General features: G+C 42.7%; 5 protein-coding genes and 1 non-coding gene across 15 annotated transcripts; 2 read left to right on the top strand and 4 right to left on the bottom strand.

The window, feature by feature from the left end:
• Positions 1-3772: 3772 nt before the first annotated feature.
• Positions 3773-5616, bottom strand: fbxo36b (F-box protein 36b). Of its 2 annotated transcripts, none has more exons than XM_058067047.2 (4): positions 5494-5616; positions 4983-5091; positions 4415-4587; positions 3773-4308 (listed from the first exon to the last, which is right to left on the bottom strand). In XM_058067047.2, the coding sequence occupies exons 1-4, from the start codon at positions 5587-5589 to the stop codon at positions 4042-4044; spliced, it is 645 nt and encodes a 214-aa protein (XP_057923030.1). In that variant the 5' UTR covers positions 5590-5616; the 3' UTR covers positions 3773-4041. The 2 variants fall into 2 exon arrangements, with proteins under 2 accessions (XP_057923030.1, XP_078647140.1); XM_078791014.1 differs by having other exon boundaries at positions 4415-4464.
• Positions 5617-5902: 286 nt separating this feature from the next.
• On the bottom strand, positions 5903-24131 carry LOC131126262 (putative flap endonuclease 1 homolog). Of its 5 annotated transcripts, XM_078791658.1 has the most exons (13): positions 18221-18703; positions 16856-18086; positions 11653-11746; positions 11276-11391; positions 10502-10640; positions 10237-10393; positions 9617-9724; positions 9154-9292; positions 8175-8254; positions 8015-8107; positions 7669-7827; positions 7149-7243; positions 5903-7013 (listed from the first exon to the last, which is right to left on the bottom strand). In XM_078791658.1, exons 2-13 carry the CDS (start codon positions 17020-17022, stop codon positions 6954-6956), a joined length of 1407 nt encoding a protein of 468 aa, XP_078647784.1. In that variant the 5' UTR covers positions 17023-18086; positions 18221-18703; the 3' UTR covers positions 5903-6953. The 5 variants fall into 5 exon arrangements, with proteins under 5 accessions (XP_078647784.1, XP_078647786.1, XP_078647785.1 ...); XM_078791660.1 differs by lacking the exon at positions 7669-7827 and having other exon boundaries at positions 18221-18706; XM_078791659.1 differs by lacking the exon at positions 9617-9724.
• A 1098-nt stretch (positions 24132-25229) lies between these two features.
• Positions 25230-31661, bottom strand: LOC131125472 (mitochondrial fission factor homolog A-like). Its single transcript, XM_058067061.2, has 7 exons — positions 31517-31661; positions 30514-30735; positions 30273-30448; positions 30115-30200; positions 29879-30049; positions 28712-28787; positions 25230-25498 (listed from the first exon to the last, which is right to left on the bottom strand). The coding sequence occupies exons 2-7, from the start codon at positions 30728-30730 to the stop codon at positions 25367-25369; spliced, it is 858 nt and encodes a 285-aa protein (XP_057923044.2). The 5' UTR covers positions 30731-30735; positions 31517-31661; the 3' UTR covers positions 25230-25366.
• Positions 31662-32087: 426 nt separating this feature from the next.
• stk25b (serine/threonine kinase 25b) lies at positions 32088-39992 on the top strand. Its single transcript, XM_058067353.2, has 11 exons — positions 32088-32486; positions 33401-33631; positions 33812-33868; positions 33948-34056; positions 34151-34308; positions 34997-35182; positions 35266-35411; positions 36583-36688; positions 36775-36846; positions 38623-38759; positions 38854-39992. Exons 1-11 carry the CDS (start codon positions 32457-32459, stop codon positions 38891-38893), a joined length of 1272 nt encoding a protein of 423 aa, XP_057923336.2. The 5' UTR covers positions 32088-32456; the 3' UTR covers positions 38894-39992.
• Positions 39373-53019, bottom strand: septin2 (septin 2). Of its 5 annotated transcripts, none has more exons than XM_058066349.2 (13): positions 52853-53019; positions 52141-52186; positions 49281-49395; positions 47559-47645; positions 47326-47449; positions 46407-46541; positions 46221-46338; positions 46015-46116; positions 42346-42491; positions 42152-42274; positions 41189-41252; positions 40362-40449; positions 39373-40275 (listed from the first exon to the last, which is right to left on the bottom strand). In XM_058066349.2, exons 2-12 carry the CDS (start codon positions 52162-52164, stop codon positions 40372-40374), a joined length of 1116 nt encoding a protein of 371 aa, XP_057922332.2. In that variant the 5' UTR covers positions 52165-52186; positions 52853-53019; the 3' UTR covers positions 39373-40275; positions 40362-40371. The 5 variants fall into 5 exon arrangements, with proteins under 5 accessions (XP_057922332.2, XP_057922333.2, XP_078647783.1 ...); XM_058066350.2 differs by having other exon boundaries at positions 41189-41249; XM_078791657.1 differs by having other exon boundaries at positions 42191-42274.
• Positions 53020-53615: 596 nt separating this feature from the next.
• On the top strand, positions 53616-53687 carry trnap-ugg (transfer RNA proline (anticodon UGG)). The gene has a single exon. It is a non-coding gene; the product is annotated as a tRNA-Pro (tRNA).
• The last annotated feature ends 395 nt before the right edge of the window (positions 53688-54082 follow it).

Below are 54082 nucleotides of genomic sequence, written 5' to 3'. Positions count from 1 at the left end.
ACAATGTGTACAGTATGCCTGTCACAATAATCATTAAAGCCATAGTTTTTTATTGATTCATTTTCTACTGCTTATCCTCACGAGGGGTGCTGGAGCCTATCCCAGCTGTCTTCAGGCGAGAGGGGGGTACCACCCTGGACTGGTGGCCAGCCAATCACAGGGCACATATAGACAAACAACCATTCACACTCACATTCATACCGATGGACAATTTGGAGTGGCCAATTAACCTAGCATGTTTTTGGAATGTGGGAGGAAACCGGAGTACCCGGAGAAAACCCACTTGGATTAAAGCGATTACCACACAGGCTGGATGACAAGAGGGCTCACTCTGCATCTGTCTGCGCACATTGGAGCTACACTGGAATGAACGCAGACAGTGAATCCTCCTGTCAGCCGTTCAGACTTTTTGTCCGAGTACGTGGAGGTTTGGCTACCAAGAAATTAGCCTTGTGAGCAAGCATACGCAAACATGAAAGAAGGCGTAAAAGCAACGGTTTCTACGGCAATGCCATCGCCACAGTGTGGGACTACGGTATTTCGGTTTTAAACAAGGTGAGCCCATGAACACAGACAAACTGATATGTTGCATTTGTTTGAAAGTAGCGAAGAGGAAAGTGCTTACCTACCACAGAGACACAACACACTGACAAGACCTTTCACTTGGAACAAAATACACCCTGTTCATTTATGCTAATGCTGGTGAAATTCGTTTGGAAGTGTCATTCAAACAAATAGAAAGAATGCATTTTGTTCCAAGTGAAAGGCTTTGTGAGTGTGTGGCTCATTGGTCAAGGACTATGATTCTCGCTTCAGATGCAAGAGGTCCAGGTTGAAATTCTGGATGAGCCCAAGTTTACGATAATGGTGCACAGTTGAATAGATATGACACACTCACAATAACTTTCACCTGGAGCAAAGCACCCCAGAGTCTTTTATACTAATGGCAGTAAAATGACTTTGGGAGTCTCAAGGACAGTTTACAATTGAACAAACATAATTACATACAGCTCCAAACATGGCTTGTTGGTCTAGGGCAGGGGTGGGCAAACTACGGCCCGGGGGCCACATCCGGCCCGCCAAGTGTTTGAATACGGCCCGCCCAATCTTTCCAAAGTATTTCATTTAAACTCAACATACAACCTGGCATCATGGCCTGAGCCAACCTTTTGATGGTTTTATCAATTTAGTTTTTTGACATAGTCTGTTGTTTACAAAGTGCTCCTGAAAAAAGGAACACAAGCACATAATAATAATAATAATTATTATTATTATTATTAGATTATTAGATTATTGTCGCACTTCCTCCCAGTAAGCCAGTTCGTTGTTGTCCTGAATGAGGCCCACAACTGTTGTGTCGTCCGCGTACTTCAGGATATGGTTGCTGCTGTACTTGGGGCGACAGTCATGGGTCATTAGGGTAAACAACAGGGGGCTCAGAACACATCCCTGGGGTGAGCCGGTGTTCATGGAGATGACACTGGATGTATTGTTGCCCACTCTGACATACTGGGTTCTATCTGTGAGGAAGTCAAGCAGCCAGTTGCACAGGGAGGTCTTGAGGCCCAGTGGCTCCAACTTGCGTACCAGGTCCTGGGGGATGATCGCGTTGAATGCTGAGCTGAAGTCTAGGAACAGCATCCGTACATGGGTGTTGTTCTTCTCCAGGTGCTCCAGGCTCAGGTGGAGAGCAGTGAAGATGGCGTCTTCAGTGGAGCGAATTGGTACGCGAATTGGAAAGGGTCGAGTGATGGGGGGAGTATGGAGGTGATATGGTCCTTAACCACCCTCTGGAAACATTTCATAATGGTTGATGTGAGTGCAACGGGCCAAAAGTCGTTCAGACATGTAATAGATGGTTTCTTGGGCACTGGAATTATTGTGGCGGTCTTGAAACACGGGGGGACTACAGCTTGGGCCAGTGAGGTGTTGAAGATGTCTGTGAGCACGTGGGCCAGCTGGTCTGCACATTCTTTGATCACCCAACCTGGAATGGCATCTGGGCCTGCAGCTTTCCGCACGTTGACCTTCCTCAGGACTCTCCACACAGCAGCAGTATCAAACTTGACTGCCTGTTCATCGGGGTGGGGGGTAGCCTTCCTCGCAGGGTTATTGGGGCTATTTGCTGGCGAGAACTTGTGTTTGCTGGCTATTCCGGAGACCAACAGTTCTTCTGATAGTAGATATAACCAACCCTAGTATTCTAAACACGTGTAGTCCCGCAAAAACGTGTAATGACCACATTTCCGCAACATTTTTTATCAACATCGATACCAAACTTAAAAAGTGGGGTTCAGCAGCTGTCTGGAAGTCCTCAAGAGCTCAAGAGACACTCAAAGCATACATTTTTTTAAGTACCGTCAGCTACTGGCTGTAGTTTAGCCCATTTACAAAATCTGAGGAAAGGAGATTAGAAATGAGGTTAGTGCTGTACGTGGATGCTGGATCCCAGCTGGACCTTGCAGAAAGCCCACCCAAGCACATACATATTATGCAAGTCAAATGCGGGTCATGCAAGTCAAACCCACGGTGTCATTGTTGTGAGAGGCGCAGCCTGCATTACTTCACAGGCACAGTCACTTGAAAGTGAATTTTCTCCACCTGGCATGCAGGTGTCCAAAACTATTGAACATCAAATTTTATCTGACAATGATTTCTCTCAGTGAGAGTGTGATGATGATGATGATGCAGTTCTCCACAGTGTAGAACACTGCGCCCTCTAGAGGATCATTTCATCCTATTTAATCATAATCCTATTAGCACTAACAGACTGCGGTGCCTTCTAGGAATTGGTGATGTCCTGATGTAACTCAATGTGGTCATCACAATATATAAGCAGTAGCGTTGGATATAATTTCTTGTTTCATCTCACCAATATTAATAAATTGATTTTTTTTCTCAACCTGTGAACCTGTTGTGACTTTCGAAATATATTTTCACAATCAGTAGAGCCTTGTAGACATTAAATCACACCCCTAGAGTCACCTTTACACTCCTGTTATTCTTTGTTTGCACCAGATTGCTACTGCACAGGCTACAAGATCACTGCAGGGACACAAGAGAAGGCCACAACTTTAAGCATAGCATGCTAGTGAGCTATCTAGTTAGTATCCAATTCTTTTTTTCGAAACTTAAAGGGTTTCAGTGGGAGTGGGGAAGAAGGACAAATTAAAAAGCCAAAGACCTACCACTTCTACACAGAATGGGAGAACTTTTTTTCATGCCATGTCAGTGTTAAGGTAATATAATTCCATGCTATGGTCTCATAAATGTTTTGTGTCATGACTGCTGCTGGGTGACCAGAATACAACATTTGTCTTTCAATGTTGATGGGCCACGCTCAACCACAAAACAGCCATTATTTCTTAATACATTTTTGAAAAAACAGTTAAAGAGGCAAGCAAGTCGATGACCCGGCAACTTGCATATAGCAAGAAAGCCTCATAATACCGAAAGATGCTTCAGAATAAGATGGAGGCAGCCCTACAAGACATGAACGCAGTTGTTGCACAAGTCCGTAACTCCCAATTCTTCAGTTCAGTTGAACGTCATTATCATTCATTAATGATGAGTAACTGTACATTTTATACTTGGAAATACATTTAATGAGTTTGTGAGGTGTATTTAGGACTTAAACCTGGATTGTGCTTTTAACTGGTTTGCCTCCGTCGCTAGTGAAACAATGGCAATTGAAGAGAGAGGGTTATGGAGCTGAAATCGGATTATAACGGCAACGTCAAGCTAGGTTGGAAGGACATGAGCAAGCCATGTGTCCACAATAAATATTTTTTATTTACGTATGAATTACTGGTGGACTTTCACCATTCACTGGTAGGCCAGGAATGGTGGCCCCGCCAAAAGTGGGGATCTACTGTACACAAATTTTACAATCATACATTTTTGTTAACAGCATGGCCTTGGCTGAGGTCAGTGCTCTCCTGAGTGAAATTCTAGTCACATGTGCTCATGGGAGCCTTAATACAACTCTCATGGCCATCAGAACTTTTCAGACACAAGTGAAACCACACTTTTGTTTCTGTTTTAATGATTTCCTCCTTCCCCTGAGGGTTTCGAACCTGTCGGTTTTTGGTCTGGATGAGACGTCTCTGACCTTTTTCCAGGAGTTCCCTCTGCCCTCTGTTCGTCGCCCCTCAGCCTCCGGCGGCTGATGAGCTTCTGTAGCTGCAGCTTGTTGGTGAAGAAGATGTTACGCCAACCCACCTCTCGTGCCAGGGAGGAGACCTCAGCGGAAACTGTCTTGCAGCGACGCCGCACAGCCTGCTCCCAGAATTCTTCTGATCCACATAGCTAAAGCGCATAGAACAATATTTCTTATGGGGTCAGAGTTTATTCATTCCTGTCGTCTTGCAGTCACATTCTTACTTTTTCATCAACATGAATCTGTAGCTCTCACCTGCCTGAACCTGTGTGAGGTTCGTCCAAGCTGTCCCACATCCTCTAGCTCTAGATAGTTGATGATCCGCAAAAGTAAAGAGTCAGGCAGGCGTTCCAGGTAATCATACTGGCCTTGGCATAAAGCCTTGGCGTACTGCAAGGTACCGGTGCCAAAGATCACGCTGAGCTCTCCTGGAAAGAAGAAGCAGCTTATTGAATTTACTGAGATACAGAGTTGTACTGAAAGTAAAACTTTTTCACACTGATTTCACTTCCTTATCGGAAGGCGTGTCGGTATGATGGAAGAGGTCTTCTAAGTATTCTTTGCAGCAGTCCATGACCACTACAACTATGATAACATGGCCTACTAAGAATAGCACTGATACAACTTGCAAGCTACCCATTTCTATGTGGGGACAAACATGACTGTCTAATATCAAATAATAATAATGAAATAAGTTTACTATGACAATATCAGAAACCAGCTGTGGGTCGCATTTTGGACACCCCTGCAGTCTATCATCAGTGACCCATTATGGCGTTTCCAACAAGGACAGAGCATATTGCCTAGTAAACAAAGTTTTTACTTTGTAGCTTGATGTCATCCAGGAAGTCCTCATAAGACAGAATCAGCTGGCCAGGCTTTGAAAGTCTGTATACAGCTCTGGGAGATATCAGCCACCACCTCCATATCACCTGTTCAGGTATTAGAAGGGCTATACACTCAGGGTCACAACATCTACACACATGCAATACATACATAATAATGCTGATATATTCTGATATAATATGCAGTGATGTCTGCTAGACTACTACTGCTACATTAAAGGGGCAGAATGCCAGAAAAGCCGTCTCTCAGTATACAGTACACCACCATCAACTACAGCCACAATAATAAACATGTTACATTAATCACGCTCTTTGACGATATCAATCAAAACCCGGGCATCATTATGTGTTTTTAAAATGACAAAACAATGGTAGAATAACGGCTAGTGGTAGTTAGCTTTGGGTAGGTAATATGACGGAAGTAGGCAGAAAGCAGATAAAACATGGGAATAAGCTGATAACATTGATGAGTAAAGGGGATTTACTCACATTCGACTTCGTGACCACAAAGTTATAGAAGTTTTTGTTAGTTGAGGGACCCCGTCCGGAGATTTCAAACAGCGGGTCTGTTAGAAGGGACGCCATGACAGTTTTGTGTTTCCATAGTAACGATATTTATGGCCGGAAGGCTATGACACGACATAAGATGCATCACTTAAGTTTGACCTGTTTTCGTAAGGTCTATATACATTTTTCTTCTGCTTCTGATACATGTGTTCTCCTTCACATTGTTTTTATTCTTTACTGCTCTTTCCATTTTTGCTGTTTTTGTTTACTCACATTAAATGAGTGTGACAAAAGCCAATAAATAAGTGTTGTGGGCCCCAAGTGGCCCTCAGACTGCGCTTTGATCACCCCTATTGCTGAAATAAGACGTAGTTCCACAAACAAAGGCAGTATTTAAAAATCTTTTAATTTATTTATACATATATTTATATATGTACACATTGACGCAACTATTCTTGCAAAGACAAGAAACACATGTTCATTGTTAGTCACTAGCGGCACAAATGGGGACCTAATCCATGTCCAGAGTCAAAGTCATCCAGTAATGAAGAGGCCTTGATTCGATCGAGCAAATTCAGTGCTGGAAGCAACGCCGAAGCTTGTTATCACTGTTCATTGTGAACATTTGAGACCTGCTCATCTGACACCCTCAACAAGGGAGCTTATTTGGATCATTCTGCACAGTTCCATCAAAATCATCTTGTGACTTGACTGAATATCTAGCACACGTCCATGCGCAGTGGCATTTACTATATCTGACCTTGGTTTCCAGCTAAAATTAAGCTGATGACATTTGGTTGCACAATTGTTAGATGGTGGCATTACAGCATGCCATCCAAACTGCATATTACGTTATATTGATTTAGCACAACATGAATTTTTTGGGTTACAGGTAACTTTAACTCTGGTTGTGAAGGCTATTCATGGACAATATGGGTCTAAGTGCCAGTAGTAGCATTTATGCTAAAAGAACAAAACAAAACAAAACAATCCCTTTTGAAATGAAATACCTGAATCTCAATGGTGGTTGGGCCAACCCCCAGATTCATGGTTTTATAGAGAACCCTGTAGAAATAAACTGTAAACCCTTACTTACAATAGTGTGTAGTGGTTTTCGCACAAGGTGTCTACTCACCTTTGTTAATTCCTTGTTATACACAACATATATGTAAATGTGATTACAAATGATGATATGCACACAGCTTACAGTCATAAACAAATAATAAAAAGCATATAATGTCTTGTATATAGTCCAAACAGTACATTTTCCCCCTAACAGTCCCTTAGTCTTCAATAAAGTCCTTTGTACTCCTTCATAGTGTAAACTTTTTTGTGGAAAAAAGACTTTTTGTAAGAAATGTACTGCCACTAATAGCGTGACGGAACGGTGCGTTGACTATGTGCTGCATGCTGCCCTCTGGTGGTGAGGACTGGGAGTTGTGCTACAGGAATGGGTTGGTGGAGGAACCCCCTGAAGAGAAGGGTCCGGAAGGGGCTCCCGCCTGAAATGAAAATGGGTCGTTGTTATGACAGGAGGCATTCCTCAATGGCGATAAATGCATGTTGAATTCTCAAACAATGGCGTAACCTCTTATTTTGTGTCATGTGGGGCAAGAAAGAAGACAATGCATGCTCACCATGAAGGGGTTATTGGACATGCCAGGAGCAGCCATTGGCTGACCAAAAGGCGTCATGGAGGGCTTGTTTGGACCATAGACTGGGAATGCAGGGCCTTGGGGAGAAAGACGAACAGGGACGCATAATATAATATAGTAGAGCAAAACCACAAGACATAGTTTTATGAGTGTAAAGAAGAGATAGTGAAGGAGGACCAAGCCCCAGCATGTCACATTGCATTCAGGGGTTGACTGAGACTCAAAGGTGTCGCCAAATTTGTGTTGATTGTGCTTTTGCTCCAGAACCATATAAACCAGAGAGTGGTCAATGAACTCAAACCCAAATGCAACCTCAAATCACTGCGCAGTAGCTGCCGTATTTTCCAAGGCAAGGTGCCATCATGCTTCAATTTAGAAAAAAAAACAAACAAAAACAATCCAGATCATCACCAGGAAAGTCGTGCATGTGATTGAAGTCACTAACAGGTGCTGCGCAGGTAAAAGGGGCAACAGGGACAGAGGAAGGTGGCAGGCCACTAACCATTGGACTGAGGTTGGTAGGCCCCGGGTTGAGAATAAGGGATGGGGGCCTGGCCAGGGAATTGCTGCTGGAAGTTTCCACTGAAACTGGTCGGAAGGCAGTATGAAGACGCATTCCCAAAGCCAGCGGGCATGCTCATAGAGCCAGTACCAAATGAGGCTACAAAACACACACACACACACACACCATGCGTGTACATTGAATGCACACACACATACATACAAACAAAAAAACACAAGGAGGTAAAATTTCTAAAAACTGAGGCAAATCTCTAAACTTACTTGACTGTATCACTACATGTAAATACCACAAAAAGGTCAAACTGATGCTAAAATGTGCCCCCCACCTGCAGCTGGAGCTCTGCCATTGGCTTGGAAAGGGTTGGTCGCCATCTCGGAGGCAACAGCTGCAGCAACAAAGGGATTTGTGGAAGGGACACCTATATAGGAGGGTAGATGTTAAGTCTTTACAAGAAATTAAAAGAGCATCACTATGACAACTCTCACCTCCATAGCCAGGCTGCATGCTGGGTAAAACAGGTGGATTCTGGGCTGGGGATGAGCTGAGAACCGGACCAAATATATTCCTGTCAAGACAAACTTGCGTTATTCTACTACAAGCATTTCATCCAACCACACCGCATCACAAAGCATCTTTCTAACCGAGTTATTAATACTGCAAACATTCCTGTTGAAGACATTCTGGGCCTCCGGGTGTGGGTTAATATTTAATTGTATGCATACTAATTAGTAAAAGTCAACATGTAATGATTAACTATGCTTCGGCATGGTACCGATAATTTATCTCTTTGAATGCACAGAAAAGAGTAAGACGCGTGTGTTTATGTCTCACACTAGCATTGTGGAATGGAAAATTCCAAAACATGTGAAGTGAACATTGAGAGCAGATATAATCATTTTCTTGGTAGGTATGTTTTTCAGTTTACGTCGAAAAGTTTTGCCAAACTTGCCTCGCTTTGGCATACACGTTAATACACTGCATGAGTTTACCAAATGTATTATCAGAAAACGCCCCAGGGAACAGCCTTTTAGCTTGCTAATAAAATCAGAGACCAGAACTGGAAGACCCGTTGATTATGTCATCAGAAGTTGACTCTGTAGTTCTTTGTAAACTGACACAGTCATGCCACCAGACTATTTCTTGTCTTTCTTCTGATGATAACTACGGTTGAACTGTATTAAGAACATGCAACTAGGAATTGGTTCTCATACCTCACTCAAAAGACCAACATCACATGATCTAAAAGCCACACAAGAGAACTTGATGCAGCGGTCTGCTGCGATAACACTGTTGTGTTCAGGTACTGTAAGCACTATTTCAACGTCATTGATTTAAACAGCAAGAACATACATTATAACCCACAACCAACTGTTTGTAATTAGCCCGACTCCAGGAAGCCTTTTTAATTTCGTTTTTTAAGGAGATCAAATGCGTGTGTGTGTGTGTGTGTGCCCAGTTTCTCACCCTTGCACATTGCTGCCTGCAGAGGAGCTTAGCTTGTTGTCCAACTCAGCCAGCGCAGCGTAGCGATCCTCGGAGCAGCTCCCGGTTTGGGACTGGGTAGGGACAGCACTCGACATAGACGGGATTGGCACACCTCCTCCTGTTTAAAATATTTTAATTAGTTTTTCTTTTTAAAACAGATTCAACCGATGCACGCAAGTGCTTCAACATTTTTAAAACTATAAAATGCATATTGACAGACAACCGTGATGTAGCTCAGCTGCAACTACACAGACTGTAAATCTAAAGTATCCCACTGGGATACAAATATATTTGAAGTGCCTCCATCAGGGTTTCATTATCAGCACATGTTCTATAAAGCTGTAGCACAGAGCGGGGTGTCCACCATGGGTGAGGATGTAATGAAACACAATGAGGTGAGTGTATGCAGGCAAGCTGGTGGAGATGAGGGGGGGCATGGTACCTGTAGAAAAGGACTTTGAGGGGGGTGACGTGCTCAGATGGGATGGAATTGCAGTGTTTCCAAATGCGTCAAAGTTGGCAAAGTTGGTGGCTGTGTGACCCTGAGGTGCTGCAGCCACAAAGAAGGCAATGGTGGACTATGAATGAAAGGGTAATGCAATGGAATGATAACACGATGAAGAGTCTAAAGGTAGTGGTTCTCAACTGGTGGGCCGTGGACCCCTTTCATTGGGCCACTGGTCTTTTTTTATGCAGTGGGCTGTTATCTATTAATACCTTCATAAGTGGTGACAATGCTTTGTAGTACTATTCTATTTTAAACCCATTAATAATGATTGTTTGTAGTCTGCTGCCATGAAGAATGTGCCAGGCATGTCTCTTGTTTGCACGTATTTTATGTTGTTGAATGTGTGTCAGGTGTTCAAAATCGGTATGTAAAATTGATAATCCTAACCACCATCGAGCATATGGGATTTTCAATGTAAATTAGCATTGAGCTAACACTGTTGAATGTTGTAAAGGCTCCAAAAAAATATTTGATGTCGAGTCCCACAGCCAGGCCAGCTAAGAAGCACTAGTCCAAGGAACACGTTTTGGAACACAGGAAGCGAGGTCGCCGACCTGATTGGTTTTGAAAATGTGCAAAGTTGGCAAAGTTGGTGGAGCTGGCGGCCTGTGCAGGTGGGGCAGCAAAGATGTCACCTCCCAGGTCTGACAGCAGGTCGAACTTCTTCTCTTGGGCTGTGATGTGTGCCTGGGAGCGACCTAACCCAGGGGACTGGACCCAGGGCACAGAGGAAAGGAAAAAGAGGGTGTTTCCAAGTTGTCCAAACCACACTGTATATCTCAAGAAGTCACAGGTGGGTTTTGATGCATTTTAGCTTACCTGGCGAAGTGGGGTCTTATTGAGCTGCAAGGTCTTTAGAGGCTGTACTTCTGGGGTACTACCAGTGCTGCTGGCTGAAGAGCCAGACACCGATGCCTGGACACTGGCAACCGCCCTTGCCTGGTCTGGAGGCACATACCTTGTAATCCATGAGAAATTGACATTTTAGAATTGAATAGATTAAAAAAAAATCTCAATTACAAAAGTGTGCAACACCAAACAATAAAATGTTGTTAGAGGGTCAGAGTAGATGTGTTCCAATTACATGCATTCTTAGCTAGCTCATATTAACTCATTTTGGAGCGTTATGATGCATAGAAAAGCCTTCACTGAAGACGTGACAAGATCAATCACCACCACCTTCCTGTTTTGACATGAGTTGTTTCTTGAATTCCATAGTGTTTCTCTCCTCCATATTGTAACCCAACAGGGAGCAAAAATGGTGCTTGTGCCAGTATTTTGATGAAGAAGGTGGGAAATAACTCATGACATGTGAAGATAGTGTGGTCTTCAATGAAGGGATCATTTATCCCTTTCATTCGTCATTTATGATTGTATGCATGTAAAACTATAAAAAGATGTTTTGTGTTAACATTTTTGAGCGTCAACCTCTGACATGACATTCGCTAGCTATTAGGATGCTCACAAGGAAGGACGTTTTCTGATTTTAAAAAGCCATTAAATGCACGCAAACTGAGGCAAACCACGCTAACCGAGGTTCCACTGCATATACAGGAAAAGACAGAAGCAAACAATAAAATAAGGTATGGTTACCATCTTTTCTTTTCATATTTTTCCTGGAGGAACTCTTTTACTTTCTGTGGCTCTCGGAAATCTGGAACAACTGATGTCCTGTCATCGTAGAGGCCCAACCAGATGTGTTTACAGACCTATGGGGGTAGAGGAAGGGCGGACCAGGGTCAGAGGAATGAAGAGGGTGGGAGGCAAGGAGTGGGGGGCGGCCGGGTGTGAGGTGAGACAAAGTAGCAGGGAGGGGGGAAGGGATAATGAGAAATGGGAGGTGGGGAGGAAAAAAGGAATGCCAATAAAGTTGTCTAAGCAGGACTCAAAATGCCAGAAGATGACGTCAGAATTAAAGACAGATCCATGACTTTTGAAAGATGTTGCACCATCCTGTGCGTGTTCGATACCTCATTGCTGTGTTTCTGTAGGAACTCAATTTCTTGCTGCGTGAACGTGGTCATGGAGATGGACTTCACTCTGTGTGGGGGGTTCAGCCCACGCCTATGGGAGCGGAGGAGGTTTTTGTTAGCTCAAAACCAAGAGAGGCCGGATGCAACCCAATGCCATCTGTGTGACAGCAGCAAAGACAAATTCCCAAATAAAACGCCAAACAATTGCGGTGCGCATTTACTACCGCTGCATTCTTGAACTTCAAACATAGAAACACCAAAAGCGGAAGGACACAAGAGAATCACTTGGGAATGATGATATTTTCCTCATCATTCTCATTCTACGCTGCAAGTGATGACCCAAAAACAATTGACATGACCATGATGGCGTTTTCCATTTTTTATCTCAAGCCCCGTATTTATAATGTGCTTCCCCTAAAGCACCACTTATTATACATACTGTATATATGACCATAATGTTTAAATTCATATTACAAACAATCCATTAAACATGAATTAAAACCAACAAACAAACCAAAAAAGTGTACCTGCTGCTGTGACAATCGATAAAATTGCTTACAAAAGGAAAAAGTTCAATCGGCAAACGGGACACAACTGATGTGCTCACTAAAACCAAACAAAGACAGGATGTAAAGAACTGGAATGTCAAGTCAGCTGGATTTTTTTGACAGCTTAAAGATGACAAGTTTGGAATGCTGTGTTTGCCATCGACGGAGCATAAGATAGCAGCTTCCAGATATACAGAGCGATGAGCGGTGTTATTCTTGAGTGAGGACGATCAGGTTCGGGTGAAGAGAGAGACAATAGAAGCGTCCTAGACGATGCCAATTTGGGGGGGCTACGAGGGGTGTCACGGGATAAGAGATTGGGCCTTTGAATACGAGAGGAGATGAGATGACTTAAAAAAAACATCCTACTAATTTAACGTTATCTTGCATTGCTGCTTACGAGGCTACACTCTGTATGCTAGTGGTCCCGCCTCCACCCACCGCAACAACGAGACTCTATGACTGACAAAAGTGCTCACTCTGTTCTGCCGAAACAAATGCACAGTGTGAATCCTCTTCCTGCCTGTTTGGATGCAAGAGACAAGGAAAACAAATACACTTGCACATGTTGCCATGCCGGGTTGCAGGGCAGCCATCTCTGTTTGCATGTTCTCCCCGTGCATGTGTTGGTTTTCTCCAGGTACTCTGGTTTCCTCCCACATTCCAAAAACATGCTAGGTTAATTGGTGACTCCAAATTGTCCATAGGTATGAATGTGAGTGTGAATGGTTGTTTGTCTATATGTGCTCTGTGATTGGCTGGCCAGCAGTCCAGGGTGTACCCCGCCTCTCGTCCGAAGATAGCTGGGATAGGCTCCAGCACACCAAGCGACCCTCGTGAGGGTAAGCGGTAGAAAATGAATGACTATATACAAATGATCAGTTAATGATCAGATAATAATAAGACCGCTATATTCTGCATTGCTAAGTTCCCAGGAGGAGGGTTGTAAGAGAAAAAAAAATCCTGGTGGGATCCTGGTGGAAAACATGTGCCTACCTGCCTGCAAGAAGGGGTTTACTGTAAAAACAACACTGGTGGTAAAATACTGGACCGATGAGGTCAGAATCCATGCTGTGTAGAAAATGTGGAAGGATATGAGAAGTGCCATTGAATGCAACACGACAGTTCTGTTGCCCTTCCAAAGATTGAGGGAAAAGTCAGTTTGAGTGAGGTGGCATTCTAACTGTGACAATTCAATTATGAGGTTTTCCTCAGAAAATTTCCAGGACGGGTGTGACAAAAGATATTTGTTTAAATCCAATCCCCTCCAAAGTAGTAATTCCTCTGGAATCTAACAAAATTTCTCAGCCTTCATGCACTCTTGGAAAGATTTTCCTTCAAGGGTTCACCACAGCTCCATCGTCACAGCCATGCTGATGAGTCGAGAGGGTGTTCCAGCACATAAAAAAGACATTTACCAAGAAAACTAAAAGAAACAACAAAAAAATGGACAAATAAGTTGTAATTTTACAAGAATTAAGTCAAAATATTAAAAGAACGAGAGAATGTTTTTTTAAGTTGTAATATTATGAAAAACAAAACAGCTGATACATTGCAATTTTGGGAAAATTTAGTTGTTGAAAAAGATATAAGATATATAAGAATATGATGAGGATAAAGTGAAAATATGTAAATAAAGTCCCTAATAAAAAAGCAGTAATTTTCAAAGAATACTAAAGTCAAAATAACAGAAAAATTGTGTTCGAAAGAAGAAAAATGTCATCCTATTAGCATAAAGATGAAAGATGTATTGTTTTTAAGTAATAATTTGTGAGAGAAAAAACAAAATAAAGCTCTATTTTTTTTATAATACCATGGAATAAATTCATAATTAGGAGGGAAAATTTGAGGTTATTTATTATGCGCAAGCGTATGCATTTTAATGCATGCACACGCTTGCATGTCTTTTGAAAATGGCTGAGATCAATATATTGATATCCACCCACCCATTCATTTTCTATGGTGCTTATCCTCAATAGGTCAAGGCGGTATGCAGGGACCTGTCCCATCTGACATCGGGCGAGAGGCGGAGTACTCCCTGGACTGGTTACCAGGCAATCGTAGGGCACATACAGTGAAGAAAATAAGTATTTGAACACCCTGCTATTTTGCTATTTCTCCCACTTAGAAATCATGGAGGGGTCTGAAATTTTCATCGTAGGTGCATGTCCACTGTGAGAGAGATAAACTAAAAAGAAAAATCCAGAAATCACAATGCATGATTTTTTAACAATTTATTTGTGTGATACAGCTGCTAATAAGTATTTGAACACCTGAGAAAATGAATGTTAATATTTGGTACAGTAGCCTTTGTTTGCTATTACAGAGGTCAAACGTTTCCTGTAGTTTTTCACCAGGTTTGCACACACTGCAGGAGGGATCTTGGCCCACTCCTCCACACAGATCTTCTCTAGATCAGTCAGGTTTCTGGGCTGTCGCTGAGAAACACGGAGTTTGAGCTCCCTCCAAAGATTTTCGATTGGGTTCAGGTCTGGAGACTGGCTGGGCCATGCTAGAACCTTGATATGCTTCTTACGGAGCCACTCCTTGGTTTTCCTGGCTGTGTGCTTCGGGTCGTTGTCGTGTTGGAAGACCCAGCCACGACCCATCTTCAATGCTCTGACAGAGGGAAGGAGGTTGTTCCCCAAAATCTCACAATACACGGCCCCAGTCATCCTCTCTTTAATGCAGTGCACTCGTCCTGTCCCATGTGCAGAAAAACACTCCCAAAGCATGATGCTACCACCCCCATGCTTCACAGTAGGGATGGTGTTCTTCGGATTGTACTCTTCATTCTTCTTCCTCCAAACACGCTTATTGGAATTATGACCAAAAAGTTCTATTTTGGTCTCATCTGACCATAAAACTTTCTCCCATGACTCCTCTGTATCATCCAAATGGTCATATGCAAACTTAAGACGGGCCTTGACATGTGCTGGTTTAAGCAGGGGAACCTTTCGTGCCATGCATGATTTCACATCATGACGTCTTAGTGTATTACCTACAGTAACCTTGGAAACGGTGGTCCCAGCTCTTTTCAGGTCATTGACCAAGTCCTGTCGTGTAGTTCTGGGCTGATTCCTCACCTTTCTTAGAATCATTGAGACCCCACGAGGTGATATCTTGCATGGGGCTCCACTCCGATTGAGATTGACCGTCATGTTTAGCTTCTTCCATTTTCTAATGATAGCTCCAACAGTGGACCTTTTTTCACCAAGCTGCTTGGTAATTGCTCCGTAGCCCTTTCCAGCCTTGTGGAGGTGTACAATTTTGTCTCTGGTGTCTTTGGACAGCTCTTTGGTCTTCGCCATGTTACAAGTTAAAGTCTTACTGATTGTATGGGGTGGACAGGTGTCTTTATGCAGCTAACGACCTCAAACAGGTGCATCTGATTCAGGATGATACATGGAGTGCAGGTGGACTTCTAATGGGCAGACTAACAGGTCTTTCAGGGTCAGAATTCTAGATGATACACAGGTGTTCAAATACTTATTTGCAGCTGTATCACACAAATAAATTGTTAAAAAATCATGCATTGTGATTTCTGGATTTTTCTTTTTAGTTTATCTCTCTCACAGTGGACATGCACCTACGATGAAAATTTCAGACCCCTCCATGATTTCTAAGTGGGAGAAATAGCAAAATAGCAGGGTGTTCAAATACTTATTTTCTTCACTGTATAGACAAACCATTCACATTCACACCCATGGACAATTTGGTCACCTGACCTACTCTAATGATAGCAAACACACCGCACTGGTCAGGGCAGCAGAGCCAACTCACCCTGGCTGCAGAGGTTGTCCGATTTTTGCGCAGCTTTGCAAGAACATCACAAGCCAACTGAAGCAGTCCACAGAGCGGAGATTGTTGCTCAACTCCAGTTCATACCACAAAAAATGGTGACGAAGATTTCACAATAGTTTTCTTTTGGAGGAAACTATAAGTGGCAGCGGTCGCAATGTGGACGAGCGCTTCGTGTCACAGGAATATCACAAAGTTCTGAGTATTCCCATCTCAAAAATGATGGCTATTTGGAAACACTTAACTGCTTTGAGTGAATGACCTTTCACCTGAAGCAAGCGGAGATAGACTCCAGCTCACCTTAATGAAGCCAAGCGGTGGAGAAAATGGATGGATGGATGGCTTGAAGGGACAGCTGCGACCTACTGACCCATACAGGTCAGATAGAAAACGGGGACTTGAACCCACTCTTTTCATGCACATGTTTAAGTATGAATGTCGATGCCTTCATGAGAACCAGTTAAAGTCAAAGGTAGGTCCCAGTACGCCCAACACTCTTGACGCTTAACAGGGTGGCCAACTATGTGTCTTCAGGCTACCAACCAATTACAGGGCTAAACGTGACCACACCAACAGAATGAGACCGTGTTCCACTGTGTCATTTTCACGCTGAATGTGACTATTGGGTTTATTTAAATCCCACTGCTGTGAACCTAATTAGTTATCTACAGACCCACAACCCATCCATCGGCCTCGGGCTGAACCAGCGGCAGCGGCAACCTATCTTGACATCAACGCTAGCATACTAGCTAACGGAACCGCCAAGTCAGCGTCGAAGCGGCCAGCTCCCAAGCGAACATCTCTTCCTTACCCGGCAGACAAAGGAGGAACAGCATAACAACATAACTTACAAGATGCCAGAGCAGGTAGTGCACACGAAGGAGCCCACTGTCATGTTGACATAAGTCGGGCCGCGCTGGTCACAATCGAAGCATTTCCTATTCGCAGAAAGGCTAGTCATTTCCCGGAGCATCTTCAGATGTGTCTCCTCTTGCTTTCTCTTCGCGCTGGTCGCCATGGCCGAATTCAACTGGCTGGTATCCCCGGAAGGGAGGTTTGGTCAATGACCCGGAAGAAGGGCGGGTGTCTTCGGGGCAAAGTTGCCGCGTTGGACGGCAGCGGCCAGGCAGGTAGGCACCTTGCGGAGAGGTCTGGCTGGGAGACTGGGCGACTGGCGAACTACTTCCTCTACAGACATCAAAACACACACAAACCACATTGAGAACCCACAGCGCCACCTGTTGGCTAGAATTATGTCGCCCGTCCTTTATGCCAAGTAATTACAGCAAAATATTGTGGATTTAATTTGTATTTCAGAGTAAGCTATATACGAACTAACAAACTATCAATAAGTACCGAGATATGGGGAAGGGGTACCTACCCCTTTTTGGATGTGATGTACTTCAATGTAACATATAAAAAGAACATCAAAACAAGTCAAGATACACATGATTTTATGTGTTTAACAGTATTGAAATTAAACAGAACAAAACAATGTAGTCTTTAAAACACACACATTTGAAAATCTCACTGTACTCTTCAGATATAACAAAATTCAAGTCTCTGGTCTGTGCCTTGGCACAGATTACACAACAGGTGCTAGTTGAATATCTGGTGATGAGACATCCCCTGTCTCTTTTTGGCTTTGGTAGAATTACCCCGACAGTGCTCACACTGGCCTCTTTCATAGCTAGCCACTATTTGATCTGCCTTTATGGTAGCTTTGCTTGTTTACCGTGTTTGCAGTTTTACCACAAGAGACAAGGCAATAGTATTGTAAAATTAGTCCCATGCAGTCTGAATTCACTGCTGTGCAACTGGATCAAAAACATTTTTTTTAAATAAAATATCTGCAGTACCTTGCCATGTACTAAGCATAAAACAAAAAAAAATGTGACTAACCATTTAGGTATGTCGAGAAATGTGACTTTTTTCATTCAACATGATTAAAATGAGTTTGCTTATGATTTTGAGACTGGTGTAGACAAAGAAAGATGTACTTCAATTTCCACATGCTTGATGGCAGCCTCATCTCGTCTTTCTCTTTTTCTTGCTGCTTCCACCGTCAGCAGCTTCCACTGGCTAAAGGAAGGAGAGAAAGGTTAAAACAAACATTTTTTAAAGGGGACCTATTATGCTTCTTTGTATTGATTTGTTGACTCCTATAGAGCAGCTAACCCACTCAGAAAGCTTTCTAGATCTTCCAGATTCTGTACCTCTTCCGACAGTTTCCATGGATTTCTCACTTCCCATCCAAATTTTGTTTCTTTTGGCTTTTCCTGATTTCGAAGTCTGGTCTGTTTAATTTATTACACCCACGGCCCTCCTCCGGGCACGCCCATTCCGCTGTGATTGGTCACACTCCAAAGCGCTCCCAAAGATGTCAGGATACGTAGGTCCACGTTTACTGACATTGACGTCAGTAGAACTCGGTAAAACCGAGCATGCAGAGCCATCTAAAGTAGCAGTACAGAACAATTGGCTTTGTTTTACCCCAGGGCTTCCTATACAGTTGTGTAGCGTAACTTACTTTGAAGATACTGAAAGAAGGATGTTTATTATTGATTGATGAATTGTTATTTTTTTAAAGGGGATAGAAGAAACACTCTGAATGTTCTGTCAAGAGGATATGTGTCATTGTAGAGGTCACCGCTTCCCACAGATGATGTCACGTCCTTAGATGGCACAATAGTTTATAATTTCACCAATGTTTACCTGCACTCTCTTCCTGAGAACTTTGAAAAAGTCATCCACACGGGTCTGGGTGTATTGTGGAATTGCCCTCTCCTTTTCCATCTTTTTTCGCTTCCTCTCCCGCATCTCTCTGAACTTCTCCATGCGATGACGGATTCTATTCTCCCTAAAAACACACAAACATTAACGCAGGCTTAATTGTCTTTGAATTATTTCATTTCAAACGTCTTATACTGATTAGTATTGGTAGCACATGTACTTGACATATGTGGCGCGCCGGAGGAACGCAACCAAAGCATCTTCATCTGGCTCAGTCCACGTCAGTTCAGGCAATGCTGTCTGTGATGCGTCTAAAAATAACTTCCGCGCTTCCTTGTATTTCCAGTTATTTGGCACTGGATGGGTCTGTGGCGCGGATATCAAGTCTTAAAAAGAGCTCACAGGAGCAAAGCATTGCCTGGTTGACGATATTGTACCTTTCTGTTGATGTGCAGAACAACATCTTCGATAGTGCGGTATTTCTGGATCAGTGTCAGCGCTCTCTTGGGACCAAAACCTGTTATCTTGTCACAGTAGTCGCATCCCAGCAAGATGCACAGGTCAACAAACTGGTGGTGGGCAAGCAAAAAGGGATCAAATTTAAATAAACCAAATATATGTATAACGAAAGCATCTCTGTGTGGAGTTTGCATGCTCTCTCCGTGCATGCGTGGGTTTTCTCCGGGTACTCCGGTTTCCTCCCACATTCCAAAAACATGCTAGGTTAATTGGTCACTCCAAATTGTCCATAGGTATGAATGTGAGTGTGAATGGTTGTTTGTCTATATGTGCCCTGTGATTGGCTGGCGACCAGTCCAGGGTGTACCCCGCCTCTCTCCCAAAGACAGCTGGGATAGGCTCCAGCACCCCACGACACCCGTGAGGAAAAGCGGTAGAAAATGATTGAATGAATATAACAAAAGCAAATATCAGTTCTGTGTTAATCTTACTTCCATGTGGGTCAGTTGGAGTATCTCTAACAGTTTTGGTAAGGAATATTCCACAACATCACTGGAAATAGAGGAAAAACATCAACGGATAAGACACTTTTTTCTGTGACTTTAACTTGTCCCTATACAGTGCATCCGGAAAGTATTCACACCGCTTCACTTTTTCCACATTTTGTCATGTTACAGCCTCATTCCAAACTGTATTAAATGAATCTCTTACCTCAAAATTCTACACAAAATACTCCATTATGACAATGTGAAAAAGTTTTTTTTTTGACTTTTTTGAATTTATTAAAAATAGAAAACTAAAATATCACATTTACATAAGTATTCACAGCCTTTGCTTAATACTTTGTTGATCCACCTTTGGCAGCAATTACAGCCTCAAGTCTTTTTGAATATGATCCCACAAGTTTAGCACACCTATCTTTAGGCAGTTTTGCCCATTCTTCTTTGCAATAAGTCTCAAGCTCCATCAGGTTGGATGGGAGACGTCTGTGCACAGCCATTTTCAGATCTCTCCAGAGATGTTCGATCGGATTCAAGTCTGGACTCTGGCTGGGCCACTCCAGGACATTCACGGAGTGGTTCTGAAGCCAATCTTTTGAGATCTTGGCTGTGTGCTAATGTCTACTGTCTATATGGTCAAGGTACATGACCAGTCTACTGAGGTCAAGAGCGCTCTGGAGCAGGTTTTCATCCAGGATATCTCTATATATTGCTGCATTCATTTTCCTTCTATCCTGACTAGTCTGCCAGTTCCTGCTGCTGAAAAACATCCCCACAGCATGATGCTGCCACCACCATGCTTCACTGTAGGGATGGTATTGGCCTGGTGATGAGCAGTGCCTGGTTTCCTCCAAACATGGCGCCTGGCATTCACACCAAAGAGTTCAATCTTTGTCTCATCAGACCAGAAAATTTTGTTTCTCATGGTCTGAGAGTCATTCAGGTGCTTTTTGGCAAATTCCAGACGGGCTGCCATGTTCCTTTTACTAAGGAGTGGCTTTCGTCTGGCCACTCTACCATACAGGCCTGATTGGTGGGTTGCTGCAGAGATGGTTGTCCTTCTGGAAGGCTCTCCTCTCTCCACAGAGGAATGCTGACTAAAGCCCTTCTTCCCCGATCGCTCAGTTTAGAAGGCCAGCCAGCTCTAGGAAGAGTCCTGGTGGTTCCAAACGTCTTCCATTTACGAATAATGGAGGTCACTGTGCTCATTGGGACCTTCAAAGCAGCAGAAATTTTTCTGTATCCTTCCCCAGATTTGTGCCTCAAGACAATCCTGTCTCGCAGGTCTACAGACAGTTCTTTTGACTTCATGCTTGGTGTTTGTGCTCTGACATGCACAGTCAACTGTGGGACCTTATATAGACAGTTATTATATTTCCAAATCATGTCCAATCAACTGAATTTACTGCAGGTGGACTCCAATTAAGCTGTAGAAAGATCTCAAGGATGATCAGTGGAAAAAAGATGCACCTGAGCTCAATTTTGAGCTTCATGGCAAAGGCTGTGAATACTTATGTAAATGTGATTTTTTTGTTTTCTATTTTTAATAAATTCAAAACATGTCAAAAAAATTTTTTTCACATTGTCATAATGGAGTATTTTGTGTAGAATTTTGAGGTAAGAGATTAATTTAATTCAGTTTGGAATGAGGCTGTAACATGACAAAATGTAGAAAAAGTGAAGCGCAGTGAATACTCCGGATGCACTGTATATCTTAGAGCTGTGTAAAATGACCATATTGACCCTAATATAATGGATGGTTGGTGTTGCAATGCCAACTCTGTCCCCAGAACTAGCAGCATATAATAACAGCATGTGAAAACTCATTGAGGAGTGCACAGTTATCACAATATCCTTACCTGTCTCTCTTTGCATTTAAATGGCGAATCATAACATGTGCTCCAAACGGCAGCGTGTCCATGTCTTCTGATGACACAGCTTCAGCAGTGCCCCGTTTCACCAGCCAAGCGCAAAAAGCTTCAGCATCTCCCGGAGCCTGGAACACATACAAAAAGAGGGAGACCGCAAAAATTAGTGACAGAGTGGGAAAAAAATGAAATGTAGTTGTTATAAAAGGTCATACTTGTAGCATGGGTACACCCAGAAGCTTCAGGAGGTGCAATGTGTCTTTTGTTTGGAGTGATGCTAGAAGGGAAAATAATCTAGGTCATGGTCTTGTTTGTATACCTGAAAAGCAGTGTTTAGTACCTGTGCCCAAGTGGTTGTGGGCGTGCCAACCTGCTGCTTCGGCTCGTTTCCGAAGCTACAGGGGGAAAAATCATGAACACTTGTCTTCTGACTCGCAGCACTGATCCATTACATCCTCTCAAGCTTGATGAATTTTGATATTTCATCTTTAAACTTCATTTTCATGAGGTGGTGCAACTTACTGCAGCAAACTTTTCTCTGGGAGGCTTGCCATCAAACACAAAAATAGGTTTTATGTCGTGTTCCAGGAGAGTGAGCGTGCGAAAGAAGAGACCAGTCAGCGGGCTGCAGAGATATGCATCATGACAGGGTATTATTATAATGCACTGAAATGAAACAAGAATGTGTTCATTACAGTAAAGTCTCGTTAAATCGATATTCTCGGGAGTCGGAAAAAATACCGATATAACCGGACTATCCATATATCCGATCCTGCGCCGAACTGCATTAAAAGTGGGCAATAATGCCCTCGACATTGTCGAGCAGCTTAAATCAATCTTTGCTTAAGGATTTCAATACCAAAAAAGAACACGGCGAACGGCTGCTTCCAGTCAACTTTATTTTTCACACTTCCACCACCAGAGCGCAGCACACACACCGATTCCCGCACTTCCTGGTTCACAGGTCATGCTCAACCCGCCCCACATAGCTGACCAAACACATGCCTGTATAGAATCTATACACACGAGAGAAACCACGAACGCCAGCATGTACATATGAAAAACAGTGATTATTGCAAGCAATAAAAAGATATCTGAATACAACACAATTAAATACATGTATTTGTACGCTTGTGTCTTCGTTGGAATAGGTGCGTATGCTATGTCAGTTGGTTCTTTTGTTGCAGGCATGTGTTTGGTCAGCTATGTGGGGCGGGTTGAGCATGACCTGTGAACCAGGAAGTGCGGGAATCGGTGGTGGTGGAAGTGTGAAAAATAAAGTTGACTGGAAGCAGCCGTTCGCCGTGTTCTTTTTTGGTATTGAAATCCTTAAGCAAAGATTGATTTAAGCTGATTTGTATCGATATAAGCAGACCAAATTGGCTGGCGGGAGATGAAAAGGACATCGTAGTAACCGGATTATCATAATAACCGGGTATCGTACTAACGGAACTAATTATATCATAAAAGACTACAAATTTGCCGGGAAATGAAAATAGTATCGTAATAAGTAGTAATTCGTTATAACCGATATCAATATAACGAGACTTTACTGTATTTGTACGACTGAGTGAGTCTTCAAGATACCTCAGTGATGGTGTCACTGTGCGGAACTGGTTCAACATAATCGATGTATCCACAGCTATTACCTTTCCTGTGGAGGGAAATAGAATATGCAGTAATACACGTGTTGTATAATTTTTATATTTATATATATTTATAATATTTCTGCACACTACACATTCAAAATAAACTATATATATACTAGCACACATGTTTGCATGATAGTATATGCCAAGGATGCTACAGTTAAAATAAGATTGCAGAACAAAGTGTAGTATTCTATGGAGGATAAAGTCAGCCATGATGGTAAGCAATAAAGGTGGCCGTGACTAGGCGGACAATGGTGTACAATGTGTTCACTACCTGTGAGCATTGAAGTTGTACGCTGTGCGTACACTTTAATAACATGGATGGATGCTATTTACTGAACAAAATGACATACCTGTCCTTTTTGGAACTTGGAATAAGAGCAAAGTGGCTTAACTGTGTGCCGAGGATATGTTTACAATGTTACTCGATTCTGCTCAACATCATGGAGACCAAACCCGAACTCTATAGTCCCTGGTATATGCTGTCCTGTTGTTATGCTGCATCTTTCTGAAAAACTGAATCCTTGTATCAACAATGTGATGACAATGATCCAGAAAATTACGTCATTACGTCCAGTAAAATGCCTGCAATCACACAATATGGTTCGATATTAGACAGCTGTCAACAAGGACAGCTAATATTAGTTTGTGGCTAACAATATCAAAATCATGGTAAAGAAGAAACAATGTAAAGTGATATAAACGTGAGAACGATAGTCTACCTGTGTAGTCGCCGACATGCTTGTGAGAAATAGCACCGGGAGCTTCCCAGCGAATCAAATCTGCCAGTTTAGTGATCCCCATCGCAACGGCGGGCGATCCACATATCGATTGTGTCTGGCTCCTGGGTTGTAGTCCAAGGTTTAGGACGTCTAGCGTGGCTCTTTGCCTGTCAAAAACCACAAACTTGTGCTCTTTTTTGGGGGAGGGGGGGGCGTGTTGACACAACACGTGATCCACGGTGATCACAACAGTGTCTTTTCATGACGTTAACCCTGCGGACCATTCTCCAGGCATGACTAATCAACTTATGCTAAATCAACACGATATTATTTTCACGTCTTCTGTTTATTTTCACAAATATGTGGATTCATAGTATTGTGGATGTCAACATTTTTCTGCGACTCTTTTTCAATTTTTGTTCTTTTAAACTATTCCGAAGGCTACGAAAATGATTGGTTCCTGGGCCATACTTTCAACATAACATTACGCAGTTCGGTGAAAAAAATGATCTTTGTCTCGGAATGTGAGTATACTCTACACAGATATGTCACTTCTGGTAGTGACAAAACGCTCTCGTTGTTCCACAGAGTAAATGAAAATGAAAGTTTTTTGTTTCTTTTCTGTTTCTTTTTCGTTTTTTGGTCCGGCACAAATATCCAGAAAGTTCTGCACAATCCAACCAGTAATAACAAAAACAACAATAGGGGCAGCGTTGCACAAAAATCTGAGCGAATTAATTGACATCCATTTATGAAAGCATGAATAACTGACCCACAACAAATGTACAGGGTTTTATCAATGAATGAAAACACCGAAATGAGTAGGAAATAAATAAACCACGTGGTTGCATATTGGAACAATAAATACAAAGTCAATTGACAACATTAAACTACAGTGACATCAATATTTTCCAGAAGACCCTGTCAGAGAAACAACAGCTGTAGAATACTGTATGAAATGAAATGAAAAGTACAGGTAGCTTCCATCTATCTGCTGGGGACATTGTGTGTGGTCAAAGTTTAGAAATCACTTTCCAACTATGAATAGAATGATGGAATTCAAGTTTTCTTGCCTGAAGTCATTGAAGTGAATTATTTACATCACTGTAACAGTTCAAAAAAAGTAAGTGGAAATACACAAACAAAACACCTAACCAGCACCTTTTATCACTACTGCACACAGAACACGACAAACATTCAGCATAAAGGTTATGGCATCTTTAGATTTGGTGATCATACTTTTGACACTTAAGAGTATTTATTTACTTTAGCTTTACACCAGGGCTTGGGTCCCAAAGTCAAATCTTGTTTTCCATCTAATGTTACCTTTACTTTCCACCAAGGGCCACAGACATTGCTAAGCATTATAGCTAAATGTGTCTGTAACAAGACATTGCTTTGGCTCTCAATGTTTTGGGTGTTTGCGTCTTAGCGGCGGAACCAAACCCAGGTGTTGATCAGCCAGAATGCAACAGTTGCAGAATACAGGATCACTTCCCGCTTGGAGCGCTCCTTGTTTTCTTCCTCCAGCAGCTGCAGACGGCGGTTCAGCTTGACTATCTGAAAAGCCACATGATGGGAGATATGCTGACTTAGTGTTATGTACCTGAAGAATGCACTGTATTCATCTCAACATTACATTAACATAGTGACCATTACACTGTATGTTAGGGACCATCTATGCACAACATGCAGGTATGTTATATTCAGTGGTGTGGAAAAAGTGTTTGCCCCCTTCCTGATTTCTTATGTTTTTGCACATTTGCCATACTTACAAATTGAAATATTAGTCAATGACAACACAACGGAATACAAAATGCTTTTAAATGGAATATTTGTTATTTAAAAGGTTACAAAGCCATTTGTTAAGCTTTGGGACTCCAGCAAAACTTCAACAAAGGGAGAAAACATGGAACAGTGGTGTACATTCCCAGGAGAGGCCGGCCAACCAAAATTACACTAAGAGCACAGTGATGACTGATCCAAGCGGTCACAAAGGACCCCACAATAACACCCAAATAACTGCAGGCCTCACTTGTCCCAGTTAAGGTCAGTGTTCGTGATTCTAACATAAGACACAAAGCAACAACAGCATGCATGGCAGAGTTCCAAGACCAAAACCACTGCTGAACAAAAATATTTTGCCAGAAAATATCTTAATGACCCCCAAGACCATTGGGAAAATACACTGTGGTCTGATGAGATAAATTACGATCCCATTACATCTAGCGTCAAGTAACGCCATACCGGCAGTAAAATACGGTGGTGGTAGTGTGACGGTCTTGGGCTGTTTTGCTACTTGCTATGAATTCTGCTGTCTACCAAAAAATCCTGAATCCGGCCATCTGTTGGTGACCGCAGCAGGACAATGATCCAAAATAGACCAGCAAGTCCACCTCTGAATGGCTGAAGAAAATAGAAAATAAAGACTTTGGAGTGGAGTTGAGATGATGTGGCATGACCTTAAAAAGGCGCTCCAAAAGCCTCCAATGTGGCTGAATGACAACAATTCTGCAAAGATGAGTGGGCCAAAATTCCTCCACAGTGCTGTAAGAGACTCATTGGACTTAAGTTATGGCAAACGCTGAATTGAAGAGTGACCCAACCAGTTATTAGATTTAGGGGGCAATCCCTTTTTCACACAGGGCCATGTAGGTTTGGATTTTTTTCCCTTAATAAAAGGTTTCATTTAAAAACTGCAATTTGTGTTCAGTTGTGTTGTCATTGACTGATATTTAAAATTTAATTTTACATTTAATGGACTGAAACATTTAAGTGTGAGAGACATGCAAAAAATAAGAAACCAGGAAGAGGACAAAGACTTTTTCACACCACTGTATGTATATAGCGCTGGTGTAGCTCAGTGGTTCCCCATCTAGTGGGCTGCGAGTGGTTAGCGCACAGGCCTCACAGCTAGGAGACCCGAGTTCAATTCCACCCTCGGCCATCTCTGTGTGGAATTTGCATATTCTCCCCGTGCATGCATGTTTTTTTTTCGACTACTCCGGTTTCCTCCCACATTCCAAAAACATGTTAGGTTAATTGGTGACTCCAAATTGTCCATAGGCATGAATGCGAGTGTGAATGGTTGTTTGTCTATATGTGCCCTGTGATTGGCTGGCGACCAGTCCAGGGGTACCCCGCCTCTCGCAGCGCTTCACTTTTTCTACATTTTGTCATGTTACAGCTTCATTCCAAACTGTATTAAATTAATCTCTTACCTCAAAATTCTACACAAAACACTCCATTCTGACAATGTGAAAAAGGTTTTTTTGACATGTTTTGAATTTATTAAAAATAGAAAACAAAAAAATCACATTTACATAAGTATTCACAGCCTTTGCTTAGTACTTTGTTGATCCACCTTTGGCAGCAATTACAGCCTCAAGTCTTTTTGAATATGATCCCACAAGTTTAGCACACCTATCTTTAGGCAGTTTTGCCCATTCTTCTTTGCAATAAGTCTCAAGCTCCATCAGGTTGGATGGGAGACGTCTGTGCACAGCCATTTTCAGATCTCTCCAGAGATGTTCGATCGAATTCAAGTCTGGACTCTGGCTGGGCCACTCCAGGACATTCACGGAGTGGTTCTGAAGCCAATCTTTTGAGATCTTGGCTGTGTGCTAATGTCTACTGTCTATATGGTCAAGGTACATGACCAGTCTACTGAGGTCAAGAGCGCTCTGGAGCAGGTTTTCATCCAGGATATCTCTATATATTGCTGCATTCATTTTTCCTTCTATCCTGACTAGTCTGCCAGTTCCTGCTGCTGAAAAACATCCCCACAGCATGATGCTGCCACCACCATGCTTCACTGTAGGGATGGTATTGGCCTGGTGATGAGCAGTGCCTGGTTTCCTCCAAACATGGCGCCTGGCATTCACACCAAAGAGTTCAATCTTTGTCTCATCAGACCAGAGAATTTTGTTTCTCATGGTCTGAGAGTCATTCAGGTGCTTTTTGGCAAATTCCAGACAGGCTGCCATGTTCCTTTTACTAAGGAGTGGCTTTCGTCTGGCCACTCTACCACACAGGCCTGATTGGTGGATTGCTGCAGAGATGGTTGTCCTTCTGGAAGGCTCTCCTCTCTCCACAGAGGAACGCTGGAGCTCTGACAGAGTGACCATCGGGGCCTTGGTCACCTCCCTGACTAAGGCCCTTCTTCCCCGATCGCTCAGTTTAGAAGGCCGGCCAGCTCTAGGAAGAGTCCTGGTGGTTCCAAACGTCTTCCATTTACGAATAATGGAGGCCACTGTGCTCATTGGGACCTTCAAAGCAGCATCCTTCCCCAGATTTGTGCCTCAAGACAATCCTGTCTCGCAGGTCTACAGACAGTTCTTTTGACTTCATGCTTGGTGTTTGTGCTCTGACATGCACAGTCAACTGTGGGACCTTATATAGACAGTTATTATATTTCCAAATCATGTCCAATCAACTGAATTTACTGCAGGTGGACTCCAATTAAGCTGTAGAAAGATCTCAAGGATGATCAGTGGAAAAAAGATGCACCTGAGCTCAATTTTGAGCTTCATGGCAAAGGCTGTGAATACTTATGTAAATGTGATTTCTTAGTTTTCTATTTTTAATAAATTCAAAAAAAGTCAAAAAAACCTTTTTTCACATTGTCATAATGGAGTATTTTGTGTAGAATTTTGAGGTAAGAGATTAATTTAATTCAGTTTGGAATGAGGCTGTACCATGACAAAATGTGGAAAAAGTGAAGTGCTGTGAATACTTTCCGGATGCACTGTACATATTCTGGAGAGTCATTACTTGTCGTCTTAATGAAGAGGCATCCATTAATCCGGACTCATCTGGGTTCATTTCCAAGGCAAGATCCAGGTGTGTTCTGTCAAGTCCAAATAATGATAAAAAACAGTAACAGTCAAAAGAGTAAACACGGTCATAGCAAATACGCAAATACAAAACTAATGACATAAATGAGGACATCTGAGGTGGTAAAAACATACATGTTGATACATAATTAGTAAATATTCAACCAAATATTAAAGTACAAGACTCAATGGACCTCAAGAGAGCTCAATTCAGCCACCGTCAATAAGCTAACGTTAACATTGCCAGCATTGAAATATTAGCATAGTAGCATTTTTAGACGTTTTCATGAGTAGATGCTTACCCGTATATAAACACCACTATTATGCGAGGTGTTAGCATGCTAAAATTAACATGTTAGCTTTGCAAGCATGCTAACATGAGCATACCAGCATTTTTGCAATTTTTTATGAATATGCACTTAAGCGGACACTTAGCACCATCATGCTGGGTGTTAGCATGCTAACATAATTATACTAACATTTTTAGCATTTTCAGAGGTAGCATTATTATATGCTAGGAGTTAGGATGTTAGCATTCTTATTTTCTAAAAAAAATGGGCAAAATTGTACCCCCCACCCCATGGTAGACTCAAAGTTACGCCCTGGAATGTAGGACTAATATTTACGGGGAACTACGGCGCTTGCCGGAGGTCTGCGCTCTCCGAGTGCTTTTCTAGTTGGAATGTTCCGCTGGCCACACTACGATCACCTTTGGACACCCCTGACATACAGTTAGCAGAATTAAAAATGAAACAAAATATGTATCAATTTTGTAGAAGAGTGGCATACAGAACAAAGAAAAATCCACCACATTTTGGTGAGCATCTGAACAAAGCATCTGACAATACAAGAACACCTTGGTGGAGGTCTGTGCTCTATAAGGTGTAGTATCTATATATGGTCATTAAAGTAATGGTAAAACAACGGGCCAAATAAATATTTATAAATATCATCTATCAAGGAATCAAAACATTGTTCTTTTCTTTCGGCTTTTTCCTGGTTACGGAGTCGTCACAGCGGCTCTTTTTTGATCCGCATACTGATTTTGGCTTGAGCACTTTATATTATGGATGCCCTTCCTGATGAATAATAATGTAAAAGTCACCTGCGGTGGCTGTCATCCAGGACTTCAAGGACCTGCTGGTAGGCCCGACGAGTGGTGGACTGGATGTACGACAGGAAGCCGGCTGTTGTGAACAGGTTGATGTTTGCATCCTCAGGGGAGCAGAGAGGGGGACACAAGCGGACTGGAGGGGCGATCGGTGAGGGTGTCACACTGTCAAGAAAGGTGGAGAGAAAAAGTGAAGACAGGAGATTTTTCAAGGGCAAACATGTCCTCACCTTACTTCTCCTCTGCTAATCTGACCGCTGTGGCGACCGGATATGTACTCACTGGCACTGCGTTCCCTTCGAGTTCTAGAATGCGGCTGTGAATGATACTGCAGGTTACAATATGGTTTTTATGAAGAGAGATAACAAAACAAGGATATCCCTCTTACTGCATGGCTTGGGTTGCTCTGTGAACTGGATGTTTGGTTAGTTTCAAGGGAGTCCAGTGGTTCTTCTGTGAGGGTAAGAACACGTGGTGGGGCCTTCATGTCCAGGAGGTCCATTGCAGGGATGGACTGAATCAGGTCCAAGTCTCTGGGACAAGAGAACTGTGTATCCCCGTCATCTGTTGTGCAGAAAGTACACAGTTTCATGCACGAGTTATATTCATGTCTTCATGTCAGGCCTTACCTGCCACAACAATCCTTTCAGGCACCTGCATCAGAGTTGGATGAGTGTGCAGGGGTTCCTGGGGTGGCAGAGGACAGCTCTGGTTTTCCGCGGCCACCTTAAGGGTCTCGGGGATCCGCATGCGCTGGCTGATGCCTTCCGTGTATTCCAACTCATAGTGGATACGGTTCATCTCAGCCACCTCTGCAGAGGGGGAGGTGAAGGATGGACCACTCATCCAGCCTGTGGGATAATTCAATTCTTAGGGGGAAAAACAGGAAGCGCCTCTGTCTTATTGCCAATGTTCCAGTCATTCAGCTGCCTCTAGGATAGTGATTATTAATTAGTGGGTCCATTCTGGGTGATTCAAAGACAGCTTATTAGAAATCACATTAAAATAGACAACCCATGTCTCACTTTTTTTTTTTAATTGAGCCATATTGAAATCATCTTCCTCCTCAGCAAGACACTTATCATCTTGGAGGTGTGCTTTGGGTTCCTAATCATGTTTCCTCAATGAACCGCAGCTCCCAAACACCGGCAGCGCTCATGCCCCGGGCAGGAAGCCATGGAGCCAGGGTCAATTCCACGAGTATGATCAGCACATGCAGCATTTACAATGGAAGAAGGAATCTTTGTCATTTTTTGTAATAAGTCCTAGATCGCATCTGTACAGCTGATTAGCATGAAGGCTAATTCCATGAATTAAGGTGTCTTTGTGTTATCGCCTTGAGGAAAGTAATTAATCACATATATGCAATAGAAAGACCATTTCACTTTGTTCTACGTATAATTACATAACGCTATAATGACTAGCTGTTGACACATGTGACCCCAACGTCTTCTGAAAAAAGAGCAGACGCCGTCAAGCATGTAGGCGAGAAGGTGGTTAGCATGTCATTTCTACACAGCAAATATGTTATGTTTACCACTACGTCACAGATTAAAGCTACGTTGATGGCAGGCCAGCTCAACTTCAGCTTTATAAAAACGGTTTATATTACCTAAGCCGAAGACTACATACCTCTGTATTGGAAGCAAAAAATTAAAGAATCATGGGTCAAATTAACGGCGGTTTGTTCCACGATCTTGACAGCATTAACCGGAAGAGTGCAGGACAAGTGAAATAAATGCCCCGCCTACCTTAAACTGGTCATGTGACAGGGTTGCTGTTTTACTCACGGGGTTGCCCGACGGAGTGGAGGTGGAGGATTACATTTGAGAGCCTGCGCAAAGGCACCGACCAGGTCACAAAACAAGCGCAGAAAACCATAATGACAGTCGCTTAAATAAACAAATAAATTCTGTCTTCCGATGTCTTCAAATTTAAAAATATACAAGTATTTATTTTTGGTAAAAAAAATATATATATTTTCATTATAAAATGATAACTGATGATATGCCAGGGTTACAGTGGACAGTGGAAATAATGTTTTTAGACACGTCAGTCATGAAAATAAAGTCTGTTATTTTTAAATACGGCGTGCCCAATCTAATACAATAATTCAGTCAAGGTTTGTCAGAGGCCCTAGAGGTAGAAAGGCATACAAGTCCCACAATCCCACCATTAGGGAAAAACGTGCGCATGCGTCCTTTTCTCGAGCCATTATTTTGTCCTCAAGCGACTGAACGGGCAGGACGCGTCGTGAAATGAATTAAAAATATCAAACTCAGAAGGGATATTATTCTATTTGTCCACCACCGCGGACACAAATGGAGTGTATCGGTCAGTAACTCGGTAGTAGCAGGGCTGTTGGCTCCTCCGCTGGACTTGGAGGCCGAAGACGGAGTGACAGCCCCGTTAAAAGAAGCAGCAGCCTGGGTGTTTATCTTGTTGGCTAGCCACCTAGCTAGCTAGCTTCATAAACAGCGACGAGGGCAGGAAGAATACTTAGCGGACATATCGCTAACCTCTGAAGGAGACAACAGTGTCCTTCCTTGAAGCATTCCAAGCGAAAGAAGACATGGCACACCTACGGGACATGCAGAACCAGGTACATATATGCTCTTCACACACTTGTCAGGACAAGACAACAGACTTTCATAATGAGTGGGACGGTGACGAAGCATGTTATCCATAAGCATTAAGCAACATTTTTTTGAATGTCAAGTCAAGCTTCACTGTGTAATTAGATAGGGTAAGTAATAAGGTAGGTTAATGCACACAGTAAACCTTAGACAACGGATATCCAACTGGTGCCCCATGAGCCAATTCCTGCCGGGCAGTGACATCCCATAGGCCGGCAAGTTCGATATCATTTTTTGATATCAAGATTTCTAAAACCACTGGTGCGTTGATGACATCTGGGAGATCTATGACAAGGGTTCTTTTTTTTTGCTGCAGCAGCAGGTCCTTTAAAAATGGCAGTGCTCCTGTCATTGAGAGGATCTTTGATCTTAAGAGTTAACTGATGCTATTGTCATTTACCGATGTGAAAACAAAGTCCAAGCCTCACCTAGAACAATGTAGTTGAGTAGCCTAGGCCAAAACCATCCTGGAGATGGGAGGACAACTGTCCAAAAATAATTATTTAATGAGTCAGGAATTCTACGAGTCTATGTCCAGTTGTTTGGAGGAACAAAACATTGTTTATATTTTAAACTGTGTATTTGAACATTTTCCTATATTTAGAAAGTTGACACCCATTATAATGTTTGTTTGCCTTTGGCACATACTCTTTGCATTTCTCAGCAGGAGACGCCCATAATGAGTTTGACTCAGTTGCCATGACAATTACTCTACACATCAAAACACTGAGGAAGAGTACAGTGAATACATATGCAGTGCACCCGCCAACAATGTGTAGAATTAATTGTCAGCACAGTCGAATGCCATTATAAATCCATTGCCTCATCAGCTGTTTAAATAGTCAGTCAAATTTGATCTCATTTGCTATGACTGGACCAGAATACCCGGCTGGATCCCGAAGAGTACTTCACCAAGCAAGAGCGCATTGGGAAGGGATCCTTTGGAGAGGTCTACAAAGGTATCAACAACCGCACGAAAGAGGTGGTGGCTATTAAAATCATTGACCTGGAGGAGGCGGAGGATGAGATCGAAGACATTCAGCAGGAGATCACAGTGCTGAGTCAGTGTGACAGTCCGTTTGTGACCAAATATTATGGCTCATACCTGAAGGTGAGATAATTGTTTGCACCTGTTATCCACACAGGTGAATACACCCCACACATTTCAGTGTTGCTAGCCATTTAGACGATAATGTCTGTGTGTTGACTCATTTTCACTCATAATGTTGTACTAGCAACTGTGTGTACTTGATGGCTTGAAACATCTTATTGTCTGTATTTTGTCTACCAGGGGACCAAACTTTGGATTATCATGGAATATTTAGGTGGAGGATCTGCTTTGGATCTGGTAAGATTCATTTTCTTGTAGCTTTAAGTTGTTAAAAATCCTAAAATCTAAAAGCAAAAGTGTTACTTTTCACCCCCAGCTGCGTCCAGGGCCTCTTGAAGAGACGTACATTGCCACCATATTGCGGGAGATCCTTAAGGGCTTGGAGTATTTGCACTCTGAAAGGAAGATTCACAGAGATATTAAAGGTGATAAGGACAGCGCTGCTCATAACGCAAATAGGTATTTTAATGATGATTTAAAGATCAACTGTGTATCTTCTTGCTCACTTTTTATGTCCAGCTGCCAACGTGCTCTTGTCAGAGCAGGGCGATGTGAAGCTGGCAGATTTCGGGGTGGCTGGACAGTTGACAGACACTCAGATTAAGAGGAACACATTTGTTGGCACGCCCTTTTGGATGGCGCCGGAAGTCATCAAACAGTCGGCCTACGACTTCAAGGTGAGACTTGTCACTTTAAGTAAAACATTAAGCTTAAAGCTTAAAAGTCTTTGTGTGGGGGGTAATAAAGTGTGTCCTCATTGGACGCTTAACTCTTTCAATCTCCGTTCTGTAGAAATCAGGAGTAGAACTTAGGTAAGTTTCAGGAAAATAGCAGTTCCCGACGAAAACGCGGAAGAAAAGCAGCTTTTTGTGAAAAGATACATTTCAAGAATAACTTTCACTTTGACATTTTTTTTTAGACTTTGTGACAGCTGAAATATCGAAACACCTATACCACAACATAAACAACACAAGAAATGTACATCATGTTTTACATCAAAATAACAATTTTGTAACAATAGATATGGGCAGAGCTCATATCTGTCTGCCCGCTGACAACAGTGATATGTGCTTCCATGTCCAAACAGACCAGAAAAGTTGCCAAATTTGTGGCCATAGTGGCTTTTTTTGTCTGAATTATTGCCGAGTATAACGACACAGATGCTAAGTAGGCAACTCTGAGCTCTCCTGCTACATTGTATTATTCCCTGGCTGACCAGGAAGTGTGTTATGAAAGAGATACAACGCCACAAATACTGTAAGTGATCGTAAGCCCTTTCAGTTTGATGCAGTGCAGTCGTACATTACTGCAAACTGCAACCACCATAATACAGTAAACATGTTGGTGTCATTTTCCATCCATTAGGCTGATATTTGGTCGCTCGGCATCACAGCCATTGAGCTGGCGAAAGGCGAACCTCCCAACTCTGACTTACACCCCATGAGGGTCCTCTTCCTTATCCCCAAAAACACTCCACCCACGTTGGACGGACCTTACAGCAAGCCTTTCAAAGAGTTTGTGGAGGCATGTCTAAATAAAGACCCCCGTTTTGTGAGTAAAGTCTGTTTATAATGCATCATGGACTTGGGTGTGTTCTGTCTTTGACTGTTCGTCTCCTCAATGTGTCTGCGTAGAGGCCGACAGCCAAAGAGCTGCTCAAGCACAAGTTCATCACGCGTTACACCAAGAAGACGGCCTATCTGACGGAGCTTATCGACCGGTACCGCCGCTGGAAGTCTGAGGGTCACGGGGAAGAGTCTAGTTCTGATGACTCTGATATGTGAGTCTGTGAGGAACATGGTTGTACACACTACCGACCCATTTGGACCTGCCCTAAAGTCCTTCAAGACAGTGTTTGGAACCAATTTACAATGTTCGACTTGTTAACATGTGGTCATAGTGAGCTATGGAGTCCTTTCTAATGCACTCTAAACCATTAAGGTCTGTAAAGTACGTTATCATTTATAATGACTTGGTATTGATAGTGTCATTGAATTTTGACTATGTTACCGTGCATTGCTCCTCACAAGGCTACGCTCTTCTGTACTGTGTGTTCCCACCCACTGAGACAAAGACTGTACGACTGACAAAAGGGCTCACTCCATTCATACCACTGTTCTATGGAACAAAGGCGCCTAGGTGCTGAAACCAGTGCACAGAGGATGGGTGCTGATTCTGGGATGAGAATCGGCATCTCCAAATCAGAGGCCATGGTTCTCAGTCGGAAAAGGGTGGAGTGCTCCCTCCATGTTGGGAATGAGGTCCTGCCCCAGGTGGAGGAGTTTAAGTATCTCGGGGTCTTGTTCATGACTGAAGGAAGGTGGGAGCATGAGGTTGACAGACGGATCGGTGCAGCATCTGCGGTAATGCGTTCACTGTACCAGATTGGTGAATTTACTGGTCTATCAATGTTCCCATGCTCACCTATGGTCACCTATGGTCACCAGCATTGGATCGTGACCGAAAGAACAGGATCACGGATACAAGCAGCTGAAATTAGTTTCCTCCGTAGACTAGCTGGACTCATCTAAGAGATAGGCTGAGGGTCTCAGAGTAGAGCCGCTTCTCCTTCATATCGAGAGGAGTCAGTTGAGGTGGCATCTAGTCCGGTTGCCTCCAGGATGCCTCCCTAGTGAGGTGATCCGGGCATGCCCAGCCAGGAAAAGGTGCCGGGGCAGACCTAGGACACACTGGAGGGATTATGTCTCACAGCTGGCCTGGGAACGCCTTGGTGTCCTCCCGTGGAGCTGGAGGAGGTGGCCGGGGAACGGGAAGTCTGACTGCTCAACCTGCGACTCACGGATAAGCAGAGTAAAATGGGTGGCTGGGTGGATGCTGTGATTTGTTTATTGATATTCATCCCAGTACGAATTACATTAGTCTACTTCTATCATTTCTTCCATGTGTTTTGTAGTAGTAATCGTTAAATGACACAGTGTTTCTCTGTGCAGGGATGGCGATGGTGATGTGGATTCATGCCCCATGTGGACATTCCCCACCGTCAGACCAAGCTCTATGAATAAGTTACAGAAGGGCTACACACACACCGACTCAGAGGCAAGACACACACAGCATAAACACACACACTTGGAATTTATTTGAAAATCTAACCTTTTTTCCCCTGGAATCCTTTTTCTTTACAGTCGGGGGATTCAGTGAAAAGGCAACCCAAGTCACAGTGCCTGTCCGCCTTGGTCACACCCATCTTCAGAGAAGTATGTCTTATCTCTGTGATACTGTTGCTAATGATCAAACCACTGGTGTACTCTACAAAGGCACAGACACATATACTCAAATGTATTGACTAAGGATCGACCGATACATCGTCCGGCCGCTATGCGTTCTTTACTTGAATCGGTATCAGCATATGCACGCGTGGTTTGCCGATATATTTTTCCGCCGCATGATTTACAGACTAGCATCCGCCGGGCAGCTATGTGTTGCCGGAGGACCCTACAACATGCGCAGTCACGGCACCCCGTCGCCACATCGTAACAAGAGTCCGTTTTCAACATTTAATCAGCCTCTAACAGTCAGGCTTAGTTGAAATATTGCCACCTGCTTTGAAATAGGTAACTTGAATGCCAAGTAAAGAATCAGCTTGCTTTTTACACCATACATAACCTTTCACATTTGACTGGGTGACCGCTAGGCATAACAGTTTAAGTCATAGTGTGACAACAAGAAATACCCAAAACATCACATACCAACGCAACAGACGAATAAAAGCACTCTCACCAGTTGAGCAGAACAAGAATGAACAACTATGCAACTTTAACTACAAACTGGCAAACTATTGCTGCAAAGCCCGCTGGGAACCAGGAAGTGCTCCCAGTTAGTTTGTGGGTGTGAAAACCAGGAATGCTGCTGAATGCTTCATCTTTAAAAGTGCCTCCCGTTGGAATTAGGGAGCTGTTGACAGCTGACAGCTGTTACCAACACCGCTTTAATGGCAACCTTGGCAATTCAGTCCCATGGTGTTTGGAGGACTTTCATTCAGGCAACGCCGGGCTCAGGTTAAATGCGTGTCGTGTTATGTGTGTGCACACACACACAGAAGGAATTGGAGCAGCCATGTCTGCTATCAGAGGTCTTTAGCGTGCACAACACCAACTTTAATGATGAGAAATGTTTTATATATCGTACTAAATTGTGTCAGTGTGATGTGTTTGTGTGTGGGGGTGGGGTGCGCGTCACACTGCAAAGGAGCAGTCATCACATCGATGCTAGATATAACTTAAACTACGACAGAAATGTTTTGCACATGGTTGAATATTTATTCCTTTTAAAGTTGATAATGCCGTTTAAATGTGTGTTTAAGAAAGCTGAATCCTACTGTGTTCAGTGTTTACATTTCAATAAATGTTTGTTTAAACATGAGACCTGTAATATTTGTTATCGTCATTTTTTCATGTAAATTGAGGGAGCAAAAGCAGTATCGGCCACAAATATCGACCCAAGCAAAATCGGCCATAGGATAAGGGTGATGGAAAAAAATCTGTATCTGCCGGAGAAAAAAACCCATATCGGTCGATCCCTAGGATAGACTTCAGATAACCAATCTCTGTAACTACACTTGTTGAACGTAATCAATGCCATGTATCACACACACACACACACACACAACGTAACATTGAGCGGGACAGGAGGACTCAAACAGCTTGTGAGCTACAGTGGTGGTAATAGTCACATTTTAACAGCAATGCTATGTTAGCCTTTACTCTGAGGAAGCACTGATTTTGATAGCTACAGGATTTTAAGATGTGTAACGAAGCCTTACAAAGTTGTCATCTGGGGTATTGGGGTATTTGCAGGATGGGATGATGTACATGCAACGGAACCTTGGTTAGCCTAAAATGTAGCACGGGTCATGTCAATTCACCGTGTGAGTCCAGCTGCGTTTGTAATACATTTTTAGCATAAAAGGTCCCGTTAGCGTCCTTATCTTTTGACCTTCACCCTTTCCAATCACTCACACCTTTTGCCATCAGTTGAAGGAGAAGCGGCGAGCGAGCGGCGGCGGAGTTGGGGCCATTGAGGAACTCGAGAACGCCTTCAACCTCGCAGAAGAATCCTGTCCTGGCATCTCTGACCGCCTTGTCACACACATGATGGAGAGAGTGTGCAGGTAGCCTCGCAAACAGTTTGGCCACTGTTGGCTGGAACGATTCAGCAGAATGAGCCCGCCTCTACTCTTAACATGCTGTTTTGTGTTCCATCAGGTTTTCTTTAAACGGTAACACCACGCCATCTTCGCGATGAAACCCCACCCCTTTTGTCTTCTAAACCTGTCCAAGAAATCAGACAAGGACCTCAGCAGCCCCAGGACTCCCTTCTGCTTTTAAAACCTCCCCCAGATCTTTTATGTAGTTAAATATTTTTACAGTTTTTTCTTTCAGAGCGGAGAGTATTTAAGACAAAAAAAGCCATGAAAGTTAGCACGTTGTGTATACCTGTTAGCCTGAAAAGGGTATAATAAATTTAATGGGAAAAAGTCTTATGTCTTTTTGAATTACACAAGCTGCATTTTAGTAGTTATCCACAAAGGTAAAATTGGGACACTTTTGTTACCAGGCGTGACTCGTGACCTGAGAGAGCTGGTAGACACTGACATTGCTATAAGCAGACATGAACTTATTTGACCGTTGAGTTTGTGATAAAGTAATAAGGCTTTTGTTGTAAGGTGTTTTACATTTTAGAGTCCTGGACGAAGGGTAAAGACATGCATAGCCCAGTTCATATTGGCAAATAACCTTTATTACAACATTTTGCATCAAGAACTATATTTGGTACTTTAATATTGGATTACAAACAGCTCAAAGAGGAATGTCAGGAGCTCACGTTTTGGCTGGTGAGGGAATTAATTGTCATGAATACGTTCATTGGTGCCTTGAATTAGACACGATAGTACAAGTGAAAACACTTGACATGAGGGACAGAAGAGAGTAAAGACCTTCACATGTATGCTTCAACAAGTATGCAGTGGTCAACCACATCTCAACTGACTTTCCTTCATTTGTACATAATAGTTTTGAGTAATGTCCAACTTCACAGGTAAGAGGGATGCACAACGGGAAGGCCCCAACACAACGAACACCCTTCACTTCACTGGAACTCAAGATTTGTCTCTAGAGTTGCATGCATGTGGGTAATGACATCAGTAACATCACGGCACACTGGCGTGGCCTCTTCTAGACCGAGGGTGGGGATACTCTCACATAGAAAGTCCATTTAGACAAAGTTGTTTCTTTGACTCTCACAGTGAAGCTCTGTCATGGAGCAAGTATGTGCTTGTGGATGGCAACAAGAATGATCATGTCATGTTTGTTTTTGTATTAAAAGTAATATTCATACGACAACATTTAAATCCCTTGGCCAGTGCTTAATGATCTGAGACTAAGGTTAAAAAGATTTAAGAAATAAAACTGAATATATATATATATATATATATTCCGTTTTAGTTCTTAAATATATATATATATTTATCTAGAATGTATCATAACACTGTTTGAATATATTTTACCATATATATATCAGCAATCCAGATCCCGTATGGAATTGAATGAGGATAGTGGCAAGTCGATAACCAGATCGCTGCTGTCCTTCGTCTGTCTCCCATCAAGCTCAAGCGGTGCCTGAAACACCTTCAACGGGATAAACAGGAAATCTATTTTTCTGAGGATCAACTACGTGAAGTGCTATTTAAAATGTACAAATGGATGCTTCTCACCGTCACATTTTCAAACGTCTCCCTCTCCATCGCCCTGCTTCTGCATCTGAGCCTGCATCTTGGCGATCATCTCCTGCATTCGTCTCAACTGTAAAACACAGATCAGAAATCATATTTATACACAACTTTTGTAGGTACTCAAAAGATGATTTCAGAACTAGTGGCCTACGACTACACAGTATATAGAAAATTAGTGAGAGGCACATACACAAACTGCTGCAATATACCTACACGCTACAGGAAATGTATGTAAATGCCTTCAAAAGCTGAAAGTGCAGTAAAAGTACACCTTGACTGTGTCCCAATATTTATGGGACACTCAAACAGCAGCTAAAGTTTTATTTCCTCCCCCGGTTTGGCTGCAATGAGCAGTTCCTTGCGGTGGTGAGCATCTCTATCATTGCCAGCATTATTTGATTGAATTCTTAATTTTAGTTGATAATTGTTCCTGATTTGTTTATAATGTGACTAACATTGCATTCAGCCGTATTTGTCTTGTGTAGGAAAGCCATCCAAAAGCATCACAGTAAAAGGAGGACAATCTGTTCATTCCACAACATTAGTTTGAGGGGAGAGCCGCTGCCAATATTGATATCAGTGGGGTACCAGTAATGAAATGGCGGACTATATTGGTACACTGAGCACCTCTACTATGTACGCCAGTGACGTATAGTGACAGCTAGAACAATGAAAAAGGGGCACATAATTAGCCTGTGTATGCCTTCATACAACAGAATCATATTTTTGGAAGGAAAAAGGTTGGGAACTGAGCGATTCTATGCGTGTATTCTACTGTATTGTATGTGATCATGTGTGGCACCACCCACCTCAGCCTCCTTCTCCTGCAGGATCATATCCTTGTCCATTTCCTCTGGTTCCGGACCCTTTCTGCTTCAGTCACAAAAGGGACAGTTACTATGCTGCTACTATTAAAAGGTACGTGTGTATTTATAATGTATGATGACAATTGTACATTGATGTGTGCTGGCAGTCAGGTAACTGTGTGAGGAGCGCATGTTTGTGCCGTTAAGGACATTTTTAGGCAAACATGACAAAAGCCACATAGAGAAAGTGGAAAAGGGTGAGTGGGTTAGTGTTGGAGTTTTCTATAGGATGCTAGAGGAAAGTGGCCATCCAACTACAAAAAGGAAAGCGGTGAAATTCTACCATAGAAGCAGAAGAAGTGTGAAAGTTGGGGGAACAGAGATACCCCCCCCCCACTTGAAGACAAAAAAACATTACCTCCAATAGTCCGCTCATGGAATTGGACAAATCAAGACCAGATCGCCATCATAGGCTAGATGGCCGGTAAAATCAGTCCCTTTATCCTGGATCGGCTTTGGAGGAAAGTCTATAAGAACTGTTTGAGCTATGTTGAGACTTTCATGATGATATGTTAAAAGTCCTCTATGAGCTACACATGCCATTCAACTACACTATTCAACTCGGTTCCACATGGCTTGAACTTGGTGTTTGCTAACGTGGCTTCCATGCAAAATGATGAGCTAGCGCTACAGTCTAACTGATACTACATAACAGGATTAAACAATGGAGGAATATCATGAAAGGAAGGTTATTTCATCATAAGACGTCATAATAATGTTCTTAGCTTGGACATAGTGAGCTCTAGTTGTCCTTGTTTACAAATGAAGGTTGTGTGTGTGTGTTGAACAAGCCTGTATAAGATTTCAGCATGTCACTAAGACTTTCACTGCAAAAAGGATCATGTAATCAAATGGTTTGAGGTGGGGGAGGTGCAGAAAACAGCAAGCGGACAGACAGGTACGTACGCAGGGGATAGAGGCAGAATGTAACCGTGGGAGGACAACCTGCCACTGCGCTTGAGGCGATCTGAGCGGAAGTTCTCATAGTGCAAGTCCTGGGTCACTTCCTGTAGGTCCTGCATGTGGGTACTGTGGAGTCGCGGTGCAGTTAATCAATCAGTCAATCAAACCGTGGGTGTAAGGGGCAGGTGTTCGCTCACATCAACATGGTACGCAGCTTGAGGAAGTCGTTGTGTTCAGGGTTCTCCACCTCCACCACTCCCCATGGGTACAGGCGGCCCCGCACCTTCTTCCCCTTGGCCTCGATCTGCTGGTTGGATCCAACGACTGCAAAAGGGATGCTCGCCTGGAGAACAGCGGTAGTCGTCAGTGAACAATGTGATGCTAAGTCTTAGGTGATGATACAACTTGGGTTTGGTGCAGTGTTAAGCAGGGAAAAACGGCCACAGGGTGGCAGAAGTGCATTTTATGAGAGCACAGCCTGCATCTTCCCAATTGAAATACATGCTATGCCGCAACCAGGAAGTGGAGAGGCATCTTGCCGTGCTGCGCGAAGGAGGTTATGCATTGAAGGGACATTTTAACGCATGCACACTAGGGGTGTGAATCTCAGCACTGAGGACGATTCAATGCACATCTCCATGCACTGCCAGCGATATCATACATGGAATTTTCTGGCGATATGATAATCATTTAGTTCACATCAATGTCAATCTGATATGATATGGTGCAATTTCTTGCAATATGATGCAATTCAACATGATGCAAATAAGTAAAGGGGAAAACTGGAATTCAGTATGGTCCTACAAAAAGTATTTGGCTTTATTCCTTTTAGGCACTTGGCTGTAAATTCAACTAAAGTGCTGTTTGTCATTTTTACTATGCACCACTTCGTCATCATTCTTTTTGCCATCTAAGACCGCAACAACTTTCCTCCCACTTTCACATGGGCTATGCCATTCCAATAGCAGTGCTTCAGTGGTGGAGTATAACAATAATTACCACTGTAAAAAATACAGTACAGCAACAACAAAGTTTAAGTGACACTTTCAACAGTGCAATCAATGTTTGTTTATATTCCTGTCTTTAAGACATACTGCTAATATGAATGCACTAGCAGCTAGGCTAATACAGTAGTGGGGAGCAGAAAGTGGAAAACAACTTCTACCCTTTTAAAATTGTCTCCAAATTCAGGAAGAAGCCAACTGCTCTGCTGTGCTGAACACTCGTTCAGGGACAGACAAATAGCTCCTGGACAATTTGGAAAGCAGCGGAAGATCCACTTGTTCTGAGCCCTTTTCCCCGCTGTCTGACGAAGAACTAGACGGGGAGGCGGCGGCAGACTTGTCCGTGTTGTGGTGTCCCCTTTTCAAGGGGGTTTGTCATGCTGCCGTTGGACAGCTTCTTGACGCTGCATTCTTTCCAAATGACGGACGTTTTGTCGAGCTTTCCGCCGTTCTTTGAGAATCCATAGTGTTTCCAAACATACCATTTAAACGAAATGAATATAGAAAATTTCTCGCTGCTGCTTGCGTGCGAACGTCCGTGCTGTTTTACTATTACTTGTATGTGCCTCACGGCTTCCGTCCATATTCAATACAAAACATGAAATGATGGTGCATTCATTGCACCTGGGGAACATATGGGGTGAAGTTGAACATGAATAAAACAGCGCTTGCATCGGATTTTACCGATACCCACAAATGCATCGCAATGAATCTAGACACACACCCATAATGCACACACACACAGTTCTGTTGCAAGTGTGAAAATTATGGCATTGTTGTTTAGACATTTTGGCATAATATATATACTACATACAGTGAAGAAAATAAGTATTTGAACACCCTGCTATTTTGCTATTTCTCCCACTTAGAAATCATGGAGGGGTCTGAAATTTTCATCGTAGGTGCATGTCCACTGTGAGAGAGATAAACTAAAAAGAAAAATCCAGAAATCACAATGCATGATTTTTTAACAATTTATTTGTGTGATACAGCTGCAAATAAGTATTTGAACACCTGAGAAAATGAATGTTAATATTTGGTACAGTAGCCTTTGTTTGCTATTACAGAGGTCAAACGTTTCCTGTAGTTTTTCACCAGGTTTGCACACACTGCAGGAGGGATCTTGGCCCACTCCTCCACACAGATCTTCTCTAGATCAGTCAGGTTTCTGGGCTGTCGCTGAGAAACACGGAGTTTGAGCTCCCTCCAAAGATTTTCGATTGGGTTCAGGTCTGGAGACTGGCTGGGCCATGCTAGAACCTTGATATGCTTCTTACGGAGCCACTCCTTGGTTTTCCTGGCTGTGTGCTTCGGGTCGTTGTCGTGTTGGAAGACCCAGCCACGACCCATCTTCAATGCTCTGACAGAGGGAAGGAGGTTGTTCCCCAAAATCTCACAATACACGGCCCCAGTCATCCTCTCTTTAATGCAGTGCACTCGTCCTGTCCCATGTGCAGAAAAACACCCCCAAAGCATGATGCTACCACCCCCATGCTTCACAGTAGGGATGGTGTTCTTCGGATTGTACTCTTCATTCTTCTTCCTCCAAACACGCTTATTGGAATTATGACCAAAAAGTTCTATTTTGGTCTCATCTGACCATAAAACTTTCTCCCATGACTCCTCTGTATCATCCAAATGGTCATATGCAAACTTAAGACGGGCCTTGACATGTGCTGGTTTAAGCAGGGGAACCTTTCATGCCATGCATGATTTCACATCATGACGTCTTAGTGTATTACCTACAGTAACCTTGGAAACGGTGGTCCCAGCTCTTTTCAGGTCATTGACCAAGTCCTGTCGTGTAGTTCTGGGCTGATTCCTCACCTTTCTTAGAATCATTGAGACCCCACGAGGTGATATCTTGCATGGGGCTCCACTCCGATTGAGATTGACCGTCATGTTTAGCTTCTTCCATTTTCTAATGATAGCTCCAACAGTGGACCTTTTTTCACCAAGCTGCTTGGTAATTGCTCCGTAGCCCTTTCCAGCCTTGTGGAGGTGTACAATTTTGTCTCTGGTGTCTTTGGACAGCTCTTTGGTCTTCGCCATGTTACAAGTTAAAGTCTTACTGATTGTATGGGGTGGACAGGTGTCTTTATGCAGCTAACGACCTCAAACAGGTGCATCTGATTCAGGATGATACATGGAGTGCAGGTGGACTTCTAATGGGCAGACTAACAGGTCTTTCAGGGTCAGAATTCTAGATGATACACAGGTGTTCAAATACTTATTTGCAGCTGTATCACACAAATAAATTGTTAAAAAATCATGCATTGTGATTTCTGGATTTTTCTTTTTAGTTTATCTCTCTCACAGTGGACATGCACCTACGATGAAAATTTCAGACCCCTCCATGATTTCTAAGTGGGAGAAATAGCAAAATAGCAGGGTGTTCAAATACTTATTTTCTTCACTGTATATATGGCAAAATTTGTGGCAAAGTGGAAATTTATATTTTTACAAAAAGCCCTTTTTTGTTGAGAAGTGGTGTTTTGATGAAACTCACCTCACTATAAACACTATAAACCACATCTGTATAGTCCAAGAACACAATATTTTGTATGCCTTGCAAAATCAGTCAAAATTCAGATCAGAAGCCAAAACATCTGGATTGGGACACCTCTAATGCATATCACGATTCGCGTAGAAACTCAAGGTGCCCCCAACTGGCTGGCCAAGGTGACTGAAACCAGAAAAATGCAACAAAATGCATGCAGACAGCAACAAAAACCAAATCAAGGGTTAAAATGCGTGTAGTGTAAAAGAAATGCACACGTTGGCGGGTCTGTATTCACCGGTTGATAAGTGTCAACAATCAATGGTCGAGCAGCTTTGACAGGTCCAAGATGAAACGTTTACCTTGAGGATCCTGGTCTGCTCTTTGAAGTCCTCGTCCTCATCAGATTCAGCATCGGGAAGGTGGTAAATCTTGATACCATGTTCATCAATTTCATCCAGAATCTGAGCCATCAGAGTGATATGCAAGAAGAGGTCATAATCATGAAATGTTTTAAGTGAGCACACAATAATTGGGACCATGCAATAACAGTGAACAGTGTCTTCACCCTGCGCTTGAGCCGCTCTCGCTCTCTGAGGGTGAGCGTGTCTGCTTTGGCAATGACAGGGACCACATTGACCTTGTTGTGGATGGCCTTCATGAATTGAACATCCAGGGGTTTCAGGCTAGGAAGAGCAGGCACACATTAAGTTTTGTTGTCCAAGTGAAGCAGAGGGAATGGTTCCGGACTCACCCATGTCCGAGCGGGGAAATGAAATAGAAGCAGCAGTGAACTCTGTTGTCGACAATGTGCCGACGATTGAGGCCGCTCTCATCGTGGAGGTAACGCTCAAACTGGTCATCGATGTAGCTGATAATAGTGCTGAAACTGGTAGAATATGGCAGATGTGCTCATTAAAACCATAGCACACACAAGAAACAAGAACATTTAAAAAAAGCACTCCAAGTGTCAACCAACAAGGTCTTTCTGATATCAACAGGACTCCTGGTTTACGGTCCCACTGAGAGATGACAGAATAGAAATCCCTGTATTTGCATTTGAATTTTGTTAGGTATAAAATGTAATGTGTTCCTGCAGTGCACCAAGTTTAATGAAATTCAGCAGTGTAGTCTTTGCAAAATCTCACTAACAGTGAAAACAATATGCTTTTGTTCTTGGTGGAAGTAATAAACCAATGACTGACCCCTGAATGTACAGCTAATGTAAAATACAGTGGCTTTGCAGAAATGACAGCAGGTACTTTCTGTTTGTTTCTTTCGGCTTTTTCCTTGAAATCTTATGTTTAGGCATGGGCTGGTTACCGGTTTCAAGGTATATCTCCATATGAAAAAAACAAGGTTTCAAACCCACAAAAATTCTGCTTTAATGTGTTGACACAGATAGCACAGTCATCGTTAGCGTTCAAAGGCGCTTTGAGCGGTCGACATCGAGGGTCACCACCGTGGGGATTTGATTGACTAGGAGACAGGAGTGGGGCATAAACTTACTCCCTACTCATAACAAGCAAAAAACACTTAATGTCTCAGTGCATCCTGCCATAACGATTTACTTTTCCTCTCTTTTCATTAAGGATATTTCATAATAATGCACATTTTAGTATAATACCGTGAAACCGTTGAAACATGTTCAATGTAACACTTTCGTTACACACCAGTCCTGGCTGTTGATGGCATCTCCGTATCCTGGGGTGTCAACCACAGTGAGTCGCAGCTTCACCCCTCGCTCTTCAATTTCCACTGTGGATGCTTCGATCTGAACCGTCCTCTCGATCTTTTCTGTTTGAGAATGAACAAAAAGGACCGCGAGTCAATGACGCTCACTAACATGGCAAACATGGCCCGCCCCACTATTTGAGAAGGACTGGTCTACGGGTATGTGTTCTACCTGCTGCCCCAGGAATGATCCTCTCAGGGTAGAGGTCAGTCAGGAACAGGCTGTTGATCAGGGTGGATTTTCCAAGTCCAGATTCCCCTTTTGGCCACAAAGAATAATCAAAGTATTAATGCACATCACTAAATCTTTGCTTATCATCTCTCCTTGTGTGGTGTGCAGCATTTTCTGATGCAGGGAAAAAGACATTTGCCTGTGTAACACACTGGACGAGGCTAAGAACCAGGAAAACATAAGACAGACAAGACTGAATGTGGCTTCATCTTTCCCAGGGGTATCATGTGGCTGATCCCAGCACACAAGGAAGGCGTGTCAGTGTGTATAGTGATCCGTCAGTCTTAGGATCTGCAAAAACTAACCAGAGAACATAGTACATACATTTGTATTATGCTGGTGCTAAATACAAGGCCACTATTCAATATGTTGTACTTTAATGTGCACACCGTATTACCTCCTCAGCCTTGTCACATTCTAGTTGTATGTGGTCAGTGCTAAATGGTGGCCTAAGATGTTGGCGCTGCAAATCAAGCCTTTTGCATTAAGCGTGTACATCCTAAAATCAAATAATGTAATCCAATGCATTTCTATGGTCATAAAGATACCAGAGGTGTACAAAGTATTTCCACTGAGGGCCAATAAAAAAAACTTTAAAATGCCATGCTCATGCACCATGGCCAATGATGCAAATTAGATGCATCTACACCCTAAATGCAGCCATGGGGGAAACAGCGGAGTGTGTATAATTTACTGCAAACCAGTGGTTCCCAATGTTTTTACAGTGGCGTACCCCTTCAGACGTTTGATCTAAAGCATGCACTCCTGCACTTATTTGCAAGAGCGCTGATAAACTGATAATGAATCAGCCTCCATATATATTTTTTCAACAACACTCTCACTGCACAAAATCATCAAGCTTACTTATTTGTTCATGTAATGCACAAAGAGCAATGAAGAACTTTATGTTCCGTCTCCTTTCTGCATCATGAGGCGTTCAGGTGCACTGGTGAGTTTTTTATTTTTATCCATGTACCCCCATGACATTGGTGTTCCCCTAGGCTATAAACTAAAGAACTGATCAGACACTAACAAACAAAGCATGCCCAACTCATGACAGTGAGAACTGGGACGAGTACTACATAGCTAAGTTCCTCTATTTTGTACTTGTATTTTTGGACCGAAAAATCATACAAGACACCAAACGTCATTAAATGTCAGGATGTCTCATGATCAACACGGCCTCAAGCAACCATTTCAAGGGGAATTTCATGCCTGTGGTTCCCCACCAAAGCAACGTCAGCATTTAATACACTATGTGAGAGATTTGGGGTAATAATTAAGAGAATGTGAATTACAGTGGTTGTCATGTGCAGAAAAAATGATTAGCTACAGAACTCAGTGAGGTCAAGAGACGAGCAGGCCTGGTCCACTCTATGAACCAATCCCGGCAGGCCCACTGACTGCATTCCACTGGTTCATTTGAAAGCAAAAAAAGGGGGATGAGCAACAATGTTGCTCAGAGCTTCCACCCCCTCCCCCTTTCCCAAGTGAGGGCTGGAAAGTCACACAGTCACAGGAGTTTACACTGCTGAAGACCCCAGCTGAGCAACTAGACTTAGTATGTCTTCCTTATGCATTAAAAACAAATGGAATACCAAAGGGCAAGGGACACGGATTCAGGGTCAGTGTTTAGTGCAAATCTACAACGTGAAAACTTACCGACAACCATAAGAGTGAACTCAAAACCCTTTTTAACGGACTTGCGGTGAACCTGATTTGGCAGGTTGGCAAATCCAACATACCCTGGCGTCTCAGGGTTAGTGAACTGGCCTTGCTGCAGAAACAAGGAAGAGAAAGTAGAAAAACACATAAGTAAAATAAACAGACTAAATGTGAGCCCCCCTCAGTTCCTGTTACATGACAAACATTTGTAAACTATGATCAAGGAGACAGCCGCTCACTACATCCCGAGGCATTTAGGTTCAACACGATGGCTCCTCTGCAATCTGTTTGCAGAAGACCTCCCACCCCTCATTCCAGTGTTTACTGCGCTGGGGCTTAAAGCCGTGCAGAACTACCTGAACACAAAAGGACAGCTTTTCAAACTACATACACTACCAGTCAAAAGTTTGGACACAGCTTCTTCATGGTATTGAATGTCACGTGTTGGCATTTCAGCATTTATTGACCAGACAATTTGTGGATTTTTAGTCAAAAAACGTTTTCTCTGAGAATAGGCCGTTTGTTCCCCAGAAAAAACACATGTCACTAACAATTACCACTCCCTCATCATATTGTAGTGTTAATTAACACTGCTTCATGGTAAACTATGGTCTATCCATCCATCCATTTTCGATACCGCTTGTTCCTCACAAGGGTCGCGGGCATGTTGGAACCTATCCCAGCTGTTTTTGGGGGAGAGGCGGACTGGTCTGTTCGCCAGCCAATCACAGGGCACATACAGACAAACAACCATTCACACTCATATTCATACCTATGGACAATTTGGAGTGGCCAATTAACCTAGCATGTTTTTGGAATGTGCGAGGAAACCGGAGTACCTGGAGAAAACCCACGCATGCACAGGGAGAACATGCAAACTCCACACAGAGATACCTGAGTGGGGCCACCGTGCAACCCACTATGGTCTATTATTTGTCACAATATATTGAAATACAAGTGATAGGTAGTATTCTGGTCACTATTACCTTATATAACTTTACTCTAACACTTCATGATGCCATGAAATTAGCCGTGGCGTGTCTGACGCGAAGAGTAGAGGGGAAAAAAAAAAGCTCTCCTCCCATTACGTGTGGAAGTGGTATTTTTTTAAATATTTTTGAAATAAATTCCTAGGACATCTGCTTTGCTCTCCAGCGCGCTAGATAGCGGCCGTCTTGAGTCCTTGCAGCATAAGAGTTGCGCAAAGTGTTTTAAACAATGAATAATCAGAGTTTAAAGGTGACTATGGGTTGTTACTTCCATGTCTATCGAGTTAAAAACTGTATTCATCAAGTCATTACCAGAATCGCTGGTGCCGTGGAGCTCAGAATCTGAATGTGATGGTACCGCGTGGACGCACAGCGTGTCTGGCATGAATGCACATTTCCCAGCGAGAGCGTACCACTTCTGGCTTCAACAACAGTTTGGCGGATATTTTTCCCATTCATGTTCACAAAAACAGATCCAGTGGGAAATGCCTTTGACAGCTACACCCATAAGGAGAACCACTCCTCTGTGACATCACAAAGGAACTGTTTTGCAACGCCCTCTGAAACTGAGCGTTTTGAGGCATCCCAAACTTCATCCAGGGCTAACTTCCAAATGCACAAACCTCATTATCTGAAACTTTGGCACCGTTTAACACGAGAATACAACATTCTAACTACATTTACAGGTCAGAAAAGTGGAAAAAGCATACGAGGTCCCCTTCAAAATATAGTTTTAAGTAAGGATCGGCCGATACATCGGCCAGCCGATATATTGGGCCGATATTTGCGTTCTCTACTTGAATCGGTATTGGCCAATACGCGCGTGGGTTCGCCAATGTATTTTTTCGCAGCATGATTTACAGACAGACATCCGCCAGGCAGCTTTGTGTTGCCGAAGGACCCTGCAACACACGTAGTCCCGGTACCCCTCCCAGACTGCAAGAGTGGTGAATCACAACAAAGGTACGTTTTCAACTTTTAATTTGCCTCTAACAGTTAAACTTAGTTGAAAAATTGCCACCTGCTTTGAAATGGGAAACATGAACGCCAAGTGCATGCAATATACGTGCTTGAAAATATAGTTTAGTTTGGGTGTGAAAACCAGGAATGCTGCTGAATGCTTCATCTTTAAAAGTGCCTGCCGTTGGAATTAGGGAGCTGTTGATGCAGTTGTAGTAGGCTAATATGGACAGCTGTTACCAACACCGCTTTAATGGCAACCTTGGCAATTCAGTCCCATGGTGTTTGGAGGACTTTCATTCAGCCAACGCTCAAGTTAAATGTGTGTCATGTTATGTGTGCGCGCTCTCTCCAAGCACGCACGCACACACACAGCACGATTTGGAGCAGCCGTGTCTGTTATCAGAGGTCTTTAGGTCTCACTGCGGAGGAGCAGTCATCACATCGATGCTAGATATAACTTAAACTACAACAGAAATGTTTTGCACATGGTTGAATATTTATTCCTTTTAAAGTTGATAATGCTGTTTAAATGTGTGTTTAAGAAAGCTGAATCCTACTGTCTTCAATGTTTACATTTAAATAAATATTTGTTTAACCTTGAGACCTGTAATATTTGTTATCCTCGTCATTTTTTCATGTAAATTGAGGGCGCAAAAGCAGTATCGGCCACAAATATCGACCCAAGCAAAATCAGCCATAGGATAAGGGTGATGGAAAAAGCTTGGTATCGTCCCGAAAAAAAAAACATATCGGTCGATCCTTAGTTTTAAGCTCTTTCAAAATTGACTGACTGTCTCTGTGAGAACTCTTTAATTCAGGCTAAAAGTCTACACTTCAATCACGTGCCGAGGTATTTATTCCTAATCCATTGTGATGGTGCATAAAAGCAAAAATAAAAGACTCACTTTTATCTTGTCGCCGTGAGACATGATTGTTGATACCTTGCTGAGCCTGGAAGAAAAGTCAAAATACTTGAAATACACACAAAAAACGTATCTGTATAAATAGTTTGTGCAATGGTAGGACTGCGTCATCATGCCTGGTTGATTGTGAGCCTTGCAGTGTGAGAGACAGGAAGTCTGGTTTGCTTTTGTAAAAGAAGGGCTCAAGTGGGGGAAAAAAACAAAAAAAACAGATAAGCTTCTTTCCTGTGAACGACACTCCAACTGCATCCTGTGACTTCTACTAGTATTACTCAAAGTTGAAGTACTTTAAGGCTGACTTTCTACGTCAAACCTTCGAGTGGAGCCCAGTCGCCAGACCATAAAGTTGTTCATGAACAACACCAAGAAGCCGTTAAGATAGCAGTTAATTTCGCTAATGAATTAGCGACGCAAGGGCTGCCTTTATAACGGTTAACACGCCAGTGGGTGTGGAATGGTCTGATGGTGACGTCTGTGATTAAACCATGTCGCTTTTAATGATAGACTACTCTTCAAAAGGACGAAAAGCAGTACAAAAAAGCAAAGCAGCTAACTAGAAGCCCTGCTCGCTGTTAGCATAGCACAGCATTAACTACTAACGAGCTTCCCTTGGTGAACTCGCGCAGCTAATGTTAGCAAAGTCGCTACACGCGCCTGCTACTTATAAGTGATATGACTTAGTAAAAATACTCACCGTTACCGTAGAGAGTGTGAGGACAGGCCGAGAAGTCGAGGAATCGGCGGTAGACAAAAGTAATTTGACTTGGCGGCCACCTCGAATTCTTCAGATTCCCGTGAAGCAGCAGCAGCAGCAGCTTCCTCCAGCACACAGACCACAATGCACCGCGAGAGAGCGAAAGAGAGCAAGACGCGCAATTGAAGGGGTGTCCAAATTGCGACGGACTTGGCAAACAAAAATAATGTTTATCAACGAGCTTATTTGTTCACAATATAGGACAATGCAGCCATTCCATATCAACAAGCATCCTTACTATTATTACAAATTCTTTGAGCAAAATAAAGTTATTGGTTATTCTATATTAAGCTATTTATCTTGCACAGTTGATTTCGTGTTGTTATCGTGGCTGTTTTTTACTAGCGCCTCAGAAATGTTTCTACGGGATAGGCCACATTAGTTCCAAAATAATGTCTATTTACAAGCTCATTAATAATGTTTGTCAAGGTGGTTCAGTGGTTAAATTTAGGTCATGCTATAGGTTCAAACAAGGAGAGCTGTACACTTTTATATTGTCTACTCCTTTTTAAAATCAAATCAGTATCACCATAAAATTAAATATAAAGGCGAGCATTTCACATACATTATAAAACAATCTAGTCATGGTATTCAAATGAAGGGACGTTGCTATTGTACTTCGTGTAACTTCGTGAAACTAAATGTTGAGTAGACATGGCAACGTTCAGCTTTGAAGTACAAATGTTGTTCGCCAGCTAAAGGCGGCTCGTTGGTCTAGGGGTATGATTCTCGCTTTGGGTGCGAGAGGTCCCGGGTTCAAATCCCGGACGAGCCCATCTTTTCAGACCAACACTGAAATACAAAGTCTAAATGTGACAACAATGTAATTTGCGATACCGCGTTAAAGCATTTTAATTAAGAAATGTTATTTTAATGACCTGTAAATGAAAAAAATAAGATGACAACCACTGTAAAATGCCTCATATATTGTATATACTGTACTTATATGGCTTAATTGGTTAAAGTCAGGCACATATAGTATGCATTTTTTTACAGGGATTGTCTTGTATTCGGGGTTGTCTGTGAATACTGTACTTTTTTTTCTAAATTTCTAATTTATATATGATGTTACATGTCATTGAAGTACAGTTTGGAGTTCTGCAAAGCATTACAAGTTTTCATTAAAGAACCAGCATTTGATTCTGTGCACAATCTCGCTGGAGGCCAAGC

The sequence above is a fragment of the Doryrhamphus excisus genome, linkage group LG6 (genome assembly GCF_037039965.1).
Source record: "Doryrhamphus excisus strain RoL-2023G ecotype Guam linkage group LG6, RoL_Dexc_Guam_v1.1, whole genome shotgun sequence".
NCBI classification, from domain to species: domain Eukaryota; kingdom Metazoa; phylum Chordata; class Actinopteri; order Syngnathiformes; family Syngnathidae; genus Doryrhamphus; species Doryrhamphus excisus.
This window is presented reverse-complemented; position numbering and strand designations above follow the sequence as displayed.

Excerpts from the sequence above, each read along its gene's own strand:
- stk25b (XM_058067353.2), top strand. The coding sequence starts at position 32,457 with ATGGCACACCTACGGGACATGCAGAACCAG. Across the intron at positions 32,487-33,400 it reads TACGGGACATGCAGAACCAG|AATACCCGGCTGGATCCCGA; the intron begins GTACATATATGC and ends TGACTGGACCAG. Across the intron at positions 33,632-33,811 it reads ATTATGGCTCATACCTGAAG|GGGACCAAACTTTGGATTAT; the intron begins GTGAGATAATTG and ends TTTGTCTACCAG.
- septin2 (XM_058066349.2), bottom strand. The coding sequence starts at position 52,164 with ATGTCTCACGGCGACAAGATAAAA. Across the intron at positions 49,396-52,140 it reads CTCACGGCGACAAGATAAAA|CAAGGCCAGTTCACTAACCC; the intron begins GTGAGTCTTTTA and ends TTGTTTCTGCAG. Across the intron at positions 46,339-46,406 it reads ATTTCCCCGCTCGGACATGG|CCTGAAACCCCTGGATGTTC; the intron begins GTGAGTCCGGAA and ends TGCTCTTCCTAG.
- LOC131126262 (XM_078791658.1), bottom strand. The coding sequence starts at position 17,022 with ATGGCGACCAGCGCGAAGAGAAAGCAAGAGGAGACACATCTGAAGATG. Across the intron at positions 9,293-9,616 it reads CTCAAAGTCCTTTTCTACAG|GAGGAGGTGTGCCAATCCCG; the intron begins GTACCATGCCCC and ends TATTTTAAACAG. Across the intron at positions 7,014-7,148 it reads TGTCCAATAACCCCTTCATG|GCGGGAGCCCCTTCCGGACC; the intron begins GTGAGCATGCAT and ends TTTTCATTTCAG.
- fbxo36b (XM_058067047.2), bottom strand. The coding sequence starts at position 5,589 with ATGGCGTCCCTTCTAACAGACCCGCTGTTTGAAATCTCCGGACGGGGT. Across the intron at positions 5,092-5,493 it reads TTGTGGTCACGAAGTCGAAT|GTGATATGGAGGTGGTGGCT; the intron begins GTGAGTAAATCC and ends ATACCTGAACAG. Across the intron at positions 4,588-4,982 it reads GGATGACATCAAGCTACAAA|GAGAGCTCAGCGTGATCTTT; the intron begins GTAAAAACTTTG and ends TCTTCTTTCCAG.
- LOC131125472 (XM_058067061.2), bottom strand. The coding sequence starts at position 30,730 with ATGAGTGGTCCATCCTTCACCTCCCCCTCTGCAGAGGTGGCTGAGATG. Across the intron at positions 30,201-30,272 it reads AGAGCAACCCAAGCCATGCA|CCGCATTCTAGAACTCGAAG; the intron begins GTAAGAGGGATA and ends TATCATTCACAG. Across the intron at positions 28,788-29,878 it reads CTGGATGACAGCCACCGCAG|AACACACCTGGATCTTGCCT; the intron begins GTGACTTTTACA and ends TGGACTTGACAG.